This window comes from Pseudophryne corroboree, chromosome 7, assembly GCF_028390025.1.
Source record: "Pseudophryne corroboree isolate aPseCor3 chromosome 7, aPseCor3.hap2, whole genome shotgun sequence".
Classification (NCBI taxonomy): Eukaryota; Metazoa; Chordata; class Amphibia; order Anura; family Myobatrachidae; genus Pseudophryne; species Pseudophryne corroboree.
The window spans coordinates 502,092,259-502,158,293 of NC_086450.1; the positions used below are offsets into that span (position 1 = coordinate 502,092,259).

General features: G+C 49.7%; 2 protein-coding genes across 5 annotated transcripts; one reads left to right on the top strand and one right to left on the bottom strand.

Annotated features, from left to right (window-relative positions):
• The first annotated feature begins 837 nt into the window (after positions 1 to 837).
• Positions 838 to 19,404, top strand: LOC134944439 (T-box protein VegT-like). The gene is made up of 8 exons (XM_063933014.1): positions 838 to 901; positions 1,582 to 1,747; positions 3,525 to 3,792; positions 5,278 to 5,421; positions 11,996 to 12,066; positions 12,268 to 12,323; positions 18,208 to 18,592; positions 18,789 to 19,404. The coding sequence occupies exons 1-8, from the start codon at positions 838 to 840 to the stop codon at positions 19,000 to 19,002; spliced, it is 1,368 nt and encodes a 455-aa protein (XP_063789084.1). The 3' UTR covers positions 19,003 to 19,404.
• Positions 19,405 to 20,243: 839 nt separating this feature from the next.
• Positions 20,244 to 50,969, bottom strand: GDPD3 (glycerophosphodiester phosphodiesterase domain containing 3). 4 transcript variants are annotated; one of them, XM_063935293.1, is made up of 11 exons: positions 50,449 to 50,969; positions 48,097 to 48,261; positions 43,715 to 43,757; positions 34,762 to 34,897; positions 33,956 to 34,001; positions 33,654 to 33,772; positions 33,481 to 33,570; positions 23,270 to 23,403; positions 23,026 to 23,085; positions 21,131 to 21,182; positions 20,244 to 20,527 (listed from the first exon to the last, which is right to left on the bottom strand). In XM_063935293.1, the coding sequence occupies exons 2-11, from the start codon at positions 48,233 to 48,235 to the stop codon at positions 20,336 to 20,338; spliced, it is 1,011 nt and encodes a 336-aa protein (XP_063791363.1). In that variant the 5' UTR covers positions 48,236 to 48,261; positions 50,449 to 50,969; the 3' UTR covers positions 20,244 to 20,335. The 4 variants fall into 4 exon arrangements, with proteins under 4 accessions (XP_063791363.1, XP_063791364.1, XP_063791362.1 ...); XM_063935294.1 differs by lacking the exon at positions 50,449 to 50,969 and adding an exon at positions 50,311 to 50,335; XM_063935292.1 differs by lacking the exon at positions 50,449 to 50,969 and adding an exon at positions 48,410 to 48,523.
• Positions 50,970 to 66,035: the final 15,066 nt, after the last annotated feature.

Genomic DNA, 66,035 nt, shown 5'->3' on the forward strand with positions numbered 1-66,035 from the left:
TAACCCTCGGTGCTGCTGCCTTAGTACTAGGACTGGGGGTCTCTGTATATTAGTCACAGGGCTCTGCTGCCAGCCCTAACCCTCTGCGCTGCTGCCTTAGTACTAGGACTGGGGCTCTGTGTATATTACTCACAGGACTCTGCTGCCAGCCCTAACCCTCTGTGCTGCTGCCTTAGTACTAGGACTGGGTCTCTCTGTATAATACTCACAGGACTCTGCTGCCAGCCCTAACCCTCTGTGCTGCTGCCTTAGTACTAGGACTGGGGCTCTGTGTATATTAGTCACAGGACTCTGCTGCCAGCCCTAACCCTCTGTGCTGCTGCCTTAGTACTAGGACTGGGGGTCTCTGTATATTAGTCACAGCGCTCAGCTGTCAGCCCTAACCCTCTGCACTGCTGCCTTAGTACTAGGACTGGGGCTCTCTGTATATTTGTCACAGGGCTCAGCTGCCAGCCCTAACCCTCTGTGCTGCTGCCTTAGTACTAGGACTGGGGCTCTCTGTATATTAGTCACAGGGCTCAGCTGCCAGCCCTAACCCTCTATGCTGCACTGTGTAACGAGTTAAAATTCAGGTAGGGCATTATCTGTGTGGAGTTTACATGTTCCGCCTGTGTTTCCATGGGTTTCATATGGTTGCTATGTTTCCACAGAAAAATGAACTCTAGTGTGATTTAGGGAATTTAAGACCTAATTTATGTTTGTAAGGAATTGCGCAGCCGCAAGGAAGCGGCTGTGCAATTCCAAGTATTTATATTAAAATGCAGCAGGAGGCGTCAGTAGGAGATAGACGATTCCTGCGTGCATTTGCAAGATCCGAGATTCGCAATGCTTTTAGGCATGGTCAGCCTGCGCAAGCTAAAGCTGACTCAGGCCGGCTGTCAGATCTGGACACCCGGATCCAGTAAGTCTGTGTCCAACGCAGACCCTGGACCTGTCATGTCTGCAAAACCGGGGGTAACACGCCCCCGCTTTGAAGAACGGTGACGGGTTCCACCCCCCAAATGCTGCAGCATGTCAACCATGCGTCTGATGGGTCTGCAAGCAATATCTCAAGGCCTGTTTTGCACATGCGCAAGACCCACAACTACTGGATTTATATGTAAACTATCGGGTTTACATACAAATCTGAAATAGACCCTTAGATTGTAAGCTCCAATGGGGCAGGGGCTGATGTGCATGAGAAAGATGCAAAATAACGATATATCTGCATTATAGCATCACATTATCGCATTGCGCTATTTTCTAGTCCGTCACATAAAACCGACTTTATCAATACTACTCCTTCAGCTATTACAGGGTTACAAGGCTGGTAGAACATGCTGTGACTTCTTGTTCCACAAGTGCTGGTGAGCCGCAGATGGCCTGTATTCAGTATTGTGTAAATATATCACCTGTCTGTGATACATCAGGGAGCAATCTTTGCAGCCAGCAGTGAATTGTAGCGCACGGTGTCACTTTCTAGTCTAGTTCATTTGCCCTGCGTCAATATTTACCCTCCCAGTATCTCAGCAGGGGTCGGCCCTTAATGAGCTAATCTCTTTCATTACCATGAAAACTGATGTTTACCTCTGTTTGATTTAGGTGCAAAATTCTCCCATTCTGCAGGGTATTATCTGCCGCCGCAGTACCGGCCTTCACCAGCAGCAGCGCCCTCACCTCCTCCAGTAACAGCCAAACTGGAGAACAAAGAGTTATGGGAGAAGTTTCACTCTGTGGGAACTGAAATGATACTGACCAAAAATGGAAGGTGAGATAAGACCCCCGTGGTCAGACTTCAATATTTTTGAAGGGTCATTCTTTGGTTGACGGTATCAGATTCACCACTGTGTGGAAATGTATTCATTTCTTTATTCAATTTCTTCATGATATATTTTAACTGTTATATACGTACAATGGGGGTCATTCCGAGTTGTTCGCTCGCTGCTATTCTTAGCAGAATTGCTAATAGGCTAAAATCCGGCAGTTCTGCGCATGCGTATGCACCGCAGGGCGTACGCGCTAAGCAATTTCACACAAAACTATGCTATTTTACTCACGGGCGAACAAAGCTTTTCAGTCGCTCTGTTGATCGGTGAGTGATTGACAGGAAGTGGGTTTTTCTGGGTGGAAACTGAGCGTTTTCCGGGAGTGTGCTAAAAAACGCAGGCGTGTCAGCAGAAAACGCAGGAGTGGCTGGAGAAACGGGGGAGTGGCTAGCCGGACGCAGGGCGTGTTTGTGACGTCAAACCAGGAACTAAACGGACTGAGGTGATCGCAATCTAGGAGTAGGTCTGGAGCTACTCAGAAACTGCAAGGAAATATTTAGTAGCAGATCTGCTAATCTTTCGTTAGCAATTCTGCTATGCTAAGATACACTCCCAGAGGGTGGCAGCCTAGCGTGTGCACTGCTGCTAAAAGTAGCTAGCGAGCGAACAACTTGGAATGACCACCATAATGTTATATGTATTATAAAGCTGTTTTGCACATAGGGGAATTTAATAAATAGAGATACGCGACATCTTACATGCGAAATACAAAATGATGCGGTTAGGACAGGAGTATGAAGGGGAATAAGGGGGAAGGAGTTCTGGGGTTACAGCATAAAAAGGGGACACCTTTCTCACATGTGTTAGTGTTCTCGTCTTTGACGCCTGCATTATGGGTAGTGAGGTCCCACTGTGGCCCCTAGTTCTGCTCCAAAGATCCCTAATATTTTCCAATCACATACCCTGGGTAAGCCCATAGCACAGAGATGCCAGCAGCGGTGCACCAAAGGGGGCTCTCAGTCCAGAAACAGGGATTTCCATGGGAGTGACACCTTCCTGACCACAATGGCAGAGATGGATGAGGGTGCATAGGAGATGAGTGAAGGTACGTAGGAGGAGATGAGTGAAGGTACGTAGGAGGAGATGAGTGAAGGAACGTAGGAGGAGACGAGTGAAGGTACGTAGGAGGAGATGAGTGACGGAACGTAGGAGGAGACAAGTGAAGGTACGTAGGAGGAGATGAGTGAAGGAACGTAGGAGGAGACGAGTGAAGGTACGTAGGAGGAGACGAGTGAAGGAACGTAGGAGGAGACGAGTGAAGGAACGTAGGAGGAGACGAGTGAAGGTACGTAGGAGGAGACGAGTGAAGGTACGTAGGAGGAGACGAGTGAAGGTACGTAGGAGGAGACGAGTGAAGGTACGTAGGAGGAGATGAGTGAAGGAACGTAGGAGGAGATGAGTGAAGGAACGTAGGAGGAGACGAGTGAAGAAACGTAGGAGGAGACGAGTGAAGGTACGTAGGAGGAGACGAGTGAAGGTACGTAGGAGACGAGTGAAGGTACGTAGGAGGAGACGAGTGAAGGTATGTAGGAGGAGACGAGTGAAGGTACATAGGAGGAGATGAGTGAAGGAACATAGGAGGAGATGAGTGAAGGTAGATAGGAGGAGATGAATGTAGACCTGTAGGAGTGTCAGACTGGGGAGAAGCACCTGGCATCAGGTGGATGGGTAGAGGGATCTACTCCCAGGTAGAAGCTGAATAACCCTCTCACCCTACAGGCGGATGTTCCCTGAGTTTTCAGTCTCCCTGTCCGGACTGGACCAGCACTGCCTGTACTCTCTGTGTGTCCAGGCTGTGCCCGAGGGCGAGAGCCGGTACAAGTGGCGTGACGGGGTCTGGAGTATGAGTGGCAGAGCTGAGCCAGGACCACCCACCAGCCTCTACCTACACCCGGAATCTCCGGCTCCTGGGCAACGCTGGATGGAGAGAGCCATTGGCTTCAGCAAGATCCGTCTGACTAACAACACCCTGAGCCAGGGGGGACAGGTATGGTGGCTGAGCCTGAGCCAGGGGGGACAGGTATGGCGGGTGAGCCTAAGCCAGGGGGGCAGGTATGATGGCTGGGCCTGAGACAGGGGGGACAGGTATGGCGGCTGAGCCTGAGCCAGAGGGGACAGGTATGGCGGCTGAGTCAGAGGGGGCAGGTATGATGGCTGGGCCTGAGACAGGGGGGACAGGTATGGCGGCTGAGCCTGAGCCAGAGGGGGCAGGTATGGTGGGTGAGCCTGAGTCAGGGGGGACAGGTATGGCAGCTGAGCCTGAGCCAGGGGGGGGGACAGGTATGGCGGCTGAGCCAGAGGGGGCAGGTATGGCGAGTGAGCCTGAGCCGAAGGGGACAGGTATAGCGGCTGAGCCTGAGCCAGAGGGGGCAGGTATGGCGGCTGAGCCTGAGCCAGTGGGGACAGGTATGGCGGCTGAGCCAGGGGGACAGGTATGGCGGTTGAGCTTGAACCAGGGGGAACAGGTATGGTGGCTGAGCCTGAGCCAGGGGGGGCATGTATGGCGGCTGAGCTTGAGCCAGGGGGACAGGTATTGCGGCTGAGCCTGAGTCAGGGGGGACAGGTATGGTGGCTGAGCTTGAGCCAGGGGTAATCGGTATTGTGGCTGAGCCTGAGCCAGGGGGGACAGGTATGGCAGATGAGCCTGAGCCAGGGGAGACACGTATGGCGGGTGAGCCTGAGCCAGGGAAAACAGGTATGGCTGCTGAGCCTGAGGGACAGGTATGGCGGCTGAGCCTGAGCCATGAGGGACAGGTATGGCGGGTGAGCCTGAGCCAGGGGGGCAGGTATGGCGGCTGAGCCTGAGCCAGGGGGGACAGGTATGGCAGCTGAGCCTGAGCCAGGGGGGACAGGTATGGCGGCTGAGCCTGAGCCAGGGGGGACAGGTATGGTTGCTGAGTCTGAGCCAGAGGGGGCAGGTATGGCGGCTGAGAGATGGCTGCACTGTAATTTAATAATTAGTATGTACAAAGATAAGTAATCTATCTTCACTACATGTTTCTAGAACCTCTCAGTATATATATATATATATATATATATATTGCATTAGGAACATAACTTCCCTGTGTATTGGGCAGAAATGGCATCTCTCCTGTGCACAGCTGAGGCGGCCATCTTGTGTGCTGGACTGATATTCGTAGGAAGGCAGTTTATCCAGCCACCAGGGGCCGGGGACATCAGTAATCCAGGAATATTCCTGAGAACTGATCACATTCATGTTTCCTTGATGTAATTGGTATCAGTGTGCAACCCTGCAAATCCCTACATTGTCTTCCTACCAGATAAAAATGCAGTAGTGCCACCTGTGGATGTATAATGATGAAAAATGGGAAATAATAGACCCTGCCCCCAATGTATAAGGGAATAAGGGAATGCGTGTGTTACTGATGACTATTGCACCATCCCCTCTCCCCCAGTCACTGTGCCCCTGCCTGCAGGCCGGCGTCACCGATGTCTGTCGCTCTCTCCGCAGATTGTCCTGCAGTCCATGCACAGATACTTCCTCCGCCTGCACGTCATTCCCACGTCACACAGCGGCTCTCCTCCCCGGCCTGTGTCGTCTGTGTCATTCCCAGAGACGTCCTTCATCGCGGTCACCAGCTACCAGAACTCCAGGGTGAGAGAAGAGTTCCTGCCCCGTTCCTTTACATGCCAGACCTCCCGTGTAATGAGACACGTATGATGGGTCTCCAGGTCTCTCTGAGAGCTCATACATAGCGTCTGTGGTTAGCAGTGGCGCCTGCAATTCACGTGAGCCCCCACTTCTAACACCATAGCCCCCACTTCTAACACCATGGACGGGATTGGCAGAGCGCTCCGGGCACCAGTGTTGGTGTGGACTGTCCTGTGGGTGCAGGAGTAGTGGCTTCATGTTGATGGTTTGGGTCACAGAGCAGAGATCTGGGCCAGGGAGTGGGACACACCGTCTTCTGTCCCACATTGTCATTACTATATCCAGTATTGTGTAATAATAAGATTTTACTTACCGATAAATCTATTTCTCGTAGTCCGTAGAGGATGCTGGGACTCCGTAAGGACCATGGGGAATAGACGGGCTCTGCAGGAGTTAGGGCACTTTAAGAAAGCTTTGGATTCTGGGTGTGCACTGGCTCCTCCCTCTATGCCCCTCCTCCAGACCTCAGTTAGGGAAACTGTGCCCAGAGGAGATGGACAGTACGAGGAAGGATTTTTGTAAATCTAAGGGCGAGATCCATACCAGCCACACCAATCACACCCTATAACTTGTGATAAACTACCCAGTTAACAGTATGAACAACAACATAGCCTCGGTTCAACCGATAAAACTATAACATAACCCTTATGTAAGCAATAACTATATACAAGTCTTGCAGAAGAAGTCCGCACTTGGGACGGGCGCCCAGTATCCTCTACGGACTACGAGAAATAGATTTATCGGTAAGTAAAATCTTATTTTCTCTTAACGTCCTAGAGGATGCTGGGACTCCGTAAGGACCATGGGGATTATACCAAAGCTCCCAAACGGGCGGGAGAGTGCGGATGACTCTGCAGCACGATTGAGCAAACAGAAGGTCCTCCTCAGCCAGGGTATCAAATTTATAGAACTTTGCAAAGGTGTTTGACCCCGACCAAGTAGCTGCTCGGCACAACTGTAATGCCGAGACCCCTCGGGCAGCCGCCCAGGAAGAGCCCACCTTCCTAATGGAATGGGCCTTAACCGACTTAGGCAATGGCAATCCTGCCGTAGAATGCGCCTGCTGAATCGTGTTACAGATCCAGCGAGCAATAGTCTGCTTTGAAGCAGGAGCGCCAACCTTGTTGGCCGCATATAGAACAAACAGAGCTTCAGTCTTCCTGATCCTAGCTGTTCTGGTCACATAAATCTTCAAAGCCCTGACCACATCCAGGGACTCGGAATCCTCCAAGTCCCGTGTAGCCACAGGCACGACAATAGGTTGGTTCACATGAAAAGATGAGACCACTTTTGGCAGAAATTGAGGACGAGTTCTCAACTCTGCCCTATCCACGTGAAAAACCAAGTATGGGCTTTTATGTGATAAAGCCGCCAATTCTGAAACACGCCTTGCCGAAGCTAATGCCAACAACATGACCACTTTCCACGTGAGGTATTTCAACTCCACTGTTTTGAGTGGTTCAAACCAAGGTGACTTGAGGAAACGTAATACCACGTTAAGATCCCAAGGCGCCACCGGAGGTACAAAACGAGGCTGAATATGCAGCACCCCCTTCACAAAAGTCTGTACTTCATGAAGAGAGGCCAATTCTCTTTGAAAGAAAATGGATAAGGCCGAAATTTGGACCTTTATGGACCCTAATTTTAGGCCCAAATTCACTCCTGTTTGAAGGAAGTGAAGTAGACGGCCCAAATGGAACTCCTCCGTAGAAGCAGCTCTGGCCTCACACCAAGAAAGATATTTTCGCCATATACGGTGATAATGTTTCAATGTCACGTCCTTCCTAGCCTTGATCAGGGTAGGAATGACCTCCTCCGGAATCCCTTTTTCCTCTAGGATCCGGCGTTCAACCGCCATGCCGTCAAACGCAGCCGCGGTAAGTCTTGGAACAGACAGGGCCCCTGCTGCAGCAGGTCCTGCCTTAGAGGAAGAGGCCACGGATCTTCTGTGAGCAACTCTTGCAGCTCCAGATACCAAGTCCTCCGCGGCCAATCTGGAACAATGAGGATTGTTCTGACCCTGCTTATTCTTATTATTCTCAACACCTTGGGTATGAGAGGAAGAGGAGGAAACACATAGACCGATCTGAACACCCAAGGTGTCACCAGAGCGTCTACTGCTACCGCCTGAGGGTCTCTTGACCTGGCGCAATACCGCTTTAGCTTTTTGTTGAGACGGGATGCCATCATGTCTATCTGAGGCAGTCCCCACCGACCCGTGATCTGTGCGAAGACTTCTTGATGAAGCCCCCACTCTCCCGGATGCAGGTCGTGCCTGCTGAGGAAGTCCGCCTCCCAGTTGTCCACCCCCGGGATGAACACTGCTGATAGTGCGCTTACATGGCCTTCCGCCCAGCGTAGAATCCTGGTCGCTTCTGCCATGGCCACTCTGCTCCTTGTTCCGCCTTGGCGGTTTATATGAGCCACTGTCGTGACATTGTCTGACTGAATCAGAACCATTTTTTCCTGAAGCAATTCCTCCGCTTGACGTAGGGCGTTGTATATGGCCCTCAACTCCAGGACGTTGATGTGGAGACAAGTCTCTAGATTTGACCAGAGACCTTGGAAATTTCTTCCCAGTGTGACTGTTCCCCAGCCTCGGAGGCTTGCGTCCGTGGTCACCAGGACCCAGTCCTGAATGCCGAACCTGCGACCCTCTAGTAGGTGAGCACTGTGCAGCCACCACAGGAGAGATACCCTGGCTCTGGGAGACAGGGTGATCCTCTGATGCATTTGTAAATGGGACCCGGACCATTTGTCCAGTAGATCCCATTGAAAGGTCCCCGCATGGAACCTGCCGAAGGGGATGGCCTCGTATGAAGCCACCATCTTCCCCAGAACTCGTGTGCAATGATGCACTGAAACCTTTTTTGGCTTTAATAGGTTCCTGACCAGGGCTATGAGCTCCTGAGCCTTTTCCATCGGAAGAAAAACCTTTTTCTGGTCTGTGTCTAGAATCAGGCCCAAAAAGGTCAGACGCGTTGCAGGGACTAGCTGGGACTTCGGTATATTGAGAATCCAGCCGTGCAACTGCAACGTCTTCATGGACAGACACACGCTGTCCAGCAACCTCTCCCGAGATCTCGCCTTTATGAGGAGATCGTCCAAGTATGGGATAATTGTGACACCCTGCTTGCGCAGGAACACCATCATTTCCGCCATTACCTTAGTAAAAATTCTCGGGGCCGTGGAAAGCCCAAACGGCAACGTCTGAAATTGGTAGTGACAGTCCTGTACTGCAAATCTCAGGAACGCCTGGTGAGGAGGGAAAATCGGAACATGAAGATATGCATCCTTTATGTCCAGGGACACCATCCAATCCCCCCCCTCCAGGCTGGCGATGACCGCCCTGAGTGATTCCATTTTCAACTTGAACCTCTTCAAGTACAAGTTCAGGGATTTTAGGTTTAAAATGGGTCTGACCGAACCGTCCGGTTTCGGGACCACAAACAGGGTTGAGTAATATCCCTCTCCCTGCTGGAGATGAGGAACTGTAACAATCACCTGTTGAATATACAATTTTTGGATTGCGGCTAACACTAGCTCCCTCTCTGACGGGGAAGCTGGCAGAGCCGATTTGAAAAACTGGCGAGGAGGCAAGTCTTCGAATTCCAGCCTGTATCCCTGAGAAACAATCTCTATAGCCCAGGGATCCACCTGTGAGTGAACCTAGACGTGGCTGAAAAACCGAAGACGTGCCCCCACTAGATCTGCCTCCCCCCGGGAAGCCCCAGCGTCATGCGGTGGACTTTGCAGACGCAGGGGAGGACTTCTGCTCCTGGGAACTAGCTGTGTGCAGCTTTTTTTCCCTTGCCTTTACCTCTGGCAACAAAGGAAGATCCCCATACCTTCTTGCTCTTATTGGAACGAAAGGACTGCATTTGATAATGAGGTGCCTTTTTTGTATGCTGCGGGGGGGACATAAGGTAAGAAATTCGATTTACCAGCCGTAGCAGTAGAGACAAGGTCCGAGAGGCCGTCTCCAAACAACTCCTCCCCCTTGTAAGGCAAGGACTCCATATGCCGCTTTGAATCGGAGTCTCCCGTCCACTGTCGGGTCCACAAGAGCCGCCTAGCAGAAATAGACATAGCGTTTATTCTGGAGCTTAATAAACAAATGTCTCTTTGAGCATCTCTCATATATAAGGCAGCATCTCTGATATGCTCTATGGTCATTAAAACGGCATCCCTATCTAAGGTGTCAATCTCCGTAGATAAGGAATCTGCCCATGCCACGACTGCACTACAAACCCAGGCCGAAGCCATAGCCGGCCTAACAATAGTACCTGAATGTGTGTAAATGTGCTTCATGGTAATTTCCTGCTTGTGATCAGCAAGATCCTTGAGGGAAGCTGTATCCTGAGAAGGCAGTGCCACATTTTTGGATAAGCGTGTTAGCGCCTTGTCTACTTTAGGCGAAGATTCCCATCGTATCCTATCCGTTTGTGGAAAGGGATACGCCATAAGAATCCTTTTGGGAACTTGTAGTCTCCTATCTGGAGATTCCCAAGCCTTTTCGCACAATTCGCTTAGCTCAAATGAGGACGGATAAGTGACCTCAGGCTTTTTCCCTTTATACATGTGTACCCTCGTGTCAGGGACAGGGGGTTCCTCAGTGATATGCAAAACCTCTTTAATGGCAATAATCATGTACCGAATACCTTTTGCCACCCTCGGCTGTAATTTTGCATCTTCATAGTCGACACTAGAGTCAGTATCCGTGTCGGTATCTGTGTCATCGATCTGGGATATGGTGCGCTTCTGAGACCCCGAAGGTCCTGGCGCCACAGGGACAGGCATGGTCTGGCTACCTGACTGATCCCTAGCTTCAGCCTTGTCTAACCTTTTATGCAGTAGATTCACATTTGCATTTAAGACATTCAGCATATCCACCCAGTCCGGTGTCGGCGTTGCCGACGGCGATCTGACATTCAAGCACTTCCCCTCCACATTAAGCGAGCCTTCCTCGTCAAACATGTCGACACACGCGTACCGACACACTTCACCCACACAGGGAAACTCTTTTCTGAAGACAGTATCCCCTTTAAGGCCCTTTGGAGAGACAGAGAGAGAGTATGCCAGCACAGACCCCAGCGCTATACCCCTGGAAAGAAACACAGAATGCCTTTTCCCAGTAGCGTTGTGTAGTAATTAAACGCCAAATATGTGCCCCCCCCCTCTCCTTCCAAACCCCCTTTCACCGTGTGTAAAACAGGGGAGAGTCCGGGGAGCTTCCTCTCAGCGGTGCTGTGGAGAGAAAATGGCGCTGGTGAGTGCTGAGGGAGAAGCCCCGCCCCCTCGGCGGCGGGCTTCTTTCCCGCTCAAAGTTATTAAAAAATGGCGGGGGCTCTTTTATATACATATACAGTGCCCACCTGTACATGTATATAGTCTTTTGCTATAAGAGAGGTGTTATATTGCTGCCCAGGGCGCCCCCCCCTGCGCCCTGCACCCTTACAGTGACCGGAGTGTGCGAGGTGTGTGGAGCAATGACGCACAGCTGCGGTGCTGTGCGTTACCTCAGTGAAGCTCTGAAGGCTTCTGCCGCCTGAGATGTCTTCTGACTTCGTTTCTTCTGGCTCTGTGAGGAGAACGGCGGCGCGGCTCTGGGAGTGAACGCCCAGGACGAACCTGTGTTCACCCCCTCTGGAGCTAATGGTGTCCAGTAGTCGAGGAAGCAGAGCCTAACATTTAAGTAGGTCTGCTCCTCTCTCCCCAGTCCCTCGATGCAGGGAGCCCGTTGCCAGCAGTGCTCCCTGAAAAAATGTAGAAAAAATCCAAACAAAATGCTTTCTAGGCAGAGAACTCAGGGGAGCTCCCTGCAGTGCACCCATTTCCCTCTGGGCACAGTGTAAAACGGAGGTCTGGAGGAGGGGCATAGAGGGAGGAGCCAGTGCACACCCAGAATCCAAAGCTTTCTTAAAGTGCCCTATCTCCTGCGGAGCCCGTCTATTCCCCATGGTCCTTACGGAGTCCTAGCATCCTCTAGGACGTTATGAGAATTTTTTTTTTTTTTTGCTTTTTGGCACCTCCTGTATATTTGACCTCCTAGCTCCTCCTTCTGCCGCTGAACCCCATTTTACAAAATGCGCTGGTTGTGAAGCGCAAAATGCCTCGGGTTGGCACCACTGGTTCAGCGCACATCAAGGCGTGCCTGTCTGCGGGAAAATTTGCAGTGGGGCCCTGTGCGAAAGTGAACAGGTTACATCACCGTCCACCCTCCTGCCATTTTAGCATCAGCCCTATTTATTAAACCTTTTGTGCTTCTACTATGCACTTTATAAAGACAGCGCAACTCCTACCAGCCGCAGAGCAAACTCCTGCTCAGCCACTAATGCTGCCACCTCACGCCACAAACCCGGGTACTCTCTAGCCGCACTTCAACAAATAGATTCATACTGCCCCAGTGATGGGGCCAGTGCGCGGCACCCTGCCCGTTGAACGCTTGGTAAATGAGGCGTCCTGTCTCTTCCCACATTTATGCATCGCCTCCTCTAACCATTGCTCTACCCTGCAGCTTTCCCTGCTGAAGATTGAAGAGAACCCATTTGCAAAAGGAATAAAATATTTCAAGAATCAAAAGGACAAGTAAGTGAATAATATACAGACAGTGTCCCTGTGCGCCATGAGCCGGATAGGAGGGGGGGGGGGGGGGGGGGGGGGGGGACTTATTCCGTACTTATTCCATACTTCCTACAGTAACAGTAATGAAGGGAATTCCGGAGCCTGGCTCCATACAGTATTGCCATATGATGTGTTATGGAAGAATGTGTATTCTCTGTGTTTCAGCCACACTCCGCGGAAGCGGATTAGCAGGCCGGAGGCGAGCGGAGACAGCGACCCAGGTCAGTCCTATGCCCTATAATGTCACCGTATTATTCAGATTTCTGCGTCAGGTTCTACAGACATAACTCTGTTGACCAATCCCAGAGCTGCAGCTTTGGCCAATCAGTGTCTGTGTCACGGGAGGGGTGGGGTGTTTGGTACGGGCGCAGCAGGCTCCTTACTACTTTAGGCTAATGAGAATCCACCTGTATAAGCCTCCTTTTCCACAATGGCATACCTTTTTTCATGCTCATTGAGTTTCCTGCTCAAATAAATTATAGGGTGTTCGTCCCCATCTCTGGTTTGGGACAACACAGCGCCTATCCCTACCTCTGAGGCATCCGTCTGTACCACAAATTCTTTTGAAAAATCTGGTGTTATCAATATCGGTTGTGAACACAAAGCCACTTTTAACGCTTGGAACGCTTTTTCTGCATCAGGGTTCCATTTCACCATATTTGACTGCTTCCTTTGGTAAGGTCTGACGAATTCCCGTATCGTGGCACTCCGGTTATATGCCCTCTGGTGAGCACTTTGGGCCTGTTCCATGTGCTCTCTGACAATAGGTACCACGGCTGCAATCCTATCCTGCATTTGTGTTACATGTTCAATAACGCTTCTATAAGGAGTGGTCTGTCCTTGCCACGTCTCTTTGGCAATGTCCAACAGCCCTCTGGGGTGTCTACCGTACAACAAATCAAATGGAGAAAACCCTATAGAGGACTGAGGAACTTCTCTGATGGCCATTAACAAGTAGGGCAACAAACAATCCCAGTTTTTTCCATCTCTCTCAACAACCTTTTTTAACATACTTTTTAATGTTTTATTAAACCTTTCCACCAACCCGTCAGTTTGGGGATGGTAGATGGACGTCCTGAGGTGAGTGACCTTAAATAATTTGCACAATTCTTTCATGACCCTTGACATAAATGGAGTACCTTGGTCAGTCAAAATTTCTTTTGGTATTCCCACTCTACTAAAAACCTGCACCAGCTCCCTAGCTATCGCCTTGGTTGTGATAGTGCGTAAAGGGACAGCCTCAGGATATCGAGTGGCATAGTCCATAATTACCCAGGATATACTGATGGCCCCGAGCAGACTTTAACAAGGGCCCCACGAGATCCATGGCTATTCTGTCAAACGGGACCTCTATAATAGGCATGGGAACTAGTGGGCTCCTGAAATGGGGTCTAGGGGCATGATACTGGCATTCAGGACAGGAAGAACAATATTCAGACACTTCTTTATAAACCCCCTGGCCAAAAGAACCTTTGTAAAACTCTTTCAGTGTTTTTTTCTACCCCTAAATGTCCTTCTGTAATGTGACTATGAGCTAACTCTAGTACCGTTCTCCGAAAAGGCTGGGGAACTACCAGCTGTTCCACCACATCCTCACCCCTTTTGACAATGTGGTACAAGAGCTCATTACAGATGGCCATGTGGGGATACGTAACCCTGTCACCTGGTACCACAGGTTCCCCATTAACCATATTAACATTCTCTCTAGCCTTTATTAAGGTAGGATCCTTTAACTGTTCAGACGCAAACAGATCCTTCTTTACCTCCAGGTCAGGCACGCTTTCAGTTCTAACTACTATGTCTCTGTTCCCAGCAAGAGGGTCCTCACTGGACTCCCCATCTGTCACTTCCCCAGCCAAACTAGCAAAAAGTAAAGGGTCAGAAAGTTCCAAGGACACACGTACATCCATAAAATCACCGTGATTATTAACTGGCTCTTTACTTCTCACATCTGTTGCTAAACGTGATTCCCAGTTTTTTCAAAAATGAGGAAAATCCCTCCCTATTATGGTCTCATGCACCAGTGTGGGGACCAGTCCTACTTTAACAATTGCTGACCCACAACAAGTTTCTATATTCACTTCAGCAGTGACATAATGTTGGGTATCCCCATGTATGCAAGTTACCCCAATAGGTATTTGCTGGACCTTTAAGGGGTTCACTAACCCAGCTTTCACGAGGGTAACTAAACTTCCTGAATCTAGCAAGGCCTCTACCCGGTTACCCTCTAAGAACACGTCACACATTTGTTTTTCCAGCTCAGGTGAAGGTACCACAGTACAGGCTAACCTAGCAAAGAAAGACATTCTGCGACATTCAAATGCAGCATCACATTGCATGGGTTCTTGCGTGACTGGGCAATTGGCAATAACATGACCTGGCATACCACACCTAAAACATTTAATCACACGATTATCAACCCGTTTGGGCAGCATAGACCTTTCTAGCCCCATTGGCCTGTCTCCAGGGCCAGTGTTTACAGTCTCTCCAGTCTTGCGTTCTCTTAACCGCCCAGCAACGTTTTCCCATGGAACAGTCTTACCAGTCTTTACTGAAGGGCGCTGTCGAGGATCTATGGGTTGCTGGGTGGTCATCAGTAGTTCCTCTGCCGCCAAATACCTCTCTACCATGTCCACTAATTGGTCAGCAGTATCTGGGTTTCCATGGCTCACCCACTTGCGCAGGACCACGGGCAAAGATCTCAAATAGCGGTCCATGACGACTCTTTCAACCATCTGGGGACCAGTTAATGTCTCTGGCTGTAACCATTTTTTTGTTAGCTGAATAAGGTCGTGCACCTGGGAGCGAGGAGGCTTCTCCATGGCATACACCCAACTGTGCACCCGTTGTGCTCGTACTGACAGCGTGACTCCCAGGCGGGTCAGGATCTCAGTTTTTAGTTTGTCATAGTCCCGAGCCTCGGCAGGGCTTAAATCAAAGTACGCTTTTTGGCACTCACCTGAAAGAAAAGGTGCCAGCAGACTGGCCCACTGTGCTTTCGGCCAGTTCTCACGCTCGGCAGTCCTTTCAAACGTGGTCAGATAGGCCTCCACATCATCAGCCTCTGTCATTTTCTGCAGGAAGTGACTGACCCGTATAGAACTAGAGCTGGTCGGAGCACTGGCGGCAACATCTCCAATCTGGGCTGCAAGGCTCTGCACCACTTCCGCTAAGGCCTCTCTATCCTGACGCTGTTGCCTGTAAAGTTCATCAATAGCCACCTGCTGCTGTCTCCTATTTTCCTCCATTGCCACCTGCTGCTGTCTGTTGGCTTCCTGCTGAGCCGCTTTAGCTTGCAGCAAGGCTTTACGCAGTTCCTCCATGTCGACAGATTTTTCAGGCGGCTTTGTAGCTGCTTTCACCCAGGACATATATCAAACCCTCAGGGGTGAGCCTCAGCCACTTCACACTGGGCTGTATCTGCATAAACCACCGTTTTCTGCAGGCCTCATAAAGCTGCTGCTTTCACTTATGCGCAGAATGGAATGCTCACATTCTCCACCAAGTTGTAACACTGTAGGGGAACAGGGTGCCGTTTACTGTGGTAGATGGCAGCAAGCAGCAGCTGAGAAATCATACCAGTCCAGTTTCTGGTGCAACTGGCCGCAACCAGTTTTATTAAACAGAAAATAAAACAAACATCAAAAGAAAATACCTTGTCTGTCCGGCACTAACTAAACACAAGACGTTCCTGACTGTCTCTAAACAAAAACACAGAGTTTTCCAGTCAATACTGTATGGCTCACTTGTATAAAGAAGCGTATTTCTCTCTCAGAGATTCTGCAGTCTTCCCAGGCATTCTGCACACACTAATCAGGCTAGCAGCCCTATAAGGCTCTTGCACAGCTGAAAGCCCTGAATAGCCCTCTGTGAGGCCAAAGACCCGAACTGGGCCCAATGTCTGGAACTTGCCCTCTCTCTCTCTCAGGGCCCTTATCCAGCTTTTCCAGCAAACTGAAAAGGTTCTAACAAAACAAAACATTTTCCTAGAAGTTTTCATTTTTTTAAAACATGTAAGACAAGAACCTGGGACAAACATACCTGCCCTCAAACACTATTCTAGTGTACTTGTCACACCTCTAATACATATAGTTACAGTCGTCAGTTCGTGTAAGGAAAGCATCTGATCCATTTTTACAGTATTATTTACCATCAGCACCTCATGTGATAAGGAATTTACAGCTTACTACCCTTACAGTAAAGAATCCTTCCTATGCTGATGATGAAACGGCCTTTCTTCCTTTCCTTCATTCAGCGATGCCTTGTCCTCTGTGGGGCCCATTATACGAGAAGTCAGATAAATCATGGAATATTTTTATACATGTTCATTGGGGGTGTTTTGCCTAATGAATACTAGCTAAGATTTTTCTAAGCTCATTATGATTTAACCCTTCCATTCCCTTTATTAATAATAACCCTACATATCCCACCCCCATTACAGTCTCATCCTCACTGCTGTGAAATAAGTAGAGGTGGGCACAGGTGGCAGTTGCTCTTTCAAAAGTAAAATGATCTACTTATGAGCATGCACTACCACAGGTCTATCACAAGGTGGCACTGCAGGACACCAATGCACATTATGCTGTGTACTCATTGAGGAAGGGATTTTAAAAAAGTATTTTAAACTTAATGGGCGGACAAATACGGCAGTCACATACTGTATATGCTGTGATGGAAGGTTGTGCAGTAGCTAGCATTACTGGCTCAAAGCACTGAGATCATGAGAGAAATTCCTGACCAATGCCCTATCTGTGTGGAGTTTGTATGTTCTCCCGGTGTCTTTGTGGGAGTCCTCAGGGAGCTCCAGGTTTCCTCCTACACTTCAAAAACATCCTGATGGGTAAAGCGCTGCGTAATATATGTGCATTATAGATAAATAACAGATCATAACTAAATAAAGGCCATTACATAACACCGTTATACACATAATAACACTCCAGCATATGACATTATAGAGCACACATGCCTCTGGGAAATCTAGAAGGCTAACCATAAGGTTTATTAGGTTGTACATTTAAATGTAACCAACCTTTGGAAGTGCTTACGTCTGACAAAACAATACGGTTACACTTTTATACTGTTTATGGAACAAATATGTACTACGCTTTGGAGAGAGATAAAGTACTAACCAACCAGCTCCTAACTGTCATTTTTCAAACACAGCCTGTAACATGGCCGTAAGGAGCTGATTGGCTGGTACTTTATCTCTCTCCAAGGCTAAATACATCCCCCTGAGTATCATGAAACTGGTGCACAGATGCTGTAACCCACAGCAACCAGCCAGACATTGACTTTCATTATATAAATGACAACACGAATGAAAGGCTATAGATCAGTCAATTACCCGTATATCATTTTTCCTGTAAAAATGAACTGGGAACAGAAAGAACATCCCTGTAATCTAATCACACAACTGGGGGATTGTACACTACAGGTCAGAGGCGGGTAACTTTGAGCTCTTCTGCTGCTGTAGAACTGCAAGTCTCAGCATGCTCAGCCAGCCTGTGGCCATGTGAATCTTCAGTTTTGACACTTTTCCTGAACAGATGAGCAGCTTGACCTCAAAAAGCCAAATAATCTGCAATATTAGGAAACTCTTACCCAAACTAAACAGCAGAGGGCGTGTGTGAGCATTCCTGAGCCCAGCAGCACATGCAGCCACCAGCTGGGAGTACAGCCCTTGGAAATGGCTTTACAATAGGATATAGTGCACACATCACCAGATGAGTATCACAACCCCTCACTGCAGTCCCACATAATACAATTATAACAGGATTATTATATAGATTATTAGGATTATATAGGATTATTATATAGACCAAACTCCGCCATTACAGTCCAGGTTTTAAGGATATTCTTGCTTGAGCACAGGTGACCTAATTAGTACCTCACTAAAAGGGCCCATTTATCATGGATTGCCTATTGAATGCAATCTGGGCGGGATTTTACTGCGCAGGATTGCATTGCAATATGCGATCATATCAGGTGACTATCACCCGGCACCTGCAGGGACAGTCTCTGTGATGTGCTCTGCGGGGGCTGCCGGGGTCCTTTGCGTCTCACTATGTGCGACACGTCATTCATTTACCTTGTGTGTTGTTTCAGTGTGTAAGAGGATTAAAGAGAGCGCAGGGGACGTAACCTCGTCCCCCGGAGACAGCGCAGGAGTGGAACAACACGTCCTGCGGGAGAGTGCACAGGAGCGAGAGGAGAGAGCGGAGCTGTCAGGAGAGAGCGCAGAGGCGAGACAGCCAGCTACAGCAGAGAGTTGCAGTGAGGGCAGGCAGTTGGGACACGCGACATGTGTGGAACGCGGGAGGGAAGTCGCACTACACGAGAGTATGGAGAAAAGGACGGAGAGGGCCCAGAGAGTGGACATGTTTGTACACTGGGGCCGCACAGCACAGAGGCCGATGTGGGTACCATCCTCCGCTGTGTCCCCTATACCGGTGACCGGGTACCCTCCACCCGCCTGTCTGATGGGACACAGGTAAGAAGGGCTCACTGGAGGGTGGTTGTGTGTCTACACTCATGGTTGTGCGAGTCTCTACCCTCTTTGTTGTGTGTCTACACTCATGGTTGTGCGAGTCTCTACCCTCTTTGTTGTGTGTCCACACTCATGGTTGTGCGAGTCTTGATGCACTTTGTTGTCACAAGCTCTGACAGTGTCCTCTTCTCATTTACAGACTTCCACACCCATCACCTCCCAGTCTGGCTCCATTCTCTTCTCCAATGGCTATGCCCCATGTTCCTCTCGATGCGCCCTATTTTCTGGGCTCTTGGGCTTCTCCGCCTATCAGACTGAGTAATTCCTTCCCTGGACTGCACCCGCAGCTCTTCCAGCAGATGTGTGGCCCTTCCTGGTACCTGTCCCCACACACCACCTCCAGGGGCCTCTGATCCTGGGAGCATGCAGAACTACATAACAGGCTGTAATGGTTCAGGGTGTGAAGGAACGGACCTGATTGCCATGGATTGTGCTGCAGCGGAACATACAGAACTGATTGTGCAAGAGATCAGCGATTCAGACTGAGTGCTGCAGCAGAGGAGGACAGAATACAGCGCTGTATCAGTGCTGGTGCAGGACACTGCCAATGGGACAGGACAGAGTGCTTAGATAGCATAGAGTGCCGGAGTGGACAGAGTATAGAGTGCTGCAGGAGAGACTGGGAAGACAGCGTGCTGCAGAAGTGGTGGAAAGTACAGAGTGCCGCAGTGGAGACAGACTAGAGTGCCGCAGTGGAGACAGACTAGAGTGCCGCAGTGGAGACAGACTAGAGTGCCGCAGTGGAGACAGACTAGAGTGCCGCAGTGGAGACAGACTAGAGTGCCGCAGTGGAGACAGACTAGAGTGCCGCAGTGGAGACAGACTAGAGTGCCGCAGTGGAGACAGACTAGAGTGCCGCAGTGGAGACAGACTAGAGTGCCGTAGTGGAGACAGACTAGAGTGCCGCAGTGGAGACAGACTAGAGTGCCGCAGTGGAGACAGACTAGAGTGCCGCAGTGGAGACAGACTAGAGTGCCGCAGTGGAGACAGACTAGAGTGCCGCAGTGGAGACAGACTAGAGTGCCGCAGTGGAGACAGACTAGAGTGCCGTAGTGGAGACAGACTAGAGTGCCGCAGTGGAGACAGACTAGAGTGCCGCAGTGGAGACAGACTAGAGTGCCGCAGTGGAGACAGACTAGAGTGCCGCAGTGGAGACAGACTAGAGTGCCGCAGTGGAGACAGACTAGAGTGCCGCAGTGGAGACAGACTAGAGTGCTGCAGCAGAGGTAAAACAGAGCGTCCCAGCAAATATGTATGAGTGTTCCAGCAGAAATGGTTTGGAGTGCTGGAGAAGAAATGGATTAGAATGCTGCAGTAGAGATGGGATGGAGTGGGAATAGCAGGCGGTAGTATGAGGAGGAGGCAGATCACTCTCCTGAAGAAGAGACACAGAATGTGCAGCATGAACCGACCCGCAGAACGTTGCAGAACACATGATCCCACCATGCCCAGATCCGGGAACCTGTGAAACTTGCCTGAGGCCGTGTTGTTTAGTGTCCACATGTGGGGTTCTACCAGGTTGGCTCTGTCCTGACAGGCAGGTGATCAGGATGCCACTTCAGGCTCACACAGTGGAAGAATTGTGTAATTACTGTAAAATTATATGCAATTTATTTAAATTTTTTGTAATTCACAGTATTCTTATGTACATAACACGGGCGGCGCCATCATTTGAGGTCTTCATATTCAGTATTGACACCTTTGCTGCTCTTCTTCAGCCGCAGCTTCCTGTGGCTCTGCGCCCCGAGCTCTCTGCACCCCATCATGTCGCCGCAGGAAGGCGTGTAGCTTTGAGGGGTAATCTGTCATAATGCCTGTGGCTCCACAGTCGTAGGCCCTCTGGTAGTCCGAGTCCTGGTTCAGTACCCAGAGGTACACCTGTAGAGGCACAACACAAGTCCTTTCAGTGCACCAACACAGAGATTCTAGCCAGAATACATTCCACGACTGCTCCATAGTATCAAACACACAGCCTGACTACCGCAGTGTATCACATACACACAGCCTGACTACTGACTACCGCAGTGTATCACATACACACAGCCTGACTACTGCAGTGTATGACATATACACAGCCTGACTACCGCAGTGTATGACATACACACAGCCTGACTGCTGTAGTTTATGACATACACACAGCCTGACTAACGCAGTGTATGACATACACACAGCCTGACTGCCGCAGTGTATGACATACACACAGCCTGACTACCGCAGTGTATGACATACACACAGCCTGACTACCGCAGTGTATGACATACACACAGCCTGACTACCGTAGTGTATGACATACACACAGCCTGACTACCGCAGTGTATGACATACGCACAGCCTGACTACCGCAGTGTATGACATACACACAGCCTGACTGCCCCATAGTATCACATAACACACTCTGACTGTGTCACTGTGTTCTTGCACACACCCTGTCACTGAGCCTCCCTGATTTATCACTAAGCCCACACAGACACATCTAGTTACCTGGATCCCTCTGGCTTCAAGATGCTCAAACAGACTCTTCCTCATCATTAGCCTGGGATAGAAATAAACATAGTCATTATAATTATTACATATAGCTCAGGGGTACAGCTATATATACAGCAACATACTTCTCATGTAATGCCCAGTGGTCTGTTATACTGTGATATAATATACTTCATTCAGCTCTTTTGCTAAATAAAACAGGAATATCCACATCTCAGTAACGTCACTGGTTCCAAGTGAGGGGCTAGGCCTCAATCCAAAGAATATTCACGTCTCAGTGACGTCACTCGTTCCAGGTGAGAGGATAGGCCTCATTTCCAGGAATATTCATGTCTCAGTGACGTCACTGGTTCCAAGTGAGAGGATAGGCCTCATTCTCGGGAATATTCACATTTCAGTGACATCACTGGTTCTAAGTGCGATGATAGTCCGCATTCCCGGGAATATTCATGTCTCAGTGACGTCACTGATTCCAAGTGCGATGATAGTCCGCATTCCTGGGAATATTCATGTCTCAGTGACGTTACTGATTCCAAGTGCGATGATAGTCCGCATTCCTGGGAATATTCACATCTCAGTGACGTCACTGGTTCCAGGTGAGAGGATAGGCCTCATTCTCGGGAATATTCACATTTCAGTGACATCACTGGTTCTAAGTGCGATAATAGTCCGCATTCCCGGGAATATTCATGTCTCAGTGACGTTACTGATTCCAAGTGCGATGATAGTCCGCATTCCTGGGAATATTCACATCTCAGTGACATCACTGGTTCTAAGTGCGATGATAGGCCGCATTCCCGGGAATATTCATGTCTCAGTGACGTTACTGATTCCAAGTGCGATGATAGTCCGCATTCCTGGGAATATTCACATCTCAGTGACATCACTGGTTCTAAGTGCGATGATAGGCCGCATTCCTAGGAATATTCACGTCTCAGTGACGTCACTGGTTCCAGGTGAGAGGATAGGCCTCATTCCCGGGAATATACATGTCTCAGTGACGTCACTGGTTCCAGGTGAGAGGATAGGCCTCATTCCCGGGAATGTTCATGTCTCAGTGACGTCACTGGTTCCAGGTGAGAGGATAGGCCTCATTCCCGGGAATATTCATGTATCAGTGACGTCACTGGTTCCAGGTGAGAGGATAGGCCTCATTCCCGGGAATATTCATGTCTCAGTGACGTCAGTGGTTCCAGGTGAGAGGATAGGCCTCATTCCCTGGAATATTCATGTCTCAGTGACGTCACTGGTTCCAAGTGCGATGATAGTCCGCATTCCTGGGAATATTCACATCTCAGTGACGTCACTGGTTCCAGGTGAGAGGATAGGCCTCATTCCCAGGAATATTCATGTCTCAGTGACGTCACTGGTTCCAGGTGAGAGGATAGGCCTCATTCCCAGGAATATACATGTCTCAGTGACGTCACTGGTTCCAGGTGAGAGGATAGGCCTCATTACCGGGAATATTCATGTCTCAGTGATGTCACTGGTTCCAGGTGAGAGGATAGGCCTCATTCCCGGGAATATTCATGTCTCAGTGACGTCACTGGTTCCAGGTGAGAGGATAGGCCTCATTCCCAGGAATATTCATGTCTCAGTGACGTCACTGGTTCCAGGTGAGAGGATAGGCCTCATTCCCGGGAATATTCATGTCTCAGTGACGTCACTGATTCCAGGTGAGAGGATAGGTCACATTCCCAGGAATATTCATGTCTCAGTGACGTCACACACAAGATTGTCCTGTATACAAATACTACTCAACTACAGGTACAGATAGATGGCTACAAACTGTGATGTTGCAGTCAGGGTGGTGACTCTTTGGGCCTAGAAATTGGGTAATTACATAAAGAATATGCAGGTTGCGTTACTGTCATTGCCTTGTCTGCACTCACTTGTCCTGCAGGTAGACCAGGAAGCGGTTCCTCATCAGTGAGTTGTGTGGGAAATATGTCCTGAAATAAGACCAATATTGTTACTTCTGTGACTTTACACAAACACCACGGACACGCGTTACTCTTGTATGCACTACACAACAGAAACTGACCTCTATATAAAGCAGACACTTACCTGTGTATGTTATAGAATACAAGGAGCACCTCGTTACAATGGGTTACCTGTGTGTAGGAAGAGACTGACCTGTTTATAATAGATGGCATGTAAGTTTCAACCACAGACTCGCTCAGAGGGACGAAGGGAAGTAACCCAGAGTAGTAGAGGAGGAGAAGGAGGATTCCCCGGCGGGGTGTGAACATCACTGGCATGTCTGGGTTCTGGTGTACAATACAGAGAGTACCATCAGCAAGGTGTAGAGAGGAGAATGAGGGAGGTGACGAGAGGAGAATGAGGGAGGTGAAGAGAGGAGAACGAGGGAGGTGTAGAGAGGAGAATGAAAGAGGTACAGAAAGGGGAATGATGGAGGTGCAGACAGCAGAATGAGAAAGGTGTACACAATCGGTTGAGGGAGGTGTAGAGAGGAGAATGAAGGAGGTGTAGACAGAAGGTTGAGGTAGGTGTAGAGAGGAAAATTAATGAGGTGCAGAGAGGAGAATGAAGGAGGTGTACACAATAGGTTGAGGGAGGTGTAGAGAGGAGAATGAAGGAGGTGTAGACAGAAGATTGAGGTAGGTGTAGAGAGGAGAATGAGGGAGGTGTAGAGAAGAGAATGAGGGAGGTGTAGAGAAGAGAATGAGGTAGGTGTAGAGAAGAGAATGAGGTAGGTGTAGAGAGGAGAATGGGGGAGGTGTAGAGAGGAGAATGGGGGAGGTGTAGAGAGGAGAATGGGGGAGGTGTAGAGAGGAGAATGAGGGAGGTGTAGAGAGGAGAATGGGGGAGGTGTAGAGAGGAGAATGGGGGAGGTGTAGAGAAGAGAATGGGGGAGGTGTAGAGAGGAGAGTGAGAAAGATGCAGAGAGGAGGACGAGGGAGGTGAAGAGAGGAGGATGAGGGAGGTGCAGAGAGGAGGATGAGGGAGGTGCAGAGAAGAGAATGAGGAAGGTACAGAGAGGAGGATGAGGGAGGTGCAGAGAAGAGAATGAGGGAGGTGTAGAGAAGAGAATGGGGGAGGTGTAGAGAGGAGAATGGGGGAGGTGTAGAGAGGAGAATAGGGGAGGTGTAGAGAGGAGAGTGAGAAAGATGCAGAGAGGAGGATGAGGGAGGTGAAGAGAGGAGGATGAGGGAGGTGCAGAGAGGAGGATGAGGGAGGTGCAGAGAAGAGAATGAGGAAGGTACAGAGAGGAGGATGAGGGAGGTGCAGAGAAGAGAATGAGGAAAGTACAGAGAGGAGGATGAGGGAGGTGCAGAGAAGAGAATGAGGAAGGTGCAGAGAAGAGAATGAGGGAGGTGTAGAGAAGAAAATGAATAAGGTGCAGAGAGGAGAATGAGGGAGGTGTAGACAGAAGGTTGAGGGAGGTGTAGAGAGCAGAATGAAGGAGATGTAGACAGTAGGTTGAAGTTGTTGCAGAGAGGAGAATGAGGGAGGTGTAGAGAGGAGAATGAGGAAGGTGCAGAGAGGAGGATGAGGGAGGAGCAGAGAAAAGAATGAGGAAGGTGCAGAGAGGAGGATGAGGGAGGAGCAGAGAGGAGGATGAGGAAGGTGCAGAGAGGAGGATGAGGGAGGAGTAGAGTAGAGGATGAGGGAGGTGCAGAGAGGAGGATGAGGGTGGTGCAGAGAAAAGAATGAGGAAGGTGCAGAGAGGAGGATGAGGGAGGAGCAGAGTAGAGGATGAGGGAGGTGTAGAGAAGAGGATGAGGGAGGAGCAGAGTAGAGGATGAGGGAGGTGCAGAGAGGAGGATGAGGGAGGTGCAGAGAAGAGAATGAGGAAGGTACAGAGAGGAGGATGAGGGAGGTGCAGAGAAGAGAATGAGGAAAGTACAGAGAGGAGGATGAGGGAGGTGCAGAGAAGAGAATGAGGAAGGTGCAGAGAAGAGAATGAGGAAGGTGCAGAGAGGAGAATGAGGGAGGTGTAGAGAGGAAAATGAATAAGGTGCAGAGAGGAGAATGAGGGAGGTGTAGACAGAAGGTTGAGGGAGGTGTAGAGAGCAGAATGAAGGAGATGTAGACAGTAGGTTGAAGTTGTTGCAGAGAGGAGAATGAGGGAGGTGTAGAGAGGAGAATGAGGAAGGTGCAGAGAGGAGGATGAGGGTGGTGCAGAGAAAAGAATGAGGAAGGTGCAGAGAGGAGGATGAGGGAGGAGCAGAGAAAAGAATGAGGAAGGTGCAGAGAGGAGGATGAGGGAGGAGCAGAGAACAGAATGAGGAAGGTGCAGAGAGGAGGATGAGGGAGGAGCAGAGAAAAGAATGAGGAAGGTGTAGAGAGGAGGATGAGGGAGGAGCAAAAAATGAGGAAGGTGTAGAGAGGAGGATGAGGGAGGAGCAAAAAATGAGGAAGGTGCAGAGAGGAGGATGAGGGTGGTGCAGAGAAAATAATGAGGAAGGTGCAGAGAGGAGAATGAAAGAGGTGTAGAGAGGAGAATGAGGGAGGTGCAGAGAGGAGGATGAGTAAGGTGCAGAGAAGAGAATGAGGGAGGTGTAGAGAGGAGAATAAGTGAGGTTTAGGAAGGAGGATGGGTGAGTTGTAGTGAGAAGAATGAAGGAGGTGTAGAGAGGAGGATGAGGGAGGAGAATGAGTGAGTTGTAGGGAGGAGAATGAGGGAGGTTTAGAGAAGAGAATTAGTGAGTTGTAGAGAGGAAAATGAAGGAGGTGTAGAGAAGAGGATGAGAGAGTTATAGGGAGGAGAATGAAGGAGGTGTAGTGAGGAGGATGAGGGAGGTGTAGAGAGGAGAATGAGGGACGTGTAGAGAAAAAAAATAAGAATTTACTCACCGGTAATTCTATTTCTCGTAGTCCGTAGTGGATGCTGGGAACTCCGTAAGGACCATGGGGAATAGCGGGCTCCGAAGGAGGCTGGGCACTCTAGAAAGATTTATGACTACCTGGTGTGCACTGGCTCCTCCCACTATGACCCTCCTCCAAGCCTCAGTTAGGACACTGTGCCCGGACGAGCTGACATAATAAGGAAGGATTTTGAATCCCGGGTAAGACTCATACCAGCCACACCAATCACACCGTACAACTCGTGATACTATATCCAGTTTGACAGTATGAAAACAACTGAGCCTCTCAACAGATGGCTCAACAATAACCCTTTAGTTAGCAATAACTATTTACAAGTATTGCAGACAATCCGCACTTGGGATGGGCGCCCAGCATCCACTACGGACTACGAGAAATAGAATTACCGGTGAGTAAATTCTTATTTTCTCTGACGTCCTAGTGGATGCTGGGAACTCCGTAAGGACCATGGGGATTATACCAAAGCTCCCAAACGGGCGGGAGAGTGCGGATGACTCTGCAGCACCGAATGAGAGAACTCTAGGTCCTCCTCAGCCAGGGTATCAAATTTGTAGAATTTTGCAAACGTGTTTGCCCCTGACCAAGTAGCTGCTCGGCAAAGTTGTAAAGCCGAGACCCCTCGGGCAGCCGCCCAAGATGAGCCCACCTTCCTTGTGGAATGGGCATTTACAGATTTTGGCTGTGGCAGGCCTGCCACAGAATGTGCAAGCTGAATTGTACTACAAATCCAGCGAGCAATAGTCTGCTTAGAAGCAGGAGCACCCAGCTTGTTGGGTGCATACAGGATAAACAGCGAGTCAGATTTTCTGACTCCAGCCGTCCTGGAAACATATATTTTCAGGGCCCTGACAACGTCTAGCAACTTGGAGTCCTCCAAATCCCTAGTAGCCGCAGGCACCACAATAGGCTGGTTCAGGTGAAACGCTGACACCACCTTAGGGAGAAACTGGGGATGAGTCCTCAATTCTGCCCTATCCATATGGAAAATCAGATAAGGGCTTTTACATGATAAAGCCGCCAATTCTGACACTCGCCTGGCTGAAGCCAAGGCCAATAACATGACCACTTTCCACGTGAGATATTTTAGATCCACGGTTTTTAGTGGCTCAAACCAATGTGATTTTAAGAAACTCAACACCACGTTGAGATCCCAAGGTGCCACAGGAGGCACAAACGGGGGCTGAATATGCAGCACTCCTTTCACAAATGTCTGAACTTCAGGTACTGAAGCTAGTTCTTTTTGAAAGAAAATCGACAGAGCCGAGATCTGTACTTTAATGGAGCCTAGTTTTAGGCCCATATTTACTCCTGCTTGCAGGAAATGTAGAAATCGACCCAGCTGAAATTCCTCTGTTGGGGCCTTTTTTGCCTCGCACCATGCAACATATTTCCGCCATATGCGGTGATAATGCTTTGCCGTAACATCTTTCCTGGCTTTAATAAGCGTAGGAATTACTTCTTCCGGAATACCCTTTTCCTTCAGGATCCAGCGTTCAACCGCCATGCCGTCAAACGCAGCCGCGGTAAGTCTTGGAACAGACAGGGCCCCTGCTGTAGCAGGCCCTGTCTAAGCGGTAGAGGCCACGGGTCCTCTGAGAGCATCTCTTGAAGTTCCGGGTACCACGCTCGTCTTGGCCAATCCGGAACCACGAGAATTGTGTTTACTCCTCGCTTTCTTATTATTCTCAATACCTTTGGTATGAGAGGCAGAGGAGGGAACACATAAACCGACTGGTACACCCACGGTGTCACTAGAGCGTCCACAGCTATCGCCTGAGGGTCCCTTGACCTGGCGCAATATCTTTTTAACTTTTTGTTGAGGCGGGACGCCATCATGTCCACCTGTGGTTTTTCCCAACGGTTTACCAGCATCTGGAAGACTTCTGGATGAAGTCCCCACTCTCCTGGGTGGAGGTCGTGTCTGCTGAGGAAGTCTGCTTCCCAGTTGTCCACTCCCGGAATGAACACTGCTGACAGTGCTAGAACATGATTCTCCGCCCATCGGAGAATTCTTGTGGCTTCTGCCATCGCCATCCTGCTTCTTGTGCCTCCCTGTCGATTTACATGGGCGACTGCCGTGATGTTGTCTGACTGGATCAGCACCGGCTGGTGTAGGAGCAGGGATTTTGCTTGACTTAGGGCATTGTAAATGGCCATTAGTTCCAGAATATTTATGTGAAGGGAAGTCTCCTGACTCGACCATAGTCCTTGGAAGTTTCTTCTCTGTGTGACTGCCCCCCAGCCTCGAAGGCTGGCATCCGTGGTCACCAGGACCCAGTCCTGTATGCCGAACCTGCGGCCCTCTAGAAGATGGGCACTCTGCAGCCACCACAGTAGAGACACCCTGGTTCTTGGAGACAGGGTTATTAAGCGATGCATCTGAAGATGCGATCCGGACCATTGGTCCAACAGGTCCCACTGAAAGATTCTGGCATGGAACCTGCCGAAGGGAATTGCTTCGTAAGAAGCTACCATCTTTCCCAGGACCCGCGTGCAGTGATGCACTGATACCTGTTTTGGTTTCAGGAGGTCTCTGACTAGAGATGACAACTCCCTGGCTTTCTCCTCCGGGAGAAACACTTTTTTCTGGACTGTATCCAGAATCATACCCAGGAACAGTAGCCGTGTCGTCGGAACCAGCTGTGACTTTGGGATATTCAGAATCCAGCCGTGCTGGTGCAGCACTTCCTGAGATAGTGCTACTCCCACCAACAACTGTTCCTTGGACCTCGCCTTTATTAGGAGATCGTCCAAGTACGGGATAATTAAAACTCCCTTTTTTCGAAGGAGTATCATCATTTCCGCCATAACCTTGGTAAATACCCTCGGTGCCGTGGACAGTCCAAACGGCAGCGTCTGGAATTGGTAATGGCAATCCTGTACCACAAATCTGAGGTACTCCTGGTGAGGATGGTAAATGGGGACATGCAAGTAAGCATCCTTGATGTCCAGGGATACCATGTAATCCCCCTCGTCCAGGCTTGCAATAACCGCCCTGAGCGATTCCATCTTGAACTTGAATTTTTTTATGTATGTGTTCAAGGATTTCAAATTTAAAATGGGTCTCACCGAACCGTCCGGTTTCGGCACCACAAATAGTGTGGAATAGTAACCCCGGCCTTGTTGAAGTAGGGGTACCTTGATTATCACCTGCTGGGAATACAGCTTGTGAATTGCCGCTAGCACCGCCTCCCTGTCTGAGGGAGCAATCGGCAAGGCAGATTTTAGGAACCGGTGGGGTGGAGACGCCTCGAATTCCAGTTTGTACCCCTGAGATACTATTTGAAGGATTCAGGGATCCACCTGTGAGCGAGCCCACTGATCGCTGAAATTCTTGAGGCGGCCCCCCACCGTACCTGGCTCCGCCTGTGGAGCCCCACCGTCATGCGGCGGACTTGGAAGAAGAAGCGGGGGAGGACTTTTGCTCCTGGGAACCTGCTGTTTGTTGCAGCCTTTTTCCCCTACCTCTGCCTCTGGACAGAAAAGACCCGCCTTTTCCACGCTTGTTTTTCTGGGTCCGAAAGGACTGAACCTGATAAAACGGCGCCTTCTTAGGCTGTGAGGGGACATGGGGTAAAAATGCTGACTTCCCAGACGTTGCTGTGGAAACTAGGTCCGAGAGACCATCCCGAAATAATTCCTCACCCTTATATGGCAAAACTTCCATGTGCCTTTTAGAATGTGCATCTCCTGTCCACTGGCGAGTCCATAACCCTCTCCTAGCAGAAATGGACAATGCACTTACTTTAGATGCCAGCCGGCAGATTTCCCTCTGTGCATCTCTCATATATAAGACTGAGTCTTTGATATGGTCTATGGTTAGCAGGATTGTGTCTCTGTCTAATGTGTCAATATTTTCTGACAGTTTATCTGACCACGCAGCGGCAGCACTGCACATCCAAGCTGACGCAATAGCTGGTCTAAGTATAATGCCTGTGTGTGTATACACAGACTTCAGGATCGCCTCCTGCTTTCTATCAGCAGGTTCCTTGAGGGCGGCCGTATCCGGAGACGGTAGTGCCACCTTTTTAGACAAACGTGTGAGCGCTTTATCCACCTTAGGGGGTGTTTCCCAACGTGACCTATCCTCTGGCGGGAAAGGGAACGCCATTAGTACCTTCTTAGGAATTACCAATTTTTTATCAGGGAAAGCCCACGCTTCTTCACACACTTCATTTAATTCATCTGATGGGGGAAAAACTACGGGTAGTTTTTTCTCCCCAAACATAATACCCTTTTTAGTGGTACCTGTATTTATATCAGAAATGTGTAACACCTCTTTCATTGCCTCAATCATGCAGTGAATGGCCTTAGTGGGCATCAGGTTAGACTCATCGTCGTCGACACTGGTGTCAGTATCAGTGTCGACATCTGGGTCTGCGGTCTGAGGTAGCGGGCGTTTTAGAGCCCCTGATGACCTGTGAGACGCCTGGACAGGCACGAGCTGAGAAGTCGGCTGTCCCACATTTGGCATGTCGTCAAATTTCTTATGTAAGGAGTCTATACGTGCACTCATTACTTTCCATAAGCTCAACCACTCAGGTGTCTGCCCCGCAGGGGGTGACATCCCTTCTAAAGGCATCTGCTCCATCTCCACATCATTATCCTCATCAAACATGTCGACACAGCCGTACCGACACACCGCACACACACAGGGAATGCTCCAACAGAGGACAGGACCCACAAAAGCCCTTTGGGGGGACAGAGTGAGAGTATGCCAGCACACACCAGAGCGCTATATAATGCAGGGACTAACTGAGTTATGTCCCCTATAGCTGCTTTTTCTATATAATGTATACTGCGCCTAAATTTAGTGCCCCCCCTCTCTTTTTTACCCTTTTCTGTAGTGTAGACTGCAGGGGAGAGCCAGGGAGCTTCCTTCCAGCGGAGCTGTGAGGGAAAATGGCGCCAGTGTGCTGAGGGAGATAGCTCCGCCCCTTTTCCGCGGACTATTCTCCCGCTTTTTCCTATATTCTGGCAGTGGTATTTTCCACATATATAGCCTCTGGGGCTATATATTGTGGTATTTTTTGCCAGCCAAGGTGTTATTATTGCTTCTCAGGGCGCCCCCCCCAAGCGCCCTGCACCCTCAGTGACCGGAGTGTGAAGTGTGTGTGAGGAGCAATGGCGCACAGCTGCAGTGCTGTGCGCTACCTTGGTGAAGACTGATGTCTTCTGCCGCCGATTTTCCGGACCTCTTCTTGCTTCTGGCTCTGTAAGGGGGACGGCGGCGCGGCTCCGGGACCGAACACCAAGGCCAGTTCCATGCGGTCGATCCCTCTGGAGCTAATGGTGTCCAGTAGCCTAAGAAGCCCAATCCGGCTGCAAGCAGGCGAGTTCGCTTCTTCTCCCCTTAGTCCCTCGCTGCAGTGAGCCTGTTGCCAGCAGGTCTCACTGAAAATAAAAAACCTAATTTCTATACTTTCTTTCTAAAGGCTCAGGAGAGCCCCTAGTGTGCATCCAACCTCGGCCGGGCACAAAATCTAACTGAGGCTTGGAGGAGGGTCATAGTGGGAGGAGCCAGTGCACACCAGGTAGTCATAAATCTTTCTAGAGTGCCCAGCCTGCTATTCCCCATGGTCCTTACGGAGTTCCCAGCATCCACTAGGACGTCAGAGAAATGAGAGGTGTAGAGAGGAGAATGAAGGGACATGTAGAGAAGAGAATGAGGGAGGTGTAGAGAAGAGGATGAGGGAGGTGTAGAGAAGAGGATGAGGGAGGTGTAGAGAAGAGGATGAGGGAGGTGTAGAGAAGAGGATGAGGGAGGTGTAGAGAAGAGAATGAGGGAGGTGTAGAGAAGAGAATGAGGGACATGTAGAGAAGAGAATGAGGGAGGTGTAGAGAAGAGGATGAGGGAGGTGTAGAGAAGAGGATGAGGGAGGTGTAGAGAAGAGGATGAGGGAGGTGTAGAGAAGAGGATGAGGGAGGTGTAGAGAAGAGGATGAGGGAGGTGTAGAGAAGAGGATGAGGGAGGTGTAGAGAAGAGAATGAGGGAGGTGTAGAGAAGAGGATGAGGGAGGTGTAGAGAAGAGGATGAGGGAGGTGTAGAGAAGAGGATGAGGGAGGTGTAGAGAAGAGGATGAGGGAGGTGTAGAGAAGAGGATGAGGGAGGTGTAGAGAAGAGGATGAGGGAGGTGTAGAGAAGAGAATGAGGGAGGTGTAGAGAAGAGGATGAGGGAGGTGTAGAGAAGAGGATGAGGGAGGTGTGGAGAAGAGGATGAGGGAGGTGTGGAGAAGAGAATGAGGGAGGTGTGGAGAAGAGGATGAGGGAGGTGTAGAGAAGAGGATGAGGCAGGTGTAGAGAAGAGGATGAGGGAGGTGTAGAGAAGAGGATGAGGGAGGTGTAGAGAAGAGGATGAGGGAGGTGTAGAGAAGAGGATGAGGGAGGTGTAGAGAAGAGGATGAGGGAGGTGTAGAGAAGAGGATGAGGGAGGTGTAGAGAAGAGGATGAGGGAGGTGTAGAGAAGAGGATGAGGGAGGTGTAGAGAAGAGGATGAGGGAGGTGTAGAGAAGAGGATGAGGGAGGTGTAGAGAAGAGGATGAGGGAGGTGTAGAGAAGAGGATGAGGGAGGTGTAGAGAAGAGAATGAGGGAGGTGTAGAGAAGAGGATGAGGGAGGTGTAGAGAAGAGGATGAGGGAGGTGTAGAGAAGAGGATGAGGGAGGTGTAGAGAAGAGAATGAGGGAGGTGTAGAGAAGAGGATGAGGGAGGTGTAGAGAAGAGGATGAGGGAGGTGTAGAGAAGAGGATGAGGGAGGTGTAGAGAAGAGGATGAGGGAGGTGTAGAGAAGAGGATGAGGGAGGTGTAGAGAAGAGGATGAGGGAGGTGTAGAGAAGAGGATGAGGGAGGTGTAGAGAAGAGGATGAGGGAGGTGTAGAGAAGAGGATGAGGGAGGTGTAGAGAAGAGGATGAGGGAGGTGTAGAGAAGAGGATGAGGGAGGTGTAGAGAAGAGGATGAGGGAGGTGTGAGTGCTAGATTCATGGTAAAGTTATATTACAATTAACATAAAAGATTAAGCATAGAGTCATTTTATTAAGTGTACTTCATAAGCTGGGTACAGTATATCGGCCGTTCAGTTGAATGGCTGATATACCGTAGGGCACGTCGGCGGGTATGTACCAACGATATGTCGGTGAACGATGTATTTCACAGACACATTGGGGTAAATTTACTAAAGCTTCTAAAACAGAGAATTGGTGATGTTGCCCATAGCAACCAATCAGATGCGGTCTATCATTTTCTAAAAGGCAAAACAGAAATGATAGACAGCATGTGATTGGTTGCTATGGGCTACATCACCAATTCTCTGTTTTAGAATCTTCAGTAAATGTATCCCATCGTCTCGGCCGTGCAGCACAGCCGATGGCTGATATATCATTTATATGTAAACGTGACCTCGGGCATCTAGCCGACAACTGGTAAGTGTGTATGCACTTACTAATCATAACACAGGACGGCGGATCGTCCTAGTGTGTACTTTACAACTGCGTCGTTACCTCCTTCCGACATTTCTTCATGACGCTGTCGGTCGTGCAGGCCCAGATGGTCCTGTCCGTGCGGTGATATTTCTTCACAAGCTCCGATATCTGGAGGAAACACCAGGACAGCGTTACAAGCTGCGGTCACATGGAGGAGACCTGACTGCCACAATCTCATTTTCATCACTTACCCTTTTAATTAACTTGTCATCGTCGGCCTTAACTTCTACATTGATAGGCTTCTGTGGGTACCTCTGGAACACCTCCTCCAGCAGCGGCATTCGGCGGTCACTGCCTGACGACTTGTGGCCTATGAAAGTCAGGAAACATCCTAATGTCTATATTCACTTCCAGAAACGTTTTACATTTACCGTGACTGATTGGAAATTGTGGCTTCGGCCATCTACACCTAGTGATCACACGGTGAGACGTGGTGGAACTACAACTCCCAGTGACCCGTGCCACTGTGTGCTGAGCCGCCACTACAACACACCTGGGAAGAAGGTGACCTCCAGGCTTTCCTTGTATCGGGGAAGTTCCTAAAAGAAAGAGAAATGGAATATGAAATAAATACGCAACGTAATAGTGTGATGAAGTGTCATATAGACAACAGAGAGTAATGTCCTGAGTTGTATAAAAAAGTATTTTCTTTATAAAACGCAATAAAATCCAGAGACAATTACAAACACGTATTACATCACGTGATATATAGCGCTACTGACAGTCATCGTCATCATTATCGCATGTCGTTACGCCAGCAGGCATACCTGCAGCTTGGTCTGCTTCTAACGCTGGGTACACACTGGGCAATACATCGTCCATTCGATCGAACAGATGATATGTCGGTAGCGAATCTGCAGGTGTATACACCCAATGTGCCGTTGACCGATGTTGTTCACAGACATATTGCGTCGGCCCTGCAGCACCGCCGATGGCCTATATATATATCTTGCAGATGTGTGTATGGGTGACCGGCTGACCACCTGTACACTGGCCGCAAGGACTGACGTAACAGCTGGGTGGACATATTCAAAGTCCCGTCCAGTTGTGACGTCTGGTCAGACATATCGAGAGGCCGATCGGTAAGTGTATATGCTTTCCAGAATTAGCCGTTCTGTCCACATGACGGCGGGTCCGCAACATGTCGGCTAAGTGTGTTCCACACTTGTCCACGCCCGTTCCAGCAGTGAGGGTACATACAAGGTGACGATGCGTAGAAATGTGCGTGTATACTTTTGTGGTGCGCACATGCAGCACAGTGTGTGAGAGAAGGAAGCCGACAGGCTGTCATTTCATTACCTCATACCGGAGGTCACATATGTTGACATTATGCCCCGTCTGCCGCAGCAAGTTGCCGTCATGGGACACCACAACCTGGCCGTCCTTGGTGATGTGACAGTCCAGCTCCAGGAGGTCTGTGTGGTTGGCCATGGCACTGCAATGAGAAGAGCAGAGATTTCTTCATGATATTTATTAATATTTATCCCAAAGCGGATAGGTTTGTGTCCCCATTTCCCTTTTTGATGGAGGGAGGAAAATGTGGTTAGCGCTGAGCCTTTGCTTCTCCAAACATCGAGGGTTGCGGCCTACTAGGACAGCGGAGGCAGGCAACCTAGGCTTGAGCCAGTGGCCCATAGAAGGCAACTGAAAAGCCACCAATACCAATTACAGGTCTTACCACTGGGAAAAGGCCAGAGCGTTCTGGGGAGATGCAAATGTTGGAGAAAGTGAGAGAACCAGATAATTCCTCTAATCCATTTATTACACTAAAAGCACGCAATAAGCCCTTGTTCCATAGGTATAAGTAAGCACGCCAGGATTACAGGATAGCACGCTCCAGGTGGGTGATAATTATGACAAAACTTCAGCATTAAAGTAGCATTTTAGGAGCAAAGAAATCACCACAGGAATTACACACGGCAGGAAGGTGTGTAAGCGGTTAGGTTCTGAGTGGGATCGATTTGTATATATTTTCCAGTAATGATTAACAGGACCGGCTGGGTCACTCCGTGTCAAATCAACACACTTTTTGTTAACATTTTACCTCATCAGCTGAGATTTTGTTCAGATGTGGTATATGGAGAGTATATATGTAGTCTGAGAAAAATACAACATTTTATATAAATACCTCATGCCGCTTCCACAGTATGGCTATGTTAAGTTTTCAAAAATCTGTGAAAAACGCACTTTCAGCATATTCTCACTTCTCCGCTCTTATTACTGTTTAGTAAATGTCCCCCTTAAACTAATGAAGCCATCAAATCTATTATTACCTATTACTACTTGTAATACACCCAGCTGGGGGTTCAGTTGGGGGGCTCCTGTCAGTCGCTGCTCTGCCTAGAGACGGGAGCATGCCAGCAGCTCATAGAGTGCGAAAAACGGGGGCATGGCTCACGACTGAAACACTCCTGCGAACCACGCCCATTTTCTATAAGCCCGCCCCCTTTTTGGGCGGGCGCGGCTGAGCTGCGCCGATGTGTCCCTCTTCCACGTCTTCCAATGTTGGGAGGTACGCATTAGCATAGAGCTGTTGAAGAACTACACATCCCAGCATGCCCTGCTATAGTATTACTATTTGGCCATGGTAAAAAACTTGCATGGCATTCTGGGATGTGTAGTTCTACAACAGCTGGAGGGCCGCTTGTTGCCCACCCCTGGTATAGACTATTTCATTACATTTTTTGAACTTTTTTTGTCAATGCCCTTTTTCAGATAATCATGATCAAAAAGTTTTTGGAAAAAGTTTTTCCTCACAAACCCTAGCTCCGGCTCCTTTCAGCCTGATTCTCTCACACTGTAGGAGTAAGTCCTGGGCTACACACAGACTGCGCAGACTGAAAAAATCATTCCATGGTGAAGGAGTTGTGAACGGATTTGCAGCTGGCCGGGGTTTGCAGAGATTTTCGCACGGCGTACGTAGACTTGCACGGGGCAGATTTTCACTCCGTCTGGGCGGCGACTATCTGATCGCAAACCTCTGCAAATTCACAGAGGAGCAATCAGGTCTGAATTAGGCCCCATAATTCTGTGATCAGGAGGTGCTCCCCAGAGAGTGATACAGGGTGTGTAAGTAGCACAAAAAGGTATGAAAGAGGTCACAAACCTACTCACAAGTAATAAAACGTAACTTTTAATAAACCATATGGATAAAAATGGGGGATAATGACCCCACAGAAATTACAGACACAAACCAACTCATAGAAAATGTATATTGGTTAAGATGGTGTTATACACAGGTATTTACTTATCAATTATCCAGTAGGCTGACAATATACACACCAAGTGCAAAGGTGCATTACTTATGGCCCAAGCCTGGGGTCACATTCATAGGCATAGCTATAACAGGTGCAGGGGTGCGGCTGTTATGGGGCCCGTCTCACTCCTGGGGCCCTGCACCCAATAATTCTGCATCATGCATGGTCTGCTGGGAGTGATCGCCAACCATGGGCCATGCTGGGCACACCACTCCTCCCACCATCAGTGATGGACCACGGCAGGCAGCCCCTCCTGACAACCCCACAGATGGACCATGCCAGGCAGGCAGCCCCTCCTGACAACCCCACAGATGGACCATGCCAGCCAGGCAGCCCCTCCTGACAACCCCACAGATGGGCCGCGCTGGGCAGCCTACTCCTAACAACCCCACAGATGGACCATGCCAGGCAGCCCCTCCTGACAACCCCACAGATGGACCATGCCAGGCAGCCCCTCCTGACAACCCCACAGATGGACCATGCCAGGCAGGCAGCCCCTCCTGACAACCCCACAGATGGACCATGCCAGCCAGGCAGCCCCTCCTGACAACCCCACAGATGGGCCGCGCTGGGCAGCCTACTCCTAACAACCCCACAGATGGACCATGCCAGGCAGCCCCTCCTGACAACCCCACAGATGGACCATGCCAGGCAGCCCCTCCTGACAAACCCACAGATGGACCGCACTGGGCAGCCCCCTCCTGACAACCCCCCAGATGGGCCGCACTGGGCAGCCCCCTCCTGACAACCCCACAGATGGGCCGCACTGGGCAGCCCCCTACAGACAACCCCACAGATGGGCCGCGCTGGGCAGCCCCCTCCTGACAACGCCACAGATGGGCCGCGCTGGGCAGCCCCCTCCTAACAACCCCACAGATGGGCCGCGCTGGGCAGCCCCCTCCTGACAACCCCACAGATGGGCCGCGTTGGGCAGCCTACTCCTAACAACCCCACAGATGGACCATGCCAGGCAGCCCCTCCTGACAACCCCACAGATGGACCATGCCAGGCAGCCCCTCCTGACAACCCCACAGATGGACCATGCCAGGGAGGCAGCCCCTCCTGACAACCCCACAGATGGACCATGCCAGCCAGGCAGCCCCTCCTGACAACCCCACAGATGGGCCGCGCTGGGCAGCCTACTCCTAACAACCCCACAGATGGACCATGCCAGGCAGCCCCTCCTGACAACCCCACAGATGGACCATGCCAGGCAGCCCCTCCTGACAAACCCACAGATGGACCGCACTGGGCAGCCCCCTCCTGACAACCCCCCAGATGGGCCGCACTGGGCAGCCCCCTACTGACAACCCCACAGATGGGCCGCACTGGGCAGCCCCCTACAGACAACCCCACAGATGGGCCGCGCTGGGCAGCCCCCTCCTGACAACGCCACAGATGGGCCGCGCTGGGCAGCCCCCTCCTAACAACCCCACAGATGGGCCGCGCTGGGCAGCCCCCTCCTGACAACCCCACAGATGGGCCGCGTTGGGCAGCCCCCTCCTGACAACCCCACAGACGGGCCGCGCCGGGCAGCCCCCTCTTGACAGGAACTTGACGAGAGGTGTCTACATTGCCCTGACTGCAGCAGCTACTGCAGCCGAACTCCGTGAAGCTGCTGCCTACATGACCAAGGGGTCTATTCATGAAGCAGTGAAAAGTATGGAGATGTGAGCCAGTGGAGAAGTTGTCCACGGCGACCAATCAGCATTGAAGTAACATTTATAATTTGCATACTATACAATTGTACGGAGCAGCTGATTGGTTGCCATGGGCAACTTCTCCACAGGTTCACTTCTCCACACTTTTCACTGCTTCATGAATAGACCCCCAAGGGAGAGGTGAGCGCTCCGAGCCCGGGGTGAGGATGGCCGCTTGGACATTGCAAATGTTGCTATGGGGCCAACACCAATATTGTTACGCCCCTAGCCACAGTGATAAAGATACCACATGAACTGGGTGTGGTGTGCAGTGGCTTTACTGTATGAGATAATCAGCGGTCACTTACCTGCCTCCAGGGCATCACAGACTACAGTGACCCACAGTGTCCAGATTAGAGAATTGGAGAAAGAAAAAAGTACCTGAAATCCAGATGGGCTAGGTGCTAGACGTGAGGGCAGGCAGGCATGTGCGGACCCTCCAGGGCATATACCAGACAGCCGGTTCACCTCGGGGGAGGGGGGGGGGGGGGGAGGGTTAGGAAGTTTCCTACAAGTATCATTGAGTTCTCTTTATTATCTACACCCTGGGTTCCTAAGTGGGAAGCGAGGTAACTCCCATGAGTGACATATGTATGCATGAAACTTCTGTACTCACGTGTGTGATCTTGGCTACGTGAACGCTGGTTATCTCATACATTAAAGCCGCTGCACACCACACCACACCCAATTCATTCCGTATCTTTCTCAAGGATTGGGCCGTAGGGCCTACTTCAGACCTGATCGCAACAGCAAAACACACATATATATATATATATATATATATATATATTTACTGGAGGAACACCACTCTGGTTTATGTTACCGACTTACAGATAACTTAGTGATACCAAGTATTACCTTTAGTTTATCAATAATCAAAATATATTCTGCAAGAGTTTTACTTCCCCATAGCGCAATGTTATGTCTTCTGCGAGGGAAAACAGACGGCAGGATGTATTATCTAGGTGAGGGGCCGTCAGTAAAGTCCAGGTGCAGTGACAGATCACGTCGGACTATATGACGTAGTGTAAATGATCCTGTGATCCCACTATAACACAGGAAAGTGACGTAGAACCATAAGCGTACACCTTACACTGCTGGTACAGGTAGAATCTCAGGTCACCGGGTACAGAGCCACTTCCTGCAATCAGTCACCCAAATAATAATTTATTTCTCTAAATGGGCGAATGAGAAATTAATAATTCATCTCATTCTAAGCAATGGGCGTGAGTAATACCACCCTTACCTACTGTCCCGGAAATGTGACGTTCACCCCAAACTGTGGTCACACACACTGCACATCATGGGTCCATAGATAAATGTTATTATAAGCAAGATGGTCATATATTCCCCTCATGTTATACACTGGGGGACATATAATAAGCAGGGTGGTCATATATTCCCCTCAGTGTTATATACTGGGGGACATACAATAAGTAGGGTGGTCATATATTCCCCTCAGTGTTATATACTGGGGGATATATAATAAGTAGGGTGGTCATATATTCCCCTCAGTGTTATATACTGGGGACATATTATAAGCAGGGTGGTCATATATTCCCCTCAGTGTTCTATACTGGGGACATATTATAAGCAGGGTGGTCATATATTCCCCTCAGTGTTATACACTGGGGAACATATAATAAGCAGGGTGGTCATATATTCCCCTCAGTGTTATATACTAGGGACATATTATAAGCAGGGTGGTCATATATTCCCCTCAGAGTTATATACTGGGGACATATTATAAGCAGGGTGGTCATATATTCCCCTCAGTGTTCTATACTGGGGACATATTATAAGCAGGGTGGTCATATATTCCCCTCAGTGTTATATACTGGGCAACATATTATGGGTGTAAAAAATTGTGAAAAACTCATGTCAACCTTTTGACCTGTCGACCTAGAACATGTCGACCTAGAGACCCTGTCGACCTAGAAACCCCATCGACCTAGTTACTGTCGGACCTAGAGACCGGATCCCCATATTATAAGCAGGGTGGCATATATACCCCTCAGTGTTATATACTGGGGGGACATTTTACAAGCAGGGTGAGCATATATTCCCCTCAGTGTTATATACTGGGGGAGGGGGGCATTTTACAAGCAGGGTGGTCATATATTCCCCTCAGTGTTATATACTGGGGGAGGGGGGCATTTTATAAGCAGGATGGACATATATTCCCCTTAGTGTTATATATATACTGGGGGGGCATAATTTAGGATTACCACCTCATCCCTTTAATTCTGGACACATATTAATTACACAGATTCTGTGGCTGATTAAAATCAGGTGAAATGGAGTCTTGAAGTCAGCCAGCCACAGAACCTGTGTAATTAATATGTGTCCAGAATTAAAGGGATGAGGTGGTAACCCAAGGACATATTATAAGCAAGGTTGACATATATTCCCCTTAGTCCTACATACTGGGGACATATTATAAGCTCAGGTCCCAGGAGGCCTCAAACTGCGACACACAGGCTCCATCACAGCTCAGATATCAGGAGGCCTCACACTGTAACACACAGACTCCATTACAGCTCAGGTCCCAGGAGGCCTCACACTGCAACACACAGGCTCCAGCACAGCTCAGGTCCCAGGAGGCCTCACACTGCGACACACAGGCTCCATCACAGCTCAGATATCAGGAGGCCTCACACTGCGACACACGGGCTCCATCACAGCTCAGGTCCCAGGAGGCCTCACACTGTGACACACGGGCTGCACCACAGCTCAGGTCCCAGGAGGCCTCACACTGCGACACACAGGCTCCATCACAGTTCAGATATCAGGAGGCCTCACACTGTGACACACGGGCTCCACCACAGCTCAGGTCCCAGGAGGCCTCACACTGTGACACACGGGCTGCACCACAGCTCAGGTCCCAGGAGGCCTCACACTGCGACACACAGGCTCCATCACAGCTCAGATATCAGGAGGCCTCACACTGTGACACACGGGCTCCACCACAGCTCAGGTCCCAGGAGGCCTCACACTGCGACACACAGGCTCCATCACAGCTCAGGTCCCAGGAGGCCTCACACTGCGACACACAGGCTCCATCAAAGCTCAGATCTCAGGAGGCCTCACACTGCGACACACGGGCTCCATCACAGCTCAGATCTCAGGAGGCCTCACACTGCAACACACAGGCTCCATCACAGCTCAGGTTCCAGGAGGCCTCACACTGCGACACACAGGCTCCACCACAGTTCAGATCTCAGGAGGCCTCACACTGCGACACACAGACTCCATCACAGCTCAGGTCCCAGGAGGCCTCACACTGCGACACACAGGCTCCATTACAGCTCAGGTCCCAGGAGGCGACACACAGGCTCCATCACAGCTCAGATATCAGGAGGCCTCACACTGTGACACACGGGCTCCACCACAGCTCAGGTCCCAGGAGGCCTCACACTGCGACACACAGACTCCATCATAGCTCAGATATCAGGAGGCCTCACACTGTGACACACGGGCTCCACCACAGCTCAGGTCCCAGGAGGCCTCACACTGCGACACACAGACTCCATCATAGCTCAGGTCCCAGGAGGCCTCACACTGCGACACACAGGCTCCATCACAGTTCAGATATCAGGAGGCCTCACACTGTGACACACGGGCTCCACCACAGCTCAGGTCCCAGGAGGCCTCACACTGTGACACACGGGCTGCACCACAGCTCAGGTCCCAGGAGGCCTCACACTGCGACACACAGGCTCCATCACAGCTCAGATATCAGGAGGCCTCACACTGTGACACACGGGCTCCACCACAGCTCAGGTCCCAGGAGGCCTCACACTGCGACACACAGGTTCCATCACAGCTCAGATCTCAGGAGGCCTCACACTGCGACACACAGGTTCCATCACAGCTCAGATCTCAGGAGGCCTCACACTGCGACACACAGGTTCCATCACAGCTCAGATCTCAGGAGGCCTCACACTGCGACACACAGGTTCCATCACAGCTCAGATCTCAGGAGGCCTCACACTGCAACACATAGGCTCCATCACAGCTTAGATCTCAGGAGGTCTCACACTGCAACACACAGACTCCATCACAGCTCAGATCTCAGGAGGCCTCACACTGCAACACACAGACTCCATCACAGCTCAGATCTCAGTAGGCCTCACACTGCAACACACAGACTCCATCACAGCTCAGATCTCAGTAGGCCTCACACTGCAACACACAGACTCCATCACAGCTCAGATCTCAGTAGGCCTCACACTGCAACACACAGGCTCCATCACAGCTCAGATCTCAGGAGACCTCACACTGCGACACACAGGCTCCATCCCAGCTCAGATCTCAGGAGGCCTCACACTGCGACACACGGGTTCCATCACAGCTCAGATCTCAGGAGGCCTCACACTGCTCAGAGGGATTATGGATAAACATACGGGAGTGTGAGACACGTGAAGATCCATGCAATGCCTCTTCTCTGTGGTTAGCAAAGACAAATCACTGTAACAACAAATCTGTGCTGATGTGGTCTGTGCGGGATACAGCGGCCAACGTGTTTGTTCAGCTGTAGGCGTCGCTCCGCATGGAGGACCAGAGTCACCTCTTTGTAACCACATCAAACAAAACAATCAGTAATTAATGGATGCGCTGGCGGCACGTGTTACATTTATTTATGTTTCTCTATTACCTTCAGTCTGCTAAGATGTTTGTTTCCACAGTGTTGCCTGTAGAGCAGTGTCACAAGTGTCCCCTCCCGCGGTCAGTGTACCATACAGAAATTGCGTCAGTTGCTGTTTATGTACAAATCCACAGTAACGCACAATGGGTCCGATACTGAATCAAACACAGCATCGGTGCCGCACGCAGTTGACCAATGTATGAGCTCTGCGCGTGCGTTTCGGGTCCCGGCTGCTAGAACTCAGCGATGCAGAACAGATTTGGACGCTGTGGAATTCAGTGGGCGTCCCTGAGAGGTAACATGGGGGGTGGCTAAGCAGAGGAGGGCATGTCGCAGATGCGTCCAAAGCTGCACAATTGCTCTCACAGGAAACCGTGGCCATAGGGCCGGGGCAAGTTTAAAGGTTGCGACCGATGATGGTGGAGTCAACAGTCACACCAAGATGGAAATGATTACAATTATGTACTTAGACCAACAATCTGTAGTTAGAAGTGGCAAGTGCAGGCCCATTTTCCATCAGAACCCAGAGACATGACACAGGAGCAGAATGTGCACTTGTAAGTATCAGTGCCACCAACGCAGGCCACTAAACCACACTGACACCGTTACCATCTCTATACACAATAGACTGCATCCGCAGAACTTACTTGTCGAAGGCTCCTATAGTATTCTCGATTCTCTCACCCGCTCCTGAAAGACATACAAAGTAGAACGGATTATAAAGGGTTCTTCACCTCCAGACGAGGTGCATGCACCTTCCAGGCACTTATGTTCATTATTTTTTATTTTAGCTGATGTCTGTGCTTTTCAGCAGTGTGATCTGGCAGGATGTTTATTTTGTGCTGCCCTTGCATATGACACAGCTCTGTCGCACTCTCTGCACTGTATACAGTGGTATCTAGAGAGCAAATCCGCATCATGTCCGGGAGCAGTAAAAGCTGTATCACTGCAACATGCTATATAGATGCTGCTTAACAGGCCAGTAGGAGGCTAGACGCATGACGTAATATATTTAAAAAGTAATTTGCAAGCTACAGTGTCTATGGACAGCCAAAGGTATTAAATATTTGTCCTTGGAACTGATGAACAGATATTTCTACCACACAATGTGTTAGTTATACATGGAGGAACACATGAAAATGAATGTACATCCTTTCCTACAGCAGGACAAAATTAATCATTGTCAGGGGGCCCCCCCGGCCAGAGCACACTGACATCACTAGCTTTCCCTCTTAAGCAGCAGCAGAACCAGCAGCCAGAATGAAAGCAGGAATATCATGTTTTATGAGCTACTGACAGAGCTTTCTGACCAGAGGAGAGATGGGAGGGTGGAGAGAGCTGTAAGTGACACAGGGATCCCAGCTTCCCTTCCTCCCCGCCTGGGTGTCTGAGTCCTGTGTAACCGGTTATGCAACTAAACCATTTGGGTCTAGAGCAGAGGTTTCCAAACGCGGCCCTCAAGGCACCCCATCAGTCCAGGTTTTAGGTTTATTCATGCTTGGCCACAGGTGACATAATTAGCACCCCAGTCTATTTGATGTAACCACCTGTGCTGAGCCATGGATATACTTAAAACCTGGACCGTTGGGGTGCTTTGAGGACCGCGTTTGAGAACCTCTGGTCTAGAGATACAGACATACACAGAGAGTCCTCCTGAGTCCTGTGCCAGTGTGTAAGTAGTACAGAGGCTGCTACTATTCTTGCATGTGACAAGATAAATTATTTTATTTTTCTATGTGTATTTTAAGGTTAAGTTGTCTTTGTTCCACTACAAGAAATGTTTATAAAAATAGTTGTCTTTCAATTAGGTGGAGATGTAAACAGTACCCAGACATTATTAAACTATTTGTTTAAAACAAATATACACCATTGGTTTAAATTTAATATACACAATCCATACCTCCCAATATGACCCATTCCAGGAGGGACAATATGCTCTGTACCTGAACTTCCTACTTAATTTACGATTGCAATCACCTGTGTTGAAACACCTTTCTTATCAATTAAATAGTTCAACACAGGTGACGCCAATCATATATTAAGTGGGAAGTCCAGATAGAGAGCATTTTGTCCCTCTTGGAATGGGACATGTTGGGAGGTATGCACAATCTAATATACACCCCCCACCTTCCACTGGGGATCCCCTGTCTTTAGGGCCCCAGGCACACCCAAGGCTTAATCCAGCCCTGAGTCCAGGGGTCCCCTAAGTGGTCTATAACAATCCATGGACTCAGTTCAAATTTTTTGGGTTAAAAGTTGACAATTACATAAGATATAATAACTCCTACTAGATTCCAAGGAGGGGTCAGGACTCAAAAAAGGATGGTTCCCCTGATCTAAAGGCCTAAAAGGTCCTCTAACCCCATGTGATGAACATTAAAGAACGACTTAGGCTTGCAAGATTGCATGTGAATAAAACACAAGACTTCTGGAGCAACAGGTCTCGACAGACAATACTCAAGAGGACTTGTTAGGCCCTATTGCCAAATACAGACACAGAGAGTCACCACGAGAACCTCACACCAAGGGCTGGTGATTCGAGACTCCTGGATTTGGGGGAGTTCTCTGGTTCCTGGAAGAGTTTACAGCTATCCAGATAGCTGTCTATTCAACAAGTGCATGACGCATTTCACAGATCCACTGAGCTGCCCCTCTCACCTGGACCTCCAGCTCTCCGGGACTCTTGGGAGGCCAGATACAAAAAGCATGTAAGTATGCCTCAACCCTACTGAGATCCTGTGAATGGGACCCTAAGAGATCTGCGTGCACACAAATGACCTGGACTGAAGCGGTGTTGTAGGAGGACATGTTCCAAGACTCGTGAAATACCACGTACAGTAAGAGACTGATAAATGACAAACAGCCGTGTCAGGTTCTCTGGCTACAGATGGTTCTACAAGTCACTGCCACACCTTGTTCCTGCGTGTCGGCCTACTGTGTTGTTATACATAAGTACACAGCAAAGTCTATGCGGTCACCTGAGGTTTGATTTACTGTAGGACGTGTAAATCCGGGATGATGGTTAATGATAAGTAAACACGCTGGTTTGGAAGACGTTTACTTTCTTCCTCATATTACTGTAACGGATTAACGCAGCACAGGCGCGCAGTAACGGATAGTGACCAATCAGCAATTCGATTCAGAGGCGGATGCAATGCAGATGTTTGCGCAGTTGAGCGTATATTTTTGTACTGCGCATGCGTCAGATGACGGAACCAGTCAGGATTTATTCGCAAAGTGAGTGACAGGTAGTAAGCGATTGTGGGTGGTAATGAGGGGTTGCGAGTCACATGTAGGGGTGTCGCAACAATTTTGTGGGAGTTTCCAGCCTATTACTCCTAGAAACGCGTAGGGCATTCGTACATATCTCCCAACTGTCCCACAGTGGCCACACACACCATTACACTGACATGCCCTACGTGAGCCATAGCCACGGCACCTGTCCCAGTTGTGGTCTCCCAAATGCTGGGAGACATTGTTATATGGCTCGTGTAATCTACAGCTCCAGTTATATTCATTATCATGCATGACAGTTATATACAGTATGTATAGCCCTATTACATCATATCTGGAAATATATAGCTCCACATATCACACATTAGTGCAATCCCACTACAAAATGCTTGGTAATTATCACTTTCCCTTTGCTTCTTCAGACTTCCATGAATGATGTGTAATTCTGTGCAGTGTCATGTGAATACCACGGCAACCACAGTTACACAGCACATGAGACAGTGAGCAGAGTGGATTTGAAACGCACCACTGAGTTCTGCCCACTGTGTGTGCTGTAAACGCCCCCCCCCCCCCCTCCCCCTTTGACATCACCTGACATGCTGAGAGTCTGAGGTCATTATTTATTAATCGCGTCCGTCCCAGCACCCTCCGCGGCCGCCGCATTACTCCCGGGTTCGAAATCCGGAAGACCTTCTATCGCAAAGGACAGCTCCTATCGGGAGGGCTGTTGATTTGCGATACTAATCGCATTTCTAGGTGCATACCAGATAAGTGGCAGGATGTACCGCATCGCAGATACGACGCTTAGTACATCCCGCCCATAGGGGCTGATTTATCAATGAGTTTTATCATACCCAACTGTCATTTTTTCAAACACATGACAGTTGAGAGCTGATTGGCTGGATTGCGTGCAATCAGCTTCACAGTATCATACTGATAGCAGTATACAGTATGATGCCTATTATATCATACACAGTAACACGTGGCTCCCATTATATCACGCATGGCAATATATAACGCTCACTATATCATACTATAACATGTAGCTTCCATTATATTATACATGGTAATATATAACTGCCACTATACCATACAGACTGACTATACTACCGTTATTACACTACTGCATTTATATTGCACATGGGCAGCGTAATACATGCTGGTGCTATATAAGTAAATGGTAATACAATAAATACATTTTATATCCATTTATTGCTCAGCTAATGATGATAATGAAGCTAAAGCAGAGCTGGGGTGGCAGAGAGGTGTGTCCCTTACCCGCTGCCAGCGTCCTCTCATAGGGGTAAGTGCCCCCAGGTGTTGCTACTCACCCCCTCGGTGGGAGATGTGCCGGCAGTGAAAGGGGAGACCCCCAGGTGTGGTATTCACCCCCTCGGTGGGAGAGGTGTCGGCAGTGGAAGGGGAGACCTCCAGGTGTGGTACTCACCCCCTCGGTGGGAGAGGTGTCGGCAGTGGAAGGGGTGACCCCCAGGTGTGGTACTCACCCCCTCGGTGGGAGAGATGTCGGCATTGGAAGGGGAGACCCCCAGGTGTGGTACTCACCCCCTCGGTGGGAGATGTGTCGGCAGTGGAAGGGGAGACCCCCAGGTGTGGTACTCACCCCCTCGGTGGGAGAGGTGTCGGCAGTGGAAGGGGAGACCCCCAGGTGTGGTACTCACCCCCTCGGTGGGAGAGGTGTCGGCAGTGGAAGGGGTGACCCCCAGGTGTGGTACTCACCCCCTCGGTGGGAGAGGTGTCGGCAGTGGAAGGGGAGACCCCCAGGTGTGGTACTCACCCCCTCGGTGGGAGATGTGTCGGCAGTGGAAGGGGAGCCTCTTGCGCTTGTGCAGGATGTGTGGATGCCTCAGCAGGTAATAGGAGGTGGCAGCGTAGCCCCCCAGCACAGGCACCAGGTAATACAGGGAGGGCAGCATGACGGAAGGGTAGATGAGACCGGGATCTAGGAGAGAAGCAGAAGCACAGCACTAATGGTACAGCAGTGACAGGGTCATAGTGATGATGCAGAGAGGATTGTGCATTGATTATATAGCTGCGAGGTGAGTGTTCTGCAGAATGTGATGGACACAGAGAGGAGACAGGCTACTTACATGTCTCTGTGATCACACATCACTCTCTCAGCCTGCAGTCTCTGTGCTGTCACCAGCCGTCTCTCCGAGCACTTGTCACTCTCCCAGCCATGCTGGCACAGCCCCAGTCCCCTCCTCTCCCTGCTATGGTCACTGCCCAGCAACAGCCTGACTCCTTCTCTCTGTCCTGGCCCTGATTCCCGGATCTCTATCCTTGGCTGGCACAGTGTATCCTCTGCATTGGTACAGATTATCCCCTACTCCCCACTGGCACATATTATCCCCTGCTATCCACTGGCACAGATTATTCCCTGCTACCCACTGGCACAGATTATTCCCTGCTACCCACTGGCACAGATTATCCCCTACTCCCCACTGGCACAGATTATCCCCTACTCCCCACTGGCTCAGATTATCCCCTGCTATCCACCGGCACAGATTATCCCCTACTCCCCACTGGCACATATTATCCCCTACTCCCCACTGGCACATATTATCCCCTGCTATCCACCGGCACAGATTATCCCCTACTCCCCACTGGCACATATTATCCCCTGCTATCCACTGGCACATATTATCCCCTACTCCCCACTGGCACATATTATCCCCTGCTATCCACTGGCACAGATTATCCCCTACTCCCCACTGGCACATATTATCCCCTGCTATCCACCGGCACAGATTATCCCCTACTCCCCACTGGCACATATTATCCCCTGCTATCCACCGGCACAGATTATCCCCTACTCCCCACTGGCACATATTATCCCCTGCTATCCACTGGCACAGATTATCCCCTACTCCCCACTGGCACATATTATCCCCTGCTATCCACTGGCACAGATTATCCCCTACTCCCCACTGGCACAGAGTATCCCCTACTCCCCACTGGCACAGATTATCTCCTACTTTCCACTGGCACAGACTATTTTCTACTATCCATTAGCACAGACTATCCCCTACTCCCCACTGGCACATATTATCCCCTGCTATCCACTGGCACAGATTATTCCCTGCTACCCACTGGCACAGATTATTCCCTGCTACCCACTGGCACAGATTATCCCCTACTCCCCACTGGCACATATTATCCCCTACTCCCCACTGGCACATATTATCCCCTGCTATCCACTGGCACAGAGTATCCCCTACTCCCCACTGGCACAGATTATCTCCTACTTTCCACTGGCACAGACTATTTTCTACTATCCATTGGCACATATTATCCCCTACTGTCCACTGGCACAGAGTATCCTCTACTATCCACTGGCACAGAGTATCCTCTACTATCCACTGGCACAGATTATCCCCTGCTCTGCTCTGTCAGAGATTATCCTCTACTATCCACTGCCACAGAGTATATTTTACTCCACGCTGGCACAGATTATTCCCTACTCTTTTCTGTCAGAGATTATCCTCTACTCCCCACTGGCACATATTACATTCTACTATCCACTGGACAGATTATCCTCTACTCCCCACTGGCACATATTACAATCTACTATCCACTGGACAGATTATCCTCTACTCCCCACTGGCACATATTACAATCTACTATCCACTGGACAGATTATCCTCTACTCCCCACTGGCACATATTACAATCTACTATCCACTGGACAGATTATCCTCTACTCCCCACTGGCACATATTACAATCTACTATCCACTGGACAGATTATCCTCTACTCCCCACTGGCACATATTACATTCTACTATCCACTGGACAGATTATCCTCTACTCCCCACTGGCACATATTACAATCTACTATCCACTGGCACGTTATCCTCTACTCCCCATTGGCACAGATTATCCCCTACTCCCCACTGGCAGAGATTATACGGTACTCTTCACTGGCACAGATCTATTTATTCATCTCTACTCTCATATAGAATATACTCATCTCCTAGCGGAGTACTGTACCTTCTTTCCTACTGGCACAGTATATTATCCCCTAGTCCCCACTGGCAGGCATTATACGGTACTCTTCACTGGCACAGATCTATTTATTCATCTCTACTCTCATATAGAATATACTCATCTCCTAGCGGAGTACTGTACCTTCTTTCCTACTGGCACAGTATATGATCCCCTTTCTCTTTGCACACAATACTTGATCCTCTACTGGCACTCCGTATGTTCCACCATCTCCTGGCACACAGTACTTGCTCCACTCCTGGCACACGGTATCTTCCCACGTCTCCTGGCACACAGTACTTGCTCCTCTCCTGGCACACAGTATCTTCCCACGTCTCCTGGCACACTGTACCTGCTCCTGGTCCCTGGTGCAGAGTACTGCCTTTTATCCTGGTGCAATATAGATGCTCCCCTCTCCTGGTTCCTCTTTCTACTTGCTCTCTAGACTGGAAGCGAATGTTCTGTGGATCAGCAGCTTAGGCAGCTGAAAATCAGCAGTTTTGGTCAGTGCTGGTTCTCTGTGAGGGAGATGGTCGCATGACTGGACAATGTCCTCGGTGATGTCACTCAGCTCCGTGACATCATGTGTAATGCACATCTTAGCTGCCAAACCAGGGACTCTGACTTCTAGGTGGCTGTGGGGTTAATAAGACTATCTGAGATAGAAACACACCCATCAGCATTCCAGGACAGGTGCATACCTGCTGCCTAGTACACACGCGGCCAGAACCTGTTTGGGCAGCAGCCGTGGGGCGAGCTCTGACCTTCCCGTGCCCATCCCTCCTCCACCCTAGTGTACAGATGGGACTGGCCGCGGTGGCACCGCTTAGTCCATAGTAACAACACACGTATGACCGTGATACAGCTAGTGATGGGGCAAAGGTGAATGTACTGTACGTACAGGCGGTACGGTAGCAGACAGCTGTATACATATGGGTAAATACTGTATACACACAGTAATAGGGATATACTGTACACAGAACAACAGCAGAACTGTATACATAGGGACACATAGATTAATAGGGCGGTATTCAATTACCGCCGATGAAGCCTCAGGTGAAATTTCCCGATGTTTCATTAATGTTTTTTCACCCGGAAAAAACATCCTTTTCACCAGAAAACACGCAGGTTCAGCGAAACCTGTGTGTTTTTGGGTGAAATAGCCTCGTTTTCTGATGAAAACGGGGCTGTTATCTGGGATTTTGCTTCGCCTGCCGGAGGCAGGTGAAACAAAATCCCTGATAAGCCGCGGCACGCGCCGGTTTATCGTGGCTAATTAGATAGCCCCCCCTGGCGATACTTTTCACCAGACACTCTCATCAGAACGTGGCACAATCATGGGAACGTGAAACTGTCACAGGATCCCAGCATGTGTCTCATTCGCCCGTTAGCACTGCCCGGGCCACCTGTGCGGTTACTGTGCCCGATTCAGAGGTGGGCACATATGTGGCAGGTCTAGGAGCAGTAGCAGCTCAGGTACGAAGCAATAGGCCACGTGAGCTCACAGAATGGGGCTGCTGAGTGCTGTAGTGTAGGCATTCCCAACCTCAGTCGTCAAGCCACACTAACATTCCAGGTTTTAGTGATCTTCATGCTTGAGCACAGGTGACTTCATTACCCAATTGAGTCACGTTATTATAACCACCTCCTACATGTCACGTCTGCAGCGCATAGCCCATGAAGTACGTCACGTGTCCTGCGCTGGCTTGGTGGGTATATAAGGTGTGCGATAGGCCGCCTGCACACATATCACTCGTTGCTATCATGGGTAAAAATAAGATTTTAAACCTACCGGTAAATCTTTTTCTCCTAGTCCGTAGAGGATGCTGGGGACTCCGTAAGGACCATGGGGTATAGACGGGCTCTGCAGGAGATAGGGCACCTAAAAAGAACTTTGACTATGCGTGTGCACTGGCTCCTCCCTCTATGCCCCTCCTCCAGACCTCAGTTAGAGTACTGTGCCCAGAGGAGATGGACAATACAAGGCAGGATTTAGCAATCCAAGGGCAAGATTCATACCAGCCCACACCAATCATACCATGTAACCTGGAACATACATAACCAGTTAACAGTATGAACAAACGACAGTAACGGTCCAAGACCAATGTCAACTGTAACATAACCCTTATGTAAGCAACAACTTACTATATACAAGTCTTGCAGAGTTTCCGCACTGGGACGGGCGCCCAGCATCCTCTACGGACTAGGAGAAATAGATTTACCGGTAGGTTTAAAAATAAGATTTTACTCACCAGTAAATCTATTTCTCGTAGTCCGTAGTGGATGCTGGGGACTCCGTAAGGACCATGGGGAATAGACGGGCTCCGCAGGAGACTGGGCACTCTAAGAAAGATTTAGTACTACTGGTGTGCACTGGCTCCTCCCTCTATGCCCCTCCTCCAGACCTCAGTTAAGGAAACTGTGCCCGGAAGAGCTGACATTACAAGGAAAGGATTTTGGAATCCAGGGTAAGACTCGTACCAGCCACACCAATCACACCGTATAACTTGTGATAAACTTACCCAGTCAACAGTATGAACAACAACAGAGCATCAACAATGGATGCCAACATAACGTAACCCTTTATTAAGCTCATAACAATAACCCTTATTTAAGCAATAACTATATACACGTATTGCAGAAAGTCCGCACTTGGGACGGGCGCCCAGCATCCACTACGGACTACGAGAAATAGATTTACCTGTGAGTAAAATCTTATTTTCTCTAACGTCCTAGTGGATGCTGGGGACTCCGTAAGGACCATGGGGATTATACCAAAGCTCCCAAACGGGCGGGAGAGTGCGGATGACTCTGCAGCACCGAATGGGCAAACACAAGGTCCTCCTCAGCCAGGGTATCAAACTTGTAGAACTTAGCAAATGTGTTTGAACCCGACCAAGTAGCTGTTTGGCAAAGCTGTAATGCTGAGACCCCTCGGGCAGCCGCCCAAGAAGAGCCCACTTTCCTTGTGGAATGGGCTTTCACTGATTTTGGATGCGGCAATCCAGCCGCAGAATGAGCCTGCTGAATCGTGCTACAGATCCAGCGAGCAATAGTTTGCTTTGAAGCAGGAGCACCCAGCTTGTTGGATGCATACAGGATAAACAGCGAGTCAGTCTTCCTGACTCCAGCCGTCCTGGCTACATAGATCTTCAAAGCCCTGACTACATCAAGCAACTTGGAATCCTCCAAGTCACGAGTAGCTGCAGGCACCACAATAGGTTGGTTCAAATGAAAAGATGACACCACCTTTGGCAGAAATTGCGGACGAGTCCGTAATTCTGCCCTGTCCATATGGAAAACTAGATAGGGGCTTTTACATGACAAAGCCTCCAATTCTGACACACGCCTAGCCAAAGCTAAGGCCAATAGCATGACCACCTTCCACGTGAGATACTTTAGCTCCACGATCTTAAGTGGCTCAAACCAGTGGGATTTCAGGAAACCCAACACCACGTTGAGATCCCAAGGTGCCACTGGTGGCACAAAAGGGGGCTGAATATGCAGCACTCCCTTAACAAACGTCTGAACTTCAGGAAGAGAAGCCAGTTCCTTTTGAAAGAAAATGGATAGGGCCGAAATCTGGACCTTTATGGACCCCAACTTCAGGTCCATAGTCACTCCAGACTGTAGGAAGTGCAGGAACCGGCCCAGCTGGAATTCCTCTGTAGGGGCCTTCCTGGCCTCACACCAGGCAACATATTTTCGCCATATACGGTGATAGTGTTTTGCTGTCACGTCCTTCCTAGCCTTTATCAGCGTAGGAATAACTTCATCCGGAATGCCTTTTTCCGCTAGGATCCTGCGTTCAACCGCCATGCCGTCAAACACAGCCGCGGTAAGTCTTGGAACAGACAGGGCCCCTGTTGCAACAGGTCCTGTCTGAGAGGCAGAGGCCATGGGTCCTCTGTGAGCATTTCTTGCAGTTCCGGGTACCAAGTCCTTCTTGGCCAATCCGGAACAATTAGTATTGTTCTCACTCCTCTTTTTCTTACGATTCTCAGCACCTTGGGTATGAGAGGAAGAGGAGGAAACACATAGACCGACTGGAACACCCACGGTGTTACCAGGGCGTCCACAGCTATCGCCTGAGGGTCTCTTGACCTGGCGCAATACCTTTGTAGCTTTTTGTTGAGACGGGACGCCATCATGTCCACCTGTGGCAGTTCCCATCGATTTGTAATCTGAGTGAAGACTTCGTGATGAAGTCCCCACTCTCCTGGGTGGAGGTCGTGCCTGCTGAGGAAGTCTGCTTCCCAGTTGTCCACTTACGGAATGAACACTGCTGACAGTGCTTGCACGTGATTCTCCGCCCAACGAAGAATCCTGGTGGCTTCTGCCATCGCCACTCTGCTTCTTGTGCCGCCCTGGCGGTTTACATGAGCCACTGCGGTGATGTTGTCTGACTGAATCAGCACCGGTTGGTCGCGAAGCAGAGGCTCCGCTTGACTCAGGGCGTTGTATATGGCCCTTAGTTCCAGGATATTTATGTGCAGACAAGCCTCCTGACTTGTCCACAACCCTTGGAAGTTTCTTTTCTTCCCTGAGTGACTGCCCCCCATCCTCGGAGGCTCGCATCCGTGGTCACCAGGACCCAGTCCTGTATGCCGAACCTGCGGCCCTCGAGAAGGTGAGCACTCTGCAGCCACCACAGAAGAAACACCCTGGCCCTCGGGGACAGGGTGATCAGCCGATGCATCTGAAGATGCGATCCGGACCACTTGTCCAACAGATCCCACTGAAAGATCCTCGCATGGAACCTGCCGAAGGGAATGGCTTCGTATGATGCCACCATCTTTCCCAGGACTCGCGTGCAGCGGTGCACCGACACCTGTTTCGGTTTCAAGAGGTCTCTGACTAGAGTCACGAGCTCTTGAGCCTTCTCCGCCGGGAGAAACACCTTCTTCTGGTCTGTGTCCAGAATCATGCCCAGAAAAGGCAGACGCGTCGTAGGAATCAGCTGCGACTTTGGAATATTCAGAATCCAGCCGTGCTGTTGCAACACTTCCTGAGAGTGTGCTACGCTGATTAGCAACTGTTCTCTGGACCTCGCCTTTATGAGGAGATCATCCAAGTATGGGATAATTGTGACTCCTTGCTTTCGAAGGAGCACCATCATTTCTGCCATTACCTTGGTAAATATTCTCGGTGCCGTGGAGAGCCCAAACGGCAACGTCTGGAATTGGTAATGACAGTCCTGTACCACAAATCTGAGGTACTCCTGAAGAGGTGGATAAATGGGGACATGCAAGTAAGCATCCTTGATGTCCAGAGACAACATTGAGATAGAATGTAACATTTTATGCATGTGGAGAAAAATATACTAGTCAAAAATCTGATAGAAAAAATATGTGTAATAGGTTGTAGGAAAGATGGAAGAAGAAGATAGTATAGAACTTTAGTGATTATGTATGGAGAGAGACAGGAAGGTAGTAAGGGTGCAGAGAAAGAAAATAAAATAAGAGGAAAAAAAAAAAAAAAGGGGGGGGGGAGAGAGGATGGGGGGAGGTAGGATTAGGGGTAGGAATTACAAGATCGGAGATGCAATCATAAGATACAAGTAGTGTGTGTGGGGGGGGGGGGGGGGGGGGTTTGCCAGTCGGGGTGTATCATCATGCTAGGGGAATTCAGATGATTTTAGATGGTTGTCAAGGGAGGTTCGGCGTTGTAATAATCGGTCCAAGGTGACCAAACGCGGATAAATTGAGTCGGGGTGTCATGAAGGACTGAGGAGATTCTTTCCAGTCTGTAAGTTGACCATATGGCGTTGATAGTAGCAGGGACGGGAGGGGGGGCTGTGGATTTCCAGTGCGATGCGATTTGACACTTCGCTGTGTTAAGTATGTGATTGATCAGTTTGAGCATGGGACGTGGAAGGTTGGGGATCGGTCTAGCTAAGAGAGAATAAAAAGGTGAAGAGGGCATGTCAAAGTCAGTGATATGTTTAATTAGTTTGTGTATTTCCTTCCAGTATTGACTTATACTAGGACACGTCCACCAAACGTGTAATAAGGATCCTCTCTGGCCACATTGTCGCCAGCAAAGATCCGAGGCATCAGGGAAAATTGCACGGAGTCGGGTCGGAACCAAATACCATCTGGTATATAGTTTATAAGCATTCTCTTTAATGCTCACTGAAATTGAGCATTTTGATATGGCCAGTTTAATTAGGGACCAGTCTTCGGGGGTGAGAACCTCCCCCGTGTCACTCTCCCATGCCAGTTCGTGGGATTCCTTAGCAGGTTGATTGTGTGATAGCAAAATCTGATAGATTGATGAAATAAGACCTTTAGATAAGTGACGTGAACGACACAGGGATTCGATAGCTGAAGTGGGTGTGAGGGGAGTGCCTGGGGAGGAGCGGTGAAGTGAGTGGTAGAGATGTCGGATTTGTAAAAATTGGTAAAAAACTCTGTGGGGGAGGTTAAAGCGCGATTGTACATTAGCAAAGTCCGGGAAGGTATGTAGGGGAGCTAGGTCCAAGAGAAACAAAATATTGTGGGCAGTCCAATGTGGGAAATGATAGTGGTCCATACCAGGAGTGAAGATAGGATTGTTCCATAAGGGGACCAGGAGGGGGTGGAATGAGCGGAGTTTGTATAATCGTGTACAGTAATCCCATATGGATAGCGTGAATCGTATTGTGGGGAGCATAGTTGAGGTTGGTGGGCGTTGTGTACGTAGGCACCATAAGAGGGTGGAAGGGGAGTATACCGATAATGTGTGGGCTTCTATATGTGTCCAGACTTTCTGGTTGGGCGGGGCGTGCCAGTGAATGCATGATGCTAGGTGGGTGGCTCGGTAGTATTTGATTAGATCAAGTATGCCTATACCTCCTGTGGATTGATGTTTGTGTAGTATTCGCATCTTAACTCTTGGTTTTTTGGTTGCCCATATAAAATTTGAAATGTCCCGCTGCAGATTTTTAAGGATTGACGTAGGGATGTGGATTGGTAGCGTCTGCCATAAATATAATAAGCGGGGTAGAACGTTCATTTTGACCGCCGCAGTACGTCCGAACCATGAAATATATTGTTTATTCCACGCTAATAGGTCCGTTTTGATAGAGGCAAGCAGTCTTGGGAAGTTGGCTGTGTATAGTCGGGGATACGATTTTGTTAGATAGACTCCCAAATATTTAAGCTTCTCAGGTTGCCATCGGAAAGGGAAGTCCGTTTGAAGTAGTGTTAAATCTGAGTATGGAATGTTGATGTCTAAGAATTCTGTTTTATCTGTGTTGATGTTATAATTTGAGTGTAAGCCATAAATGTGAGTCTCAGCAAATAAGGTAGGGAGGGAGACAGTGGGGTTGGTCAATGTCAATATTACATCGTCCGCATATAGTGCTATCTTATGGTCCGAGTGACCCACTCCTATACCCGTAATATTGCTATTAAGCCTTATTCTGGCTGCGAGAGGTTCCATGACAAGGGCAAACAACAAGGGAGAGAGGGGGCAGCCCTGACGGGTGCCGTTTTTTATTTGGAAGGGCTCGGAGGTGAGGCCATTTACCAATACGGAAGCTGAAGGGTTATGATAGAGGGAGTTAATACCATAGATAAAAGCGCCTCGAAATCCCATATGGTGTAGGGTTTGAGTCAGAAACGGCCAAGCCACCCTGTCAAAGGCTTTCTCAGCGTCGAGCGCCACCACCAGGGTCGACAGCGAGCGGGTTGTTGCTATTTGAATAAGGTTGATCAGACGCCTCGTATTATCGGAAGCCTGCCTGTTGGGGATAAAGCCCACTTGGTCTGGGTGAACCAAGGACGTCAATATAGGGGAAAGGCGCATGGCAAGAATCTTAGCGAAAAGTTTTAAATCGACATTTAAAAGAGAGATAGGCCTATAATTGCCCATCTCTAGTGGGTCTCTCTGTGGTTTAGGGATAATTATAATGTTGGCCCTGGTGGTGGCGTCATCGAACGTGCCTCCCTCCAGTAGTGAGTTGAAGAGGGGGCGAAGCATAGGGAGCAGCGATTCTGTAAATTTTTTGTAGTATAGGGCGGTGAAGCCATCAGGCCCTGGTGCTGCAGAGCGGCGTAGCGATTTGATAGCTAATCTAATCTCTTCATCAGTGATCGTTGCATTAAGGCTTTGAAGCTGTGCCACGGATAGCGTGGGTAGAGAGCATGAATTCAAGTATTGGGTGAGAGAGGTGATATCTGATGGTGAGGTAGAGGGGCTGTGTGAGAGATTGTAAAGTGATTCATAGAATTGGCGGAATTGTCTGGTCATAACTTGAGGGTCATGGGTAATGGTGCCGTCTGTGCATTTTAGCTTAAGAATACGGTTGCGGGTGCGTTTAGCTCGCAGCTTGCGAGCCAAGATGGTGTCTGCTTTATCAGATTTTTCATAAAAAGTTTGTCGAACCCATAAAAGAGTTTGTGCTGCCTTTTTAGATAAGATTTGCGATAGTTGTCCCTTAACAGCGAGTATCTTTAGATAAGTGCGTCTTTTAGGATGATTGTGGTGTAGGTCTGTCAGGGATGTTAGTGTCTTTTCTAGCTCTAGTATACGTGACATCTCTGATTTCTTAGATGCAGCTGACAAACTGATAAGGGTGCCCCGGAGGGTAACCTTATGAGCTTCCCACAGGATGGGTGTGGGGATATCAGGGGTAGAGTTGAGGGTAATAAAATCCGTGAGAGCTGTAGCGATAGTCCCAACATTTGATTGTTTCAAGAAGAGGGATTCATTCAGTCGCCAGTGACGGGTAGGTCGGGGGCCTATATGAGAGGAAATTTCTAGTTCAATAGCTAGGTGATCTGACCATGATATAGGGAGGGTCTGAGCGCCCAGAAGAGATTGAGATGTGGCACGGTCTACAAAAAAGTAGTCAATGCGAGTGTGTAGGTCATGGGGGGGAGAGTAATGTGTGAAACCTCTCGCATTGGGGTATTGTACTCTCCATGCGTCATATAGATCGTGAAGGGCCAATCGTGACATGAGCGCCTTAGATGTCTTGGCGTGTTTGGGGGGAGTGTTAGAGGAGCGTGATCTCTCTAGTGTGGGGTCCGTGATAGTATTAAAATCCCCTCCTATAATGGTAAGTCCTCGGGGCATCTGGGTAAGTTGATTAAAGAATGTGGCATAGAGGGAACCTTGTTGGTCATTAGGGGCATAGACTGAGGTCAATATAATTGGGGCATTGTTATACGTACCCTTAAGGATAAGAAAACGACCCAGTGGGTCGGAAATAGAGTCATGTATGGTGATAGGTGTGTTGTGATGGATGAGAATCGCAGTACCTCGACGTTTAGCGTTCATGGAGGAGTGAAAGGCCGTGGGATATTGTTTGGTCGCGAGGGAAGAATGGGGAGTCTTGAGGTGTGTCTCTTGCAGCATTACAATGCTAGATTTACGCCTGTGGAAGTATTGGATGGCCATAGCCCTTTTGGTTGGGGAGTTAAGACCGTTTACATTGAGAGTTAAAACTGTCAACTTCATGGTGGGTCAAAAGAAAATGAGCTCAGTAGCAGATGGGGTTCACACCCCAACTGGCGGGAAGGGCAGGGGGGGAGAACATGGAAAAGGTTAAAGATAGTGAGAGAGGGGTTAAGAATCAGGGGGGAGAGAAGGAGACCTACTCCTATAGTGGAGCTAGGTCCAATGTAGACAGAGGGAGTGTCGTTCTGACACATCCATCTGAGTATGAGGGTGTGTAAAAACAGCAAAATTTGTTGAACGTGAAGCTTAGTGAACATATCAAGTAAACAACTAAAAAGAACGGGGTGACCTAAGGGAGAACAAGGGCAAATATTAACACGTTAACATATTAACGCCTGAGGCAAGAGGATAAAGAGAAAAGGAAAGAAAAAGGGCGCCAGGATTGTCTATAGGACAATTATCGAACTTGTTGTTAAAGAGCATCAAGAAATATATGAAGAATTAACATTAATAGAGTGTGAGGCAGAGTTTTCTATGTTAGTATGACTAATGTAATTAAGCCGGGGTCCATTCCTTCGATGGTGCCATGGGTCTAGAGGGTGAAGCAGGTTGTCGGCATATTTCTGGAACATCTTCTAGGAGACCAAACGACTTCAGTAAATCATAACCTTGATTTGGGGTCTTGACAGCGTGAGTCGTGCCATTTCTGTTGACCAATAATTGGAAGGGGAAGCCCCACTTGTATTTGATAGAGTGGGTTCTCAAAGTCTTGGTGACATTCAGTAGATCTCTCCTTTTCTTTAGGGTCGATGGTGCCAGGTCCTGAAAGAGTTGAAGCTGAGACCCAGAATGGGAGACCGTTGAGAGCCCTCTAACAGCAGTCATAATTTGCTCTTTCGCTTTAAAATAGTGAAAGCGGAGGATAACGTCCCGTGATGGTTGGGTCGAGGGCGGTTTTGGGCGGAGGGCCCTATGGGCCCGGTCCAAATGAAGAAGGTCTACTGAGATGTCAGGGATTATGTGGAGAAAAAGGTCCTTTAGGTAGGCTGGAAGTGCGTCGGCAGTTATTGTTTCCGGGATGTTGCGTACGCGGATGTTATTCCGCCTATTTCGGTTTTCAATATCCTCGAGCTGGTCTTTATATGTTTCCATCTCTGCCCGTAGATCCGTGAATTCTTGTTCCATGACGCTCTGGTATTGGCAGATTTCATCTACCTTCTGTTCGAGAGTGCCCGTTCTGGAACCTAGGTCTTCCAATTCCGATTTAAAATCTGCAAGGGCCGATCTCATCTCTGATTGTATCGTTTTAGTAACTATGGCGATCACATCCTGAGCAGACAAAGGGGGGTCAGTACGAGAGGCACCAGCCATGATCAGAGCGCTTTCAGCTCCAGGTGATTGTTTTGGCAGAGAACCGGCTTTTTCCCACGCCCTGATAATACTGGGTTTGGATGGAGCAGGGGCCTTTCGGCGCTTCTGTGGCATTCCGTGAGAAAAAATAAAAGTAAAAATGGAAAGTTCTGCAGTGCGGAATGAATGTTATGGGGCTTCCCGTGAAAAAGTGGCAGTTAAGGTCTCATCGAAGTAGATGCATTAGAGGCAGGTGGTGTTAATAACAGCAGCGTGCAGCTGAGCCCCCGTTCAGGTCAGGCCACCCCATGATTTAGAGGTAAATCTTCATCAGGCGAATTAAAAAGAGCGCATGTAGTGAGGAACTAGGCACTGTAAGATAGGAATGGAATGGAGGGCGCGGATGAGTAGCACCATCCAGAGGGAGGGGGGTTCAGAAGTTGTGCTTTGAGGCAGTGGTGTGTCGGCCGGCGTCTCGAGGGCCATGTGTGTGTGTGCTCTCAGTGAAGCAGAGGAACAGGGTCCCAGGAAGTGTCCAGCGGGGTCCCCCAGCTAGGACTCGCAGTATTTGATGAGGGCGGCGTTGGTGGTGTGGAGCTGCGGCCGTTCGCCACCTCCAAGATGGCCGCCGAGCGGGTCCGTTTAATGTGCGGGTGTAGAGTGTGGCAGAGGCCTGGCAATTCGGGCAAGAGTGTCCAGTGGTGAGCGGAGCCCCGTGGGGGGCCGCACCGGGCTCGGCCGAGCAGTGCGAACGGTGGTGTGGGGCCTGCTATTGGTGATTGCCACCTCCAATATGGCCGCCGGGCAAGTCACTCGTGATAGGAGCGGTGGCTTGCAGACAGGGTGAGTGCTAGTAGCGGTGGGGGGTTAGGTACCTTCGGGGGGGGGTCCGGTGGTAGGGAGGTTCCCGCAGCGTATGTGGAGGGTAGCGTTGGTGGTGTGGAGCTTGCCGTGACCGGCCGCCACCTCCAAGATGGCCGGCGGACGGGTCCGTGCGCCGAGTGTGGATGGGATGCGGCGAGTACCGGAGGTCGGGCAGGTCCAACAGATGCGTCCGGCGGTGAACGGAGCCCGGGGCTGTCGGGCGGAGAGTCTCACCGGGTCTGTCCGATCGGTGCAGCTGGCGGTGCGGGGCCCGTCTTGAGAGTCTGCCCCTTCCAATATGGCCGCCGGGCGGATCACTCTTGGCTGGAGCAGCACCCAGCGCCGATTATTAAGGTGAGTGATATTAGTGGCAGCAGTAGATAGTTAAGCACCATTGGGGGGGGTCCTGCATCCGGAGGGTATTCGGTGGTCTGTCATATCATATAGTTAGCGGCATGCGGGACGGCAGGGGGCCACGTCGGGTCCACACCAAAATCGAGGTCCCAGGCTGGAGGGTGCGACTGGGCCTCAATCCGCAGGAGCTTTTTTCAGTTGCTCCCCGATTCTGAGGTTGCAGTCTGAGTTTCCCCCTGAGTGCTGTAGGTGGGGGTCTATAAGCTGGGATACTTTATGAGGGGATTTGGGTTGAAATAACCAGTTTAAGCCTCTGGGAGTGGGGAGCTCAAGGCAAGTGTGTCTGTTCCTCACAGTAGCTAGGCCACACACCCCACTACTTCCCTTTCTCTGGGGGAAGCTGGCAGGGTCGATTTGATGTAACGGTGAGGGGGCATCACTTCGAATTCCAGCTTGTATCCCTGAGACACAATCTGTACAGCCCAGGGATCCACCTGTGAGCGAACCCACTGGTGGCTGAAATTTCCGAGACGCGCCCCCACCGCTCCTGGCTCCTGTGGAGCCCCAGCGTCATGCGGTGGATTTAGTGGAAGCCGGGGAGGACTTCTGTTCCTGGGAACTAGCTGTATGGTGCAGCTTCTTTCCTCTACCGCTGCCTCTGGCAGGAAAGGACGCACCTCTGACCTTCTTGCTTCTGTGATCGAAAGGACTGCATTTGGTAATACGGTGCTTTCTTAGGCTGTGAGGGAATATATGGCAAAAAGTTTGACTTCCCAGCCGTAGCTGTGGAAACTAGGTCCGAGTGACCGTCCCCAAACAATTCCTCACCCTTGTAAGGTAACACCTTCATGTGCTTTTTGGAGTCGGCATCACCTCTCCATTGCCGAATCCACAGGACCCTTCTGGCAGAAATTGACATTGCATTTATTCTAGAGCCCAGTAGGCAAATTTCCCTCTGGGCATCCCTCATATATAGGACAGTGTCCTTTATATGCCCCAGGGTCAGTAAAACGGTATCCCTGTCTAAGGTATCCATTTCCTCAGACAGATTATCTGTCCATGCTGCTAGAGCACTACACATCCAGGCCGACGCAATGGCCGGCCTCAGTATAGTACCTGAGTGTGCATAAACAGACTTCAGGATACTTTCCTGCTTCCTATCTGCAGGATCCTTTAGGGCGGCCGTATCCTGTGACGGCAGGGCCACCTTTTTAGATAAGCGTGTCAGAGCTTTATCTACCCTAGGGGAGGATTCCCAGCGCATCCTGTCCGTTGGCGGGAAAGGGTACGCCATAAGTAACCTTTTGGAAATCAGCACTTTCTTATCGGGGGAATCCCACGCTTTTTCACATAATTCATTTAACTCATGTGAAGGGGGAAAAGTCACCTCTTGCTTTTTCTCCCCATACATATACACCCTTTTGTCAGGGACAGGGTTTACCTCTGATATGTGCAATACATCCTTCATTGCTATAATCATGTAGCGGATGGCTTTAGCCATTTTAGGCTGCAATTTTGCATTATCGTCATCGACACTGGAGTCAGAATCCGTGTCGATATCTGTGTCAACCATTTTGGATAGTGGGCGCTTCTGAGACCCTGACGGCCTCTACACTGTAGGATCAGGCATGGGCTGAGACCCCGACTGTCCCATGGCATCAGCTTTATCCAACCTTTTATGTAAGGAGTTTACATTATCATTTAACACCTTCCACATATCCATCCAATCAGGTGTCGGCACCGTCGGCGGAGACACCTCATTCATCTGTACTTGCTCTGCCTCCACATAGCCCTCTTCGTCAAACATGTCGACACACACGTACCGACACACCACACACACAGGGGATGCTCTATATGAGGACAGGACCCCACAAGGCCTTTTAGAGAGACAGAGAGAGAGTATGCCAGCACACACCCCAGCGCTATATGACCCAGGAATCACACAGTAACTTAGTGTTTACCCAGTAGCTGCTGTATATATATTAAATGCGCAAAATTTATGTGCCCCCCCTCTCTTTTTACCCTTTCTACTGTGAGTCTGCAGGGGAGAGCCTGGGGAGCTTCCTCTCAGCGGAGCTGTGGAGAGAAAATGGCGTTGGTGAGTGCTGAGGAAGAAGGCCCCGCCCCCTCAGCGGCGGGCTTCTGTCCTGCGATTTTGTGTAAAATTAATGGCGGGGGCTCATGCATATAACAGTGTCCAACTGTATATATGCTGCTTTTGCCAGGGGGTATCTAATTGCTGCCCAGGGCGCCCCCCCCCCCCCCCTGCGCCCTGCACCCTATAGTGACCGGAGTGTGTGGGTTAGTGTGGGCGCAATTGCGCACAGCTGCAGTGCTGTGCGCTACCTCATATGAAGACAGGAGTCTTCTGCCGCCGATTTTGACGTCTTCTTTCTTCAACCCGCCGGCTTCTGACTTCTGACTCTGCGAGGGGGACGGCGGCGTGGCTCCGGGAACGGACGACAAGGTCAGGTCCTGTGTTCGATCCCTCTGGAGCTAATGGTGTCCAGTAACCTAAGAAGCGCAACCTAGCCGCAGTTAGTAGGTTTGCTTCTCTCCCCTCAGTCCCACGTAGCACAGAGTCTGTTGCCAGCAGAAACTCTCTGAAAATAAAAAAACCTAACTAAAATACTTTCTTATTAGCAAGCTCAGGAGAGCTCACTAAAATGCACCCAGCTCTGTCCGGGCACAGATTCTAACTGAGGTCTGGAGGAGGGGCATAAAGGGAGGAGCCAGTGCACACCAGCAGTACTAAATCTTTCTTAGAGTGCCTAGTCTCCTGCGGAGCCCATCTATTCCCCATGGTCCTTACGGAGTCCCTAGCATCCACTAGGACGTTAGAGAAATCTTATTTTCTCTTACGTCCTAGAGGATGCTGGGGACTCCGTAAGGACCATGGGGTTATACCAAAGCATCCAATCGGGCGGGAGAGTGCGGATGACTCTGCAGCACCGACTGAGCAAACGCTAGGTCCTCATCAGCCAGGGTATCAAACTTGTAGAATTTAGCAAAAGTGTTTGACCCCGACCACGTCGCCGCTCGGCAAAGCTGTAATGCCGAGACGCCTCGGGTAGCCACCCAAGAAGAGACCACCTTCCTAGTGGAATGGGCCTTAACCGAATTTGGTAACGGCAATCCAGCCGTAGAGTGAGCCTGCTGAATCGTATTACAGATCCAGCGAGCAATAGTCTGCTTTGAAGCAGGAGCGCCAATCTTATTGGCCGCATACAGGACAAACAGAGCCTCTGTTTTCCTAATTCTAGCCATCCTGGCTACATAAATTTTTAAGGCCCTGACTACGTCCAGGGATCTGGAATCCTCCAGGTCACCAGTAGCCACAGGCAGCACAATAGGTTGATTCATATGGAACGACGAAACCACTTTAGGCAAAAATTGCAGACGTGTTCTCAATTCAGCTCGATCCACATGAAAAATCAAGTAGGGGCTCTTGTGTGATAGAGCCGCCAATTCTGACACTCGCCTTGCTGATGCTAAGGCCAACAACATTACCACCTTCCAGGTAAGAAATTTCAATTCAACCTTGTTAAGCGGTTCAAACCAGTGAGATTTTAGGAACTGCAACACCACGTTCAGGTCCCATGGTGCCACTGGAGGCACAAGAGGGGGCTGGATGTGCAGCACTCCCTTTACAAACGTCTGGACTTCTGGAAGAGAAGCCAATTCCTTCTGAAAGAAAATCGAGAGGGCCGAAATCTGTACCTTAACCGAGCCTAATTTCAGGCCCATATCCACTCCTGTCTGTAGGAAGTGGAGAA

Coding starts and splice junctions, on each gene's coding strand:
- LOC134944439 (XM_063933014.1), top strand. CDS start 838: ATGGTCAGCCTGCGCAAGCTAAAGCTGACTCAGGCCGGCTGTCAGATC. Junction 3,793..5,277: donor CCCTGAGCCAGGGGGGACAG/GTATGGTGGCTG, acceptor CTCTCTCCGCAG/ATTGTCCTGCAGTCCATGCA. Junction 12,324..18,207: donor GAGCGGAGACAGCGACCCAG/GTCAGTCCTATG, acceptor GTGTTGTTTCAG/TGTGTAAGAGGATTAAAGAG.
- GDPD3 (XM_063935293.1), bottom strand. CDS start 48,235: ATGCTGCCCTCCCTGTATTACCTGGTGCCTGTGCTGGGGGGCTACGCT. Junction 33,773..33,955: donor GGAGGTCACCTTCTTCCCAG/GTGTGTTGTAGT, acceptor TGACTTTCATAG/GCCACAAGTCGTCAGGCAGT. Junction 23,086..23,269: donor ATGCCATCTATTATAAACAG/GTCAGTCTCTTC, acceptor GTCTTATTTCAG/GACATATTTCCCACACAACT.